This window comes from Astatotilapia calliptera, chromosome 1 (genome assembly GCF_964374335.1).
Source record: "Astatotilapia calliptera chromosome 1, fAstCal68.1, whole genome shotgun sequence".
NCBI lineage: Eukaryota > Metazoa > Chordata > Actinopteri > Cichliformes > Cichlidae > Astatotilapia > Astatotilapia calliptera.
Genome location: NC_137422.1, coordinates 12,462,400 through 12,533,155, shown reverse-complemented (window position 1 = coordinate 12,533,155; position 70,756 = coordinate 12,462,400). Strand labels below are relative to the sequence as shown.

Below are 70,756 nucleotides of genomic sequence, written 5' to 3'. Positions count from 1 at the left end.
CACAGGAGGTGAAAGTGAAAAGTTGATTCTTAACAAAGGTCTGCCCAATTGCTGTTTAATACTTTTATATTAACTAACAGGAGGGGCAGGGATAGCTCAGTAGGTAGAGTGGTGGCCCCATGATCGGAAGGTCGGGGGTTCGACTCCACTGAACGGTTACCCTGAGGTACCCCTGAGCAGGTCCCTACACACTGCTCCCCAGGCGCTGCATTGGTGGCTGCCCACTGCTTTACTGGGTGAATGGGTTAAATGCAGAGGAGCAATTTCCCTATGGGGACTAACACATACACATTATTATTATTAACACTTAATGCCTTGACAGCTACTGTTTGTTCAAAAGTGGACCAAAATGTATCAGTGGATAAGTGTGATTTCATGCTTAAGACTCCTAATTCATCTGTCACATGCAGTGCTTTGGAAATATTATCCAGAGGTTCCCGTGAAACTGAATTTGTTGTCATTTGAATCCAATACTCAATGATCTGAATATTTGTCCCCTTTTTTCCTCTTGTGTATTTCTTGGACCCGTGAGGCAGATATCATACCTTTCTGTCTTCAAATCATCCTGTTCTACCCACTTTAAACAAACAAAGTGCAAATGCATAAACAAATGAAAGCATGAAAGATTCACAGCCCATTTCAAGTAATTTGCCATGTTTGTTGTCATAGAACGAGACGCTGGTTTAGTTTATAAGATTGAATTGCTGCTCATGTGTTTCACTCTATTGTGGCTCGATAGCTGCTAATCTTTCCTGTTTGGACCACCTCTCCAGCAGTAAGTGAAAGAAAGAGAGAAATTGCAATGTTGAATTAACAGGACCTTTATTTCCTTTCTTATATTGCAGTAACAATGATGCACTACTTTTGGTTTTAAATTGAAGCTTATAAATATCTACATATCTATCCAAACAAAGGTTTGTAAGAATAATTTGATCACATTGTTAGCAAGCTGCTTTTCACTTATGTCATAAACTTTGCAAAACAAGGCAACTACATTACACAGTAGCAGTCACAGAGTAACGGTCTACTTCAGATTGCTATGTGTATAAGAAAGTCTACTATTTAAAAAAGCTCAGTCGAATTAGGGATCTCAGCTCATGCTTCGACTTAGGGCTGTTCCATATAACGATATATATGGGATAACGATATAAAAACGTCTATCGTTTCATTTTACGCTATCGTTTGTTTTGTCGTGTCGCAAAATAAACTGTTTACGACAATATGTTTTTGATGGTCACTGTAGTGGCTATATTCATTTCTTAAAGTTCTCTCTTTCTCTTATATTTAATATAACCACACTTTTTTTATGCGTTGTTGTTAGCAACAACGACAGTAAGCCCATCGCGTGTCTGCTTGTTTATCGTCCACATAAACCTTTCACAATAAAGCTCAAGATCCTGTTGAGACTTTTCAAAATAAACTTAATCACGTAAAAGAGTATGCAGAGTGCCAGAGAGCCGCCAGGTGCTAAAAAATAAACCTTAGACTCAAACGTTAGAACAGGCTTTTCCCCGCAGCACGCCGTGTAATAAATACTCACAAAGGAAACAACTTATGTCTAAAAATGTATAGTTTCATGCTTCGGTTAAAACACTCGACTCCAGCTACACGACGCCCAGCTGGAAACACTTTATGCAAGTCGAGCTGCCTGCGATTCTCAGAATGTACATAAAATGTAAAATTTTTGTGATTTATATCGTTATCGGGATGATAGATGTCTTATATCGGGATATGAGATTTTGGTCATATCGCACAGCCCTACTTTGACTTGAGCTTCCAAGGAGCAATCCTATTACTTTCCAGTCAGCTATAGTATCTTAAACTTTCAAAGAAACTGTTCTCTGCATACAGTATGTCAATTCTTATTCATTTCAGGTCAGTGCAGACTTCAACAATGCAGCAATGTTAGGATTAGTTTTCATATAATAAAAATTAAACATAATTTTTACCACATTCTATCACTAATAGTTGTCTGACACAGTGATATTTTTGGCCACTGTAATTACAGAATAAAAATGGGATGCCAGCACCTCTGCTCACCAAACCAAACTACAGAGTAATACTGCAAAGGATAATCCTTTTGGTGTGACCTGCTGTGAAGTTAGGAGTGTGGACCATGAAGCTATTAAACTTAGAGGTCTGTCATCTATAATAGTGTGCAGTGCATTGCATTGCAAGTTATGTTTATGATCTAAAGGCTACAAACTGCACTGTTGTTTCCTTTGACTCTAACTATAGACAGAATAAAGTGTGTGTGCTGTGTGCACATGGGATCAGTATTACAGTGAGAGTGTGATTGTTCTTGTGCGTGTAAGTGTGCATGCACATACACTCAACGCACACACACACTACATGGTGTAATGGGCTACGGGGGTGGTGTTCGTAGTCTTAAGCAGAATGGATGCAAAATCCACATTACACAACACATTCCCATTCCAGAATAGAGATCCATCAAGCCCTTGCACTAAGCATCTGTACATAAACCTCAATTATGCTAATGCTAATCCCTGGGACATTGACGTAAGTAGGCAAGAAGGCTAACAGCTAAAGACTTTGATGTGTTGTGCCATTTGGCTGGGCCTCCTCAAAGACTAGCATTGGACCCCAAACTCAACCAGAGCTTAAGGAGGAAAAACCAGCCCGGCCTTGTCTGTTCCTCTGCTGATTACAAGGGCTTAGGGGGCTTCTTTTATTTACCTCTTTGGTATGGACCCAATCATGGGTGTCAGTTCTCTCCACTGCTGCTTGGCAGTCCTCCTGCATTCATTTCTTGGTCTTACTCACCCCTGTACTGTGCCAGACTTCTGCTTTCTTTTGTTTTGTTTTTCATTTTCATCTTGTGGTTGCTTGCCATGTGACACGTTATGTTGCATTTGTAGGGGAAAGAAAATACACAATGGTGTGCACTGTACCATTTTTGACATTTTATTGCTAGGGATTAATAATTTGATAGAATATAAAATCAGCTATTGGAGTGTTAATCCCCATTCATGCTGGGATCAGAAAAAAAATCCATCCTACCTGTCTTGGGCTTTAATCAAAGAGAGAGAAATGATGAACAAAAATGGGAACCGGCTCCCACCCATCTAAAAAAAAGCATCCTTGGCTTTGGTATTGTCTTCTCGTTGCCTATTTGCATAATGGGACTTGTGTGATTACAAGTTGCTTTTTGGAAATTGAGCACGTAGCTCTAATCTCCTCCCTTATAAAAAAGAAATGGGAGATCAGACATTGCCTGGCAAACAGAAACATTGTTAGTAGTGATTTAGTTCCATTAACAGCAAGTGTTTTTTGAAGTACTTTGCCCTCTTTCTTACTCTTATGTTCTAATTTCTTTGAGCTTTCAGGGAAAACCCAGCCACAAGAGAAGGATTAAAGCTTATTTTCAGTGAATGAGTCAACACATGAAAATGGGAGGAAAAAACACTGCAGACAGTTTGTGTAACAAAAGAGATTATGAACATTTAAGAGGGATTTGGGGAAATAATTGCGGCTTGTTCTAATTTTAGGGGTAAGGACTGTAAAATGGTGGCAAAACCTTTTAGGTTTGGATTGAGAGAAGCAAAAGCAAAGGCCAAGCACTCAGGTTTTATGTGTATAATCTCAAACAAGTGATATGTTGAAATAGCATCAACCGGTTCTACTTGTTATATTCAGTCTGAGTGCCCATTTGTATAGTAACAAGCAACTTGAAACGTACTTTGGCAATAGCCAGCATTAACATACAATGCATCCTTCTGTAGATGGATTTGATAGTTATGACTGGTAAATATGGTGAGTTATAGCCCCTTGAATACTTGCTAATGCTGAGAATATGAAGCCGGCATATTGCTCACAACAAACATGTTCATATAAAACCAGGATCTTTCTGTATACAGAAATTTGGTCTTTCCTTAAGAGGTTTTGGCCTTCCCCCAAATCTCCTGGGGACAGACTCACTGCCAATGATACGTATTAGGTAGATCAAACCTACGAGGTTGGAACCCCCCCCACTCGGAACTTCCTTCGAACTGGATTAACTCTTCGTGTTCATAGATTCAACAGGGTGATGGAAACACACCTCAGAGATTTTGGTTAGAGTAAGTACCAGCTAAAGCATTAACTGCTAAATATTAGATTTTTTTATTGTTAGTATTCGATTTAATGAAAGAAAAGTTATTCCTATTTACTATGTACAATAGGATTCCCCTTTTTCAGAAGGAATTCTTTCATTTCTTTAACAGTATGAGCTCAGTGAGCCCTTCTCATAGGTTTCTTTGGTATACTACAACAGCATTTCTTTGTAATCTTGAAAAAAAAAACTGTATAATGTTAAGACTCTCAAGGATTAATGATGTAGTTAATCTCCTTTACACTGAAAGTAACAACTTGGAGGTGTATTTAAAAAAAAAAAAGTTTATTAGACAAAATCTTCACTGGTCTGGCCGACTTAAGATGAAATAGAGCTGTATGTGGCCCATGATGATAAATGATTTTAGCACCACTCCTCCACACTGTCCACGCATTGAGTTGACAGAGTCAAATCACATATTGCACTAAGGAACAAAGGTATACCTACTCACCATACATCAAACATTCTTCTTCAATTTCTTCATCGCATTTGCCGATTTCTGATTTCACTGCAGGTGTAAACTTTGCATGTGACAAATAAAGGTTAGACTGATTGATCGATGTCTGATGTGAAAAGCAAAGACATTACTTTCTGGCAATTTTTTGAGATCGTGAGAAAATTCATCTAAGAATCCACCCATGTGACTGTTTTTCATAATCTCCAAGCACAAGCTTTGAAGCGCTAAAACAAGTAAATCACAACCAGAGGAAAACGGCCCTACACAGGCAAAGGTGTACAACTTAACAAAACCAGAGGGTGGTAATACAAGTACTCGCTGGCGAGAATCTAAATAGCACTCTAGGTATTACACACATAGTATTGCACATTTTGACATTTAGAATATTGGCGGCTTTCCTGTGCAGCCGAATGAAAATAAGGCTTTGCTGGGCTTTTTTCACTTTTGTGTTAATGTTGAGAGTACGGCTCCAGTATTAATTCCTTGGTCTTGTCTGTGTTGAGGATGAGGTCATTCTCCTCTCCATATTCAAGAACGTTGTCTACCAGGGTCCTGTACCTGGACTCGTCCCCCCGCCTCCTTGATGAGCCCCAGGATGGTGGTGTCGTCAGCGTATTTGATGACCATTGAGTTGTCCTGGGTGGAGACACAGTCATAGGTGTACGGGGTGAAGAGTTTGGGGCTGAGGCAGCAGCCCTGTGGAGCTCCTGTGCTGAAGGGGGGCTCAGCAGACACCCGTCCTCCCATTCTCACCACATGTCAGGAAGTCCAGAATCCAGTTGCTGATGGGAGTCAGTATGCTGAGGTCTGTCAGCTTCTTGATCATCTTGCCCGGGCGGATGGTGTCGAAAGCAGAGCTGTAGTCCAGAGTTTTGAAGGCCTAGCTGGTGCATAAACTGATATCTTCAACCTGTCACTATCCCAGGCAGTAGTCCCCCACCATCATACCAGTCCTCAAAAGACTGGACACATCCGCCCTGAATGACTTCGGGCCAGTGGCACTCACACCAGTCGTCATGAAGTGTCTAGAAAAAATGGTTCTCACACACATCAACCACATGGGTCTGGACACTATAGACCAGTTTGCATAACGCACTAACTAATCAATGGATGATGCATCAGCAATAGTCCTGCACCACACTCTGCAACACCTTGACAAACAAACACCTGGACAAACTTCCTGGTCATGTATGACTTTGTGTCAGGGTCTGCGGAGGCAGACCGTGCGGAAACGTGTGTGGTGGACCCAGGTGCGAACACAGGCGAGGATGCAGGAGTGGATTTAAACAAAAGCGAGCCGTTTATTATGGCTGATGAAAAGGAACAAAACGAGTGAAGGCAGCATAAGAGTAACCGTTCAAACGAAAACCTAAACTGGAAATAAACTAAGGAAAAGCTATGGCTTGGAATACGGAACACAGAGGTGGTAACACAGACGACCCGACACAGACTGTATGAAACACAGAGACTAAATACACATGAGGGATGATCAGGGGAAGTGGATGCACACGGGGAACACAGGTGACACTGATAATCATAACAAGACACGGCAGGAGTAAACGTAACACTGATGGGAGATGGGCAAAGTAAAACAGGAAGTACACAGAGGTTCAAACAGGAGGGGAGAGAGCACGGGGAGAACGCAGACATAACGGGCTGGGGAAAACATAGAATAAAACACAAAGAGAGACGAGGGCTCATAAATACACAGAGGGGCACACAGGGGGTGAGAGTCACGAAGGGAAAACACATAAGGAACAACGTAACAGATCAACCCAGGAAGCATGGCCTAAATAAAGAACAAAATACAAAAATACATGAAAACTAAGAATACTGGGCCCACATGACCCAGGACCATGACACTTTGTGACTGACAGTCTTTGATATTTAAGTGAAGGCTACACTGAACTTTTGTTGGCAGATGCTTTATTTGCTAAAACCAAGTTCAGTTTTACTCAGGACTCTCATCAGTGAACGTCACTGAATTTCATTGACATTTCATGGTGTCTACATGGCTGTAAGTCTGTGTTGATGCCTTTCAACAGTTGACACAATTAGAGATGGACCGATCCGATATTACGTATCGGTATCGGTCCGATACTGACCTAAATTACTGGATCGGATATCGGAGAAAAATAAAAAATGTAATCCGATCCATTAAATATCACGAAAGCACCTCACAAAACTTGCAACACGCCGTAACTCACCTCAGAACGTTAGCACGTCGGAGCAGTATGCATCACGTGATAGAGCGGCTGTGGCATGCGGGACCTGTCGGTGGTCTGGATAGCATGTGGAGCTTCGCTAGCAACCCGGCATTTCATCTCCGACAAAGTTATCCCCGAGAGAAGTAAAGCAAGTGTGTAAGTCCATCTCTGAATGTTTGTAAAGCATTCCTGCGTTAAGCTTAACAAACGATATATGGAGCGACTGCCTCTTCTTGCTGCTACTTCAATCATGAAACTGCTTAACGATCAGCTGATCAGCTTTTCTGTCGTGAGTCCGTGTCTCTAGTTTGCTTTTGGCCCACTTTGCACCAGAAAGAGGAAACCAGCGGCTGAACAACAGAAGCACGTTTAAGCTTGATCAGCTGTTGTTAGAATGTATTTAATATTACTTTCTACTCGAGGATCTTTTTCTACGTAGCTGACACTGGTAACTGTGCAGGGGCGGATCTAGCAAAGTTTAGCCAGGGGGGCCGATAGGGCATTAACAGGGAAAAGGGGGCACAAAGACATACTTTTCTTTCTTATTCTCATTTAAAATGTCAAGCTTTTAATAAATAATTATCTGACACCCAAAGTTTCAATTTGATGTAAAATGAATAGAAGTCAATTACTGTATATAGTAACTATTAAGTCTAATATATATACCCTAGTAAGCTATAGTACTTTTTCCTTTGGGAAGGTACCATCTGTGCAGTCTGCAATTTTGTTGAAGAAAGATGTTGAATCTATTTAATATTTCTTGAAAAATAATTGATTTCTGTGCATTTTTTTTCACACTGCATCAAATTAAGGTTGATTACGTCAATTAAGCATCATGAGGTGGAGCGTGAGGGGTGGTTCCCTATTTTTTATTTATTTATTTTTGTTGTTGCTGGGAGTTGGAACCCTGTTAGTTAGGTTGCTTAATATTTATGCTAAGTACTCTTTAAAATACCAGAATAGGGAGGATGGTGTAGGTTTAAGTTTATTAGATTGATCAGTATTGCTGAACTATGAAACTTTTTTTTGCATACAGGTATAACAGAATAGCTTTAGTGTAGTTGTTGTTTTAAACTTGAGTATGAACTTATACAAAATGCAGCAAGATATTTAAAAAACAGTTTTGTTGATTAAAAAACACTATATCGGATTCATATCGGTATCGGCAGATATCCAAATTTATGATATCGGTATCGGTATCGGACATAAAAAAGTGGTATCGTGCCATCTCTAGACACAATCACGATTTCTTCAAAACCCTCCATCAGCCCATATTACTTATTACGAGGGGGGTGGGGGTATTTAATATATTTGGTCTAATTCAACACACAACAGGTAGGTAAATCAATAGGCACTTTGTCAAGGGCCTAATCCCCCCTATGTAACGACAAGCCACTAAATCCTAAGCACCAGCTCAGGCTTGAGAAACAGTGCTGACAGCTTTAGTGAACTGGCTAAATTCCATAATTTGTCTCCATGTCTCTGCTGCTCTTGTTTTTAAACGCTGTCTTTTCTTGAAAATGCAGAGACTTTCTGTCCAGACTGTTTTCAATTCAGACAACTTCAGGATGGACGAGCAATATTAGTGAAAGATGATGGTGACCTCCTTTTTTAGAAAATGTACTGTGAATACTGTACGCACGCAGGCTGATGGATGAGGAGACTGAGGTGGATCTAATGAAAGAAGACATTTGTGCTTGGGCCTTTCAGAGGCGCTGTCACATCTCTCTTCACCAGCAGCAGTTTGTGTACCACCTGACTGACTGAGTAATTGCTGATTGACAGTTTGTCTGTGTCTGAGTCTCCATCTAATTGGTTGGCTGGCTTATGTTCAGCTTCCCGATGCGTTGGCAAACAATTATCCTCGACAACAGAATCACATTTGTCTAATTAATTAGATGTGTTTGCTACAAGAGCAGGTAGTTAGCGGTGACAAGAAAAGCGAGTTTAAGGCCGAGGCTGCTAGTCAGATAAATAGAGCTGTAATTGTTCTCAGTGTGAGAAAAGGAGAGGTGAAACTTGTGATGTTCACATGCAGTAAAGTGACTGTGTTCTTTTTTGGGTTTATATATATATATTTTTTACCTCTTTAGCAGTTCTTTTGAAGACAGACATGAGGGAAACAGAACAATTGCTTAAAGCGTCTGGTCTGTCAAATCCTTAGTATGGGAAGAAAGAAAATACCTTTAGCGAGACAGCGGAACCCAGTCAGTCAGCCGCTGTTGGCTCAGTGAAGCAGTGAATCAATGCAGTCAGACAGGCGGACAAGGCAAGGAGCAGGTACCTCTGTTGTCAGCGGCACTCTCCTGACACTTATCTGCCTGGACAACCACTTTCAAACTCCTTCTCAAACACTCCTCCTTTCCCGCTCCCGTGATCAGCTTCTCAGATGTCCACCTATCACAGCTATTTTCTTTAAACGTGTCTTCAAGCTACACAAATCTCACACATCTGTCTCATCTCTTCCTCGCCTTTCTCTCAAATCTCTCATAACCATCTCTTTACGCTTTGCTTTGTATCACTTCAACCAGCCGTGGCGGGAGGAAAACGGTGAGGAAGATTGTGTGCGTTTGTGTGCACATGTGCACGTCTGTGTGTATGTGTGTGTCAAGAGGGCCTTGTATAGCGGTCCCAGCAGCAACAAGCTGTCATTAGAGTGGGCAGGAAAGAACCCTTGTGGCTTGGTTCCATCAAATTGTAATCCCCAGCACATTATTACCATAGCAGGGTCACCTCTCCACTACTGCTCTAGGGCAGGAGCAGGTGGAGCGCACAACACACACACACACACACACACACACACACACACACACATACACACCTTTCATTTGGTACCATTTCCACTGTTTTGCTAGTGTTTTTCTTGACAGTCCTTATATTACCTGGCCAGCCCCCCATAATGAATCCATCTGAGAAGGCCAGGCCGAGCTAGCCATCATGCATAATTCATTATTTACCCCCAATCCCCCCCGCACCTCCAAACAGACTCTCTTCTCCATGTTCCTCATTCCTGTCATCCACTGCCTCTCGTGGGGCTTCTGCTTCTGTATTGCCCAGCCCGATGGACTTCGAAGATTGCATATGTCTATAGTTGAATGTATGTGTGAGAAGTGTTTCTCTCTCTACACCATTAAAGTATAGGACTCTGTGTGTGTGTGTGTGTGTGTGTGTGTGTGTGTGTGTGTGTGTGTGTGTGTGTGTGTGTGTGTGTGTGTGTGTGCAAAGAAGAAATGCATTCACCCAACTTATGGACATCTATTCTAATTTGGGCATCAACTACAAAGAGAGCCTCCTGTGACTCCACAACTCATAGTACATGCAAATGATTTTAGGTAGAGCTCCCAGAGCGGATCTTCACTCTTCATTTTAGCTGTAAACTATACAGTTTACAAAACAGGGCATAAAAGAATGTTTGCATTGCTGTGATGTAAGATTAGAGGTTGAATTTGAAACCAAGAAGCCACAACTATAAAGTAAACATCTTAGCCCACTAAGGGTTTGAAACAATGGTTTATTACTGCTAATGATCCACTAATGATTTCATACTTGATTTGTGGCCTTCAAAAGCCCAACAAACAAAAACAAACACAATTACAGTACTGTGAAAAAGTCTCGAGTTCTCCGGGCTTTGCCTTTTGGCTGTTTTTTCACTCATTTCAAATACAGCAACTGAAGATTTGAGTGTTTTTTGTTCCTTAAGCTACTTAACAATGACCCACGAATCATTCTAGCATAAGAAATCCACCAAAGTCAAGGAACCAGTATTGTGTCTACACAAAACACACAACTTGGAAAAGAACCAATCTGCAAACAAATGCCAAAAAATAACAGTTTGACAAGCCTCAAGTCTGTAGGAATTTTGCACCAGCAAAGTGATTCCCAATTAGCTCAAAACTTGGAATATATCTGCGATCTGTGCAGTGAGTCCTTAAAAAATTTGAGGAAATTTGACAAGTGGAGGACAAGAAGTTGCAGGCCTAAAAACTGTCTAGAGCAGATGAACGGTATCTGAAAGTCACGTTCTTAATATTTCACGTCACTGCAGGCCTTCAAACAATGAGATTTGAGCCTAAACAGTGAAAGGCAGTCGTGTTTTAATCAGTAGAGGATGTCGCATAAAAAGAGATGAAAGAGCAAACCATGTACCGTAGTTTTGATTTATTTATTTTTAGCACAACACCAGAACAACCCCACGTGCCCATAATTTGCGGTACTTCAGAAAAAAAGGAGTGAACATAAAAGGGAGTAAAATGTTGTGTCAGGTAATTTCAAATGCAGCATTTCTATTACCTCAACAAACACTAACTGTGTCACAGTGTGTTGCTAGCTAAAGCTCCACTTGCTGTATTTCACAGGAAGAGAAAGAATGAGAGCTAACTTCACTCAGAGATATAGAAAGAAAGAGAAAGAAACCAGGCTGTATTTAAAGGTAAGGACTGCTTAGTGATATTTGATAAAATGTAATTGTATTTTAACGGGGACATAAAGTGCTTGTCTTACTCCCTTCATCTAGCTCGAAATTACTTGCCAAGTGGTAAGGACCGTTCATGGTCACACGGTGAGAACATTGGTGTTGACTATGAAGAGATAGGGTCAGACAGGGGAGGGGCCAGTCAGATTTATCAACTCAACCTCCTTAAAGCATGGAGAGAGGCTGAAACCAGTCTCTGGTGAGCCCGGTTAAGGAAAGAGATGAGTTGGTGCCTGAGATGCCAAATTCCAACGTCCTCATTCCCGCCATTGAGATAACACTCTCACACAGGCCCAGTAGGCAGATGTTGCTGCATTGCAGATGTGTTATACCCCCTGCCCAGCCGAATGACTCTCAAAAAGAAAATTTTGCAGAAAATCAATGTGATCGCTTGGATCACTGGAATTATCATCTGGATATCTCTTGTCCTTCTTTCATTTCAGACGTCTTGAAAACAAGTTTTAACAAAGTCCTGGAGAAGTGCCCAAAGCTGGAGGACCTCCTGCTTTACCCCTGGCTCAGATAAACTCCTCTCTGACACAAACACACACACGCATACTGAATTCACATCTTGCCATACAAATGTGATACAGTAACCAACTTTCTTTCTTTCAGAAAAAAAGAAAATTGGGAGATTCAAAATTTTCCTCACCGTAATGTTTGCATCAGTCTATCAGATGAATCCCCTCCAAGTCCAATATTTACATCAGTTACAGTGATAATGCTTGGTGTCTACTTTCAGCCACCGCAGTATGCCAGGAATGAATCTCATTGAAATTGTAGTTGCATTTGCTATTTAATTTAATTGTCATGGATGATACACAGACAACCCAACAGCAAACAGAGGAAAACAATGGGCTTAAATACACAGAGGGATAAATGAGGGAATAAGACACAGGATGAGAGCACAGCTGCGAGAAACCACAAACAACAAGACCATGGGGAAGGAAAACTGAAAACACTAACATAGTCTAAGGAGCTTAGAAAGAAAACGTCTGGTCTTCTTTAAGTTGCTTGAAGACGTTCAAGCAAAGTTTAAGTTCTTTCTCATCTTCAAGCAACTTCAAGTCCAGACGCTTTCTTTCCAAACTCCTTAGACTACGATGACCTAGATGACTGAAAACCTTCACAGACATGAAAAAACTAACATAGCACACATGACTATCAAAGTAAAACAGCAAACAAGAGACTTTTACAAAGACACAGAGTTGACACAGAGACATGACTGACTGGGGAGAAATTGGGGAACATGGAAACAAGAATGAATAGATATGACACGTGGGACACAGGGGCAAGGCAAAGTAACAGAAACCTAAAGCCTAAGAATATAACACAAGAAGAAAACAATAAAGAGAACCAAAAACATACATAAGAATAATCAATGAATATAAATGAACAAACACAAAACACTGGGTCACAGACTCAGTACCATGACAGTTAAATGTACATAATAAATACTTTAAATCAGATGACAATGTAGCTGACACTGTGTTTATTAGTGTGTGGTCAACCACAAATCTTCATACTGTCATCCATACATGAGGTCTTTAAACAAATGATGAAAGAAAATGAAAGAAACTGTTTAATTGATATGAAATGATTGAATCATATGAAATATTATGGCTTTGTCTGCCAGAGTGTTTTTCTGTAAACTACTTTGAACTGCTGGCAGTCAGTGAAGTCACTGAAAGGCAAGATTCTATGTTGTGTTGCCGTAGTTTCCAGTTTACTTATAAAGCTCACTTACAGAATTCAGTTAGAAAAGTCAAGCATTTGAAAGGTGCACATTTGAAGGAATATTAAGTCAGTATTAACTCATTACGGTTTACATTTTCGATTTTAAAGGGTCTCCGAAATTACAATGAAAGAGGAAACAAGAAAAATGACCACTCCAGGCGATAAGAAAGATTCAGGAGATCAAGGTAAGTAAAATAATAAAATAAAATCCTGGTAAAATACAAATCCTAGAACTGTTGACACTGTGTGAATCATTTTTAGAGCAATTGAATCATATGTTTGATTGAAAATAGCTTTAATACAAGATGTCTAATCAAAGAAAGGTTACCGGTCTTTTGGTAAAATAAGGTAATAAGTTTATTCTTGGACTCAACAGTAAAAACAGACCAACAAGTGTCATCAAGATCTAAGACTTAGTGAACCTAGTATCAATTCGCACTGGTCAGTTTTTTTTATCCCAAGAATAAACTTGTGATAATTTAAGCAAAAGCAATTTCAAATTCTTTGCCATCAAACTGCTTCCAGTCCTGATGTCGGGGACTCTTTTTCACCACTGTGTTGTTGTCGTTTATAGATTGTAAGAGCAGGACTGCTAAAAGAAAGGCCAGTCCTGAAAAGAAGACCCCAATAAAAAGGAGGAGGGTCGCTGACCAGGCTGGTCCTTCCACCAGCTCAGATGTGGTCAAAGGAGTGAAACGCAAGGTTGTGCAAGATGAAGAGGGCACAACAAAGAAAGCAAAGAGGGCTAAACTGCTTGATCATATGAGCGGTGACAAGGAGCAAGCATCCTCCTCGTTGGACTCTGGTAAAGGTAGGCTAATTAGTTGAATAAGGGGGTAGATTAAGTGTGGTTGCTAGGTTTAAGATATTGGTGTTTAGTGTTTGTGTCTATCATCCAGTGAGCTGATGTGCTTTTGGTGTTTTCCACATCTCCAGACTTGAACAACAAACAGGTGTGCACAAAAAATGGCAAAAGAAAGGCCACGGGAGACAACAGAGAGTCACCCAAGAAAAAAAGAAGGAATGTGGACCAGGGCAAAAAATCAGTAGCAGACCAAAAACGTAAGTAGCAAGCAGCTTGGGTTTTATATTCAGGGGAAGGGCAAAAGGAACATTTAGGCTACAGAGGAGAGTAATTTGTGTCACAGCTGTAATAAAACAAGATTTGCTGTTTTGTCTGTTCAGGTGAATTCCAAGCCAGATATGTGGAGGAGCACCAGCTCGGAGAAGGAGGCTGCGGAGCAGTGTTTGCGGGCTACCGGATAGAAGATCGTTTTCCAGTAAGTGTTCAGATGATGGTAGTAAGACAGGCAGTAACGCAGATAATGGATAATATCGTAAACTGAAACGTCTGCTGTGTTTCCACCTTTCATTATGTCATACTGAGGAAATGCTCACCAATGCTCTGTGTCTTTTAGGTTGCCATCAAACACATTCCCAAAAATAAAGTCTACTGCAAAGTGGCGGTAAGCGTCCAACACTTGAATCAGTTTTACATTACTGGATTGAATGCGGCGTTCCTCATCATCCACTTTGTTGTAACATTTCAGGATGAAAGCGGGAAGAAGCTCTCGGTGGAAGTGGCCATTATGCTTAAACTTGCAGGTGAAGCAGAAGGGTCAGTGGGAATATCAGCACCTGTGTCCTTGCTGGAGTGGTTCGACATTGGCAAAGAGCTGATCCTGGTGCTGGAGAGACCTGTCCCTGCTGTGGACCTGCAAAAATACAAAGCAGAAAAAGGAAGAACTTTACCAGAGGACAAGGCCAAGGTAGGTTGACTGGGAGAGCCTTGGACTGTACAGCGTTCAATCAAGGCAGAAAAGCATTAACTCATTATTGTGTTTTTCATCTTTTCCAGGTCATTCTGAAGCAACTAGTTGATGCTGTAAAGGAACTTGAGGATAAACACATCTTTCATCGGGACATCAAGGGAGAAAACATTCTGATTGAGACCGGCTCAGATGTGCCTCGAGTTCGCATCATCGACTTTGGACTGAGCTGCTTTGTTAAACAGCGATCTCTGTATCGCATCTTCTATGGTAACATATTCTGCTCCTGCTTTTCACAGATGTAACAATTTGTGTCTTTTGTTTTAGAAGAAATTGTAATTGTGTCTGTTTGTTAGGCACGCCTCTTCACACCCCTCCCGAGTGGTACAGGAGGAGCTGCTACAGGTGTGGACCCACCACGGTGTGGCAAATGGGAGTGGTGTTGTATGAAGCGCTTCATGCACGGGACTTTAGTACCGAGAGGTTCCTCGCAAAGAAACTGAGCATCAAAAAGCGTCTGTCCGCAGGTAAGAAAACTTCACACTTCCAGATTCACTGATGCCTTGGATCACTAGAACTATCATCTTCATCTTTTTGATCTTTTCTTTCTTTCAAGGATGCCGGAATTTCTTGGAGGCATGTTTAACTACAGTCCCGGAGAAGCGCCCAACACTGGAGGAGCTCCAGCTTCACCCCTGGCTAAGATAACACACACAAACACACAATTCACACCTTATCATGCAAGTGTGATACATTGTGGTAACTTCCTTTCTTTTTTCTGTTGGACAGGAATAGATAGGATGGGTCAATCTTAAAAAATAAATAAATAAAAATTTAGCTTTTTTGGAGCTCCTGTAACCCCCCCAGCCATCCCAGGAAAGGGGATCTATCTTTGAATGGGCTTTCCCGAGGTTTCTTCCCATCGATCTGGCCCCCTGGGGAGTTTTTCCTCGTCTTCATAGAGAGCTTGGGCTGGGTCAGGAGCTCCATCAAAACTGTCTTTATTTGATGACTTTAATGTCATCAAATAAAGATGTGTTTTACTTAAAGAAAAATTTGATCAAAATAAAACTTGTTTAATTCATCTTTGCTGAGGATTCTCCTTCGTTACTATTTTGTTTTGTTTTTGTTTTGTTTTTTATTACCCATGGTGCATTTTGACAAATAAGAAAACTGAATCAGGTCAAAGTGTGCACAAAGACAGTCACACTGCAAATGATCTGAAGACTTGCATCTGTTGCTCTAACCCCCAACTAGTTTAGACAGATTTCCTGGTTCTACCAGAGGTTTTTTCCTTCAAGAAGGGAGTTTTTCCTTCCCACTGTTGCTGAGTGTTTGCTCATAGTGGGTTGTAAAAGCATAAAAGTTAATAAGAGGCATTCAAAACAGAGTTATCACAGAGGGAACTATATAGCTTAAATGTACAATTTCTACAGGACGAATTATAACTTCATTATGTATAAAAGCTCCTGTGGATAATTACTCCTATTTGTAACTTTACACAAGAGAAAGTTTGCTGTCACACTATTTATAACAGGTTGGGTTTTGTCCTCTGAGTTGAGCCTTTGGTTGCAGTTTATTGAAGAATTTCCTCTAAAGTAGCTGTTGATAAAGATTTAAAGTCCTGTTTATATACAGAAATATGCTTTAGTTCATGTTTTTTTACATGTCTGCCTCAGTGGATCAGTAGAAGATCTGGCACAGGAAACTAGATGATGAAAAAAGGGTACGAATACACATATATATCTATACCTATATAGATACAGATATATACACACACACACACACACAGGTTGCAACGTAGTATTTTCATTTTTTCTTAGCATTTCTTTAACGTCTTGGTGCAAAAGAATACCTGCATTTGTGTGTAAAGAAATGTTACATATATACTAAAAACAGTTGGAAAAAAGAACTACAAATTTGGAATGGAATTTATTCATGTTCTTACTCATAGATGGAGTACATGGTTTAAAAAACACTCAGGAAACAGATATGAGGCGGCTGTATCAACATAAAAACATTAATACAGTTAAAAATGAATAAAAAGTTGCACGCTTAAACTTATTTCTCTACAGTTTGTACAATTAATCCATGTAACAATAGGTTCTCTCTTAATATAGTAGTTAATTAAAATATCTTTACATAAAAATACATTTTTAAGTACTCTCCGGTGGAAGTCTGTTGTGGCTTATGTTTCTAAATGACACAACCATAAAGCAGCCCACAGAATATACAAATATGTCTTTGATAAGTGAATGTTGGCTCCCACAATGGCCTGTTAAGTTATTGTAAAAATAATTTACTGCATAATATGTCAGATTAGAACATGTTTTAAGCACAAAACTGAAGGGGAAACAATAAAAACAAAAATTAAAAAACAAATACTAAATTAAGTTAAAGGATATTTCTTACTATACTATATAATTGTGTAATGTTGCGTTTGATTGCAAAAGAAAACCCACCAAGAAAAAAAGAAAGAAAAAAAAGAGAATAGAGTTTAATTTATTCAAAACACATTCTTTTCTTTTATTTAAGCTGTAGCGAGATTCAAATGGACAAAAGCGAAAGAAAAATATTACAGATTTGTTTTATTAATCAAGAATAAACTTTATTATACACAACTCTAAATTTCAGTTGGTCTTAGTCAGATGTGTTTTTAATTCAATCCTGCAACACTGTGCTCGCTGCCATCACTTTATATCTTAGTGTGCAATTCAAATATATACTTATTACAATATTTTTCCCCCTTAACTCTCAACTCGCGTTTTTAAAATGTCTGTGATCATGTTTGTCCGTTGACTTCTGTCTGGGCCTCGAACGATTCATCAGACAGGTTGGCAGCCTCCAACTGATGCTCCAGACTTTCATCATCGCCTCTATTCTGATCAACTCTTATCTTAAACTTAGTGATGAACTCATTACTGGCCAGCGCGCCCTCCTTTTTAGGGCATGTGGGCTTTGATAGTCGCTCTGCAAAGAAAATTCACAAAACATTTCTTATTTGGTAAGCTTGTTAACAAATTTTAGTTCAGTTTTGCTGCAAGTTATAGCATGCATCAGGTAAGAAGCAATTGGTTCTTAAAAAGCATATACATTCCCCAAAACATTTTTATTATGTGCATTTTGGAGAATAAAAGATTGTACACAATTTCCCTTTTTGAAGTAAAAAGATTATTAAGTCTAATTCTTACTTATTCAGTAGATTAAAGTATTGAAACATCATTATTCATAAAATATGCACATTACAAAATTAAAGTTATTCAAAAATTACTCAAGTACTTACTCCAATACTCACATTATTCAAGTAAATTTAATTTTTGCCAATGTAATGTCACATAAAATCTTAATCTGAATAAGGGATTTGAACCCCACTGTCACGGCCAGGGGATCAGCAGGCCGCTGACTAGTAGTGTTCTCTCTCTCTCTTGCTCTCTGTCTCTCGCTCTCTCGCCAGGGCGGAACTCATGGTGGGTTCACGCCCTCGGCCCACGCCCCTCTGAAGAGGAAACACCTGGGCCTCATCAGTGCAGCCAGCATTTAAGCCAGGGAGTGGCTTCTACTCATCGCTGGACCGTTGTGTGTGACTCGTGCCAGTGCAGCAAGTTCTCTTTTGCTTCCCTGTGCAAAACCTCTAACGTGTGTTTCCTTCTGTACATAGATCCCCTGGACCCGACTCTGCATTCCCCGAGCGGATTCCCTTTTTGTGTGAGTGTTTGGAGAGAGAGTCAGAAGAGGAGCAAGTGGCTTTTCCCTACCTGGATTTCCCCGGAGCCTTTTCCCTGTCACCGCTTTGTATATAGCACTATCCCCTGCACTGTTTGTATATACACCTGGTGGAACTGTAATAAATACTGACTGTGCCTCTGAGTCCTGCTTGTGAGTCCTCAAGCGAACCATGACACCCACACAGATGAGAGCTTAGCAGTGAAGCTCTCTCTTAAAATTTGAGTTATAAAGTCAGAAGTTATCACGGACAGAGATCCATGTTCTTTTAACATAAGAAAGAATATTTGCTGGAATTGACATTAATCCAAGCCCTTAAAACGCCATTTTGGATTAAGCATTTCCTTTTAGAAAAGTCTTCAATGAGCAGGAAGCTCCAGTACTGGCGCCGGTGAGGTCGGCTGCCGTCACGACTGCTCCGACCACTTTTTCTTTGTCTTTGTTTTTTAAGTTAGTTTTCAGCGTTTCTAAATTGGCAAAATCATCACCATTGGGTACATTAGGTATGACAGTGACACTCTTGTTTCTATTGGTATACAATGTACTCACAATTCGAAGTTTTTAACTCCGGATCCGAGCTGGCCGAGTGAGATCTTGAGGGAGAACAAAGGGAAGCGGCGGCGGCCTAGAGGGAAGCGAGCCGGCGTCAGGAACAGGCTGAGAGCTCGTGCACACCGCACACCTCTGCCTAGCATCCTGCTCGCCAACGTCCAGTCACTGGAGAACAAGCTTGACGACCTCAGGGCCAGGGTAAAGTTCCAGAGAGACATTCGGGACTGCAATCTCCTCTGCTTCACCGAGACATGGCTGAACCCAGCGGTGCCGGACCACGCCATCCAGCCGGCAGAGTTCTTCTCGGTTCACCGCATGGACAGGACGGGACTCGGGGAAGTCAAGGGGAGGCGGCGTGTGTTTAATGGTGAACAACAACTGGTGCAACAGTGCGAACGTTGTTCCTCTCACACGCTCCTGCACACCAAATCTGGAACTTCTGTCCATCATGTGTCGTCCTTTTTATCTACCTCGGGAATTTACATCGGTCATTGTAAGTGCCGTTTATATTCCACCACAAGCGGACACGGTCACCGCCTTATGCGAGCTGCATGAGGCACTCACACAGCACCAGACACAACACCGGGACGCTGCGCTTATTGTGACGGGGGACTTTAATAGCGCCAACCTCAAACGCGCAGCGCCGAAGTTTTATCAACACATCACCTGCCCCACCAGAGGTGAAAGGACACTGGACCACTGCTACACTACTGTCAAGGACGGCTACAAGGCACAATCCCGCCCCCCGTTTGGCAAATCTGATCACGCCGCCATCTTCCTGGTCACTGGTCACTACATTCTTCATTTCCGGTTAATACTTGTACAGCTGCTGTTATTGTGTGTATATATATATATTTATTTATTTATATTTCTTCATACATTCTTATATAGTTCTATATTGTGTATTTTGTTGTACAGTTATTTTATTTTCAACTTTAATTTATATATTTTATCTTATTCTTTCCCAGTTAAATTTACCCTTCATTCTAATTTGTGTTGTACAGTTATTTCATTTTTAACCTTAATTTATATTTTATTCCTTCCTAGTTAAATTTACCCTTTTTAATTTTTCAGATTTATTTCCTATCTTTTTCATAGCCTTTTCCTTTTTTGTTTTCTTTAGGTCACGAGCAGTTGTCCAAGCATTTCACTACATATCGTACTGTGTATGACTGTGTACGTGACAAATAAAATTTGAATTTGAATTTGTACTGAAAAAGAAGCCAACATCAACTGCTAAACGTGCTAAAAGTAAGTAAGTCCCCGTAGACTCCTATGATCAAAGCACATACAGTATAAAAGTTATAGGTTACAGATCTGAAAAGTAAAACAAATGTCAAAGTGCAAAAAGACTTATGGTCCCATAGAAGTCTATTCCATTTGCCTGGAATTAGGTGAACACCTTTGTGACAAATTTAATGGCTCAGTCATTTGTTTCATGTCATGTTTAATAAAAGACCGACATGGTGGCATGTTGAATTGTCCATTTTGCACATATTTGGTCATTCTAAGCGTCAGAGGGGGAAAGATCATTCTGGGAATGCCTACTGGCATTAAGAGTGACTAGACATGACACGTGGGACACAGGGGCAAGGCAAAGTAACAGAAACCTAAAGCCTAAGAATATGACACAAGAAGAAAACAATAAAGAGAACCAAAAACATACATAAGAATAATCAATGAATATAAATGAACAAACACAAAACACTGGGTCACAGACTCAGTACCATGACAGTTAAATGTACATAATAAATACTTTAAATCAGATGACAATGTAGCTGACACTGTGTTTATTAGTGTGTGGTCAACCACAAATCTTCATACTGTCATCCATACATGAGGTCTTTATACAAATGATGAAAGAAAATGAAAGAAACTGTTTAATTGATATGAAATGATTGAATCATATGAAATATTATGGCTTTGTCTGCCAGAGTGTTTTTCTGTAAACTACTTTGAACTGCTGGCAGTCAGTGAAGTCACTGAAAGGCAAGATTCTATGTTGTGTTGCCGTAGTTTCCAGTTTACTTATAAAGCTCACTTACAGAATTCAGTTAGAAAAGTCAAGCATTTGAAAGGTGCACATTTGAAGGAATATTAAGTCAGTATTAACTCATTACGGTTTACATTTTCGATTTTAAAGGGTCTCCGAAATTACAATGAAAGAGGAAACAAGAAAAATGACCACTCCAGGCGATAAGAAAGATTCAGGAGATCAAGGTAAGTAAAATAATAAAATAAAATCCTGGTAAAATACAAATCCTAGAACTGTTGACACTGTGTGAATCATTTTTACAGCAATTGAATCATATGTTTGATTGAAAATAGCTTTAATACAAGATGTCTAATCAAAGAAAGGTTACCGGTCTTTTGGTAAAATAAGGTAATAAGTTTATTCTTGGACTCAACAGTAAAAACAGACCAACAAGTGTCATCAAGATCTAAGACTTAGTGAACCTAGTATCAATTCGCACTGGTCAGTTTTTTTTTATCCCAAGAATAAACTTGTGATAATTTAAGCAAAAGCAATTTCAAATTCTTTGCCATCAAACTACTTCCAGTCCTGATGTCGGGGACTCTTTTTCACCACTGTGTTGTTGTCGTTTATAGATTGTAAGAGCAGGACTGCTAAAAGAAAGGCCAGTCCTGAAAAGAAGACCCCAATAAAAAGGAGGAGGGTCGCTGACCAGGCTGGTCCTTCCACCAGCTCAGATGTGGTCAAAGGAGTGAAACGCAAGGTTGTGCAAGATGAAGAGGGCGCAACAAAGAAAGCAAAGAGGGCTAAACTGCTTGATCATATGAGCGGTGACAAGGAGCAAGCATCCTCCTCGTTGGACTCTGGTAAAGGTAGGCTAATTAGTTGAATAAGGGGGTAGATTAAGTGTGGTTGCTAGGTTTAAGATATTGGTGTTTAGTGTTTGTGTCTATCATCCAGTGAGCTGATGTGCTTTTGGTGTTTTCCACATCTCCAGACTTGAACAACAAACGGGTGTGCGCAAAAAATGGCAAAAGAAAGGCCACGGGAGACGACAGAGAGTCACCCAAGAAAAAAAGAAGGAATGTGGACCAGGGCAAAAAATCAGTGGCAGACCAAAAACGTAAGTAGCAAGCAGCTTGGGTTTTATATTCAGGGGAAGGGCAAAAGGAACATTTAGGCTACAGAGGAGAGTAATTTGTGTCACAGCTGTAATAAAACAAGATTTGCTGTTTTGTCTGTTCAGGTGAATTCCAAGCCAGATATGTGGAGGAGCACCAGCTCGGAGAAGGAGGCTGCGGAGCAGTGTTTGCGGGCTACCGGATAGAAGATCGTTTTCCAGTAAGTGTTCAGATGATGGTAGTAAGACAGGCAGTAACGCAGATAATGGATAATATCGTAAACTGAAACGTCTGCTGTGTTTCCACCTTTCATTATGTCATACTGAGGAAATGCTCACCAATGCTCTGTGTCTTCTAGGTTGCCATCAAACACATTCCCAAAAATAAAGTCTACTGCAAAGTGGCGGTAAGCGTCCAACACTTGAATCAGTTTTACATTACTGGATTGAATGCGGCGTTCCTCATCATCCACTTTGTTGTAACATTTCAGGATGAAAGCGGGAAGAAGCTCTCGGTGGAAGTGGCCATTATGCTTAAACTTGCAGGTGAAGCAGAAGGGTCAGTGGGAATATCAGCACCTGTGTCCTTGCTGGAGTGGTTCGACATTGGCAAAGAGCTGATCCTGGTGCTGGAGAGACCTGTCCCTGCTGTGGACCTGCAAAAATACAAAGCAGAAAAAGGAAGAACTTTACCAGAGGACAAGGCCAAGGTAGGTTGACTGGGAGAGCCTTGGACTGTACAGCGTTCAATCAAGGCAGAAAAGCATTAACTCATTATTGTGTTTTTCATCTTTTCCAGGTCATTCTGAAGCAACTAGTTGATGCTGTAAAGGAACTTGAGGATAAACACATCTTTCATCGGGACATCAAGGGAGAAAACATTCTGATTGAGACCGGCTCAGATGTGCCTCGAGTTCGCATCATCGACTTTGGACTGAGCTGCTTTGTTAAACAGCGATCTCTGTATCGCATCTTCTATGGTAACATATTCTGCTCCTGCTTTTCACAGATGTAACAATTTGTGTCTTTTGTTTTAGAAGAAATTGTAATTGTGTCTGTTTGTTAGGCACGCCTCTTCACACCCCTCCCGAGTGGTACAGGAGGAGCTGCTACAGGTGTGGACCCACCACGGTGTGGCAAATGGGAGTGGTGTTGTATGAAGCGCTTCATGCACGGGACTTTAGTACCGAGAGGTTCCTCGCAAAGAAACTGAGCATCAAAAAGCGTCTGTCCGCAGGTAAGAAAACTTCACACTTCCAGATTCACTGATGCCTTGGATCACTAGAACTATCATCTTCATCTTTTTGATCTTTTCTTTCTTTCAAGGATGCCGGAATTTCTTGGAGGCATGTTTAACTACAGTCCCGGAGAAGCGCCCAACACTGGAGGAGCTCCAGCTTCACCCCTGGCTAAGATAACACACACAAACACACAATTCACACCTTATCATGCAAGTGTGATACATTGTGGTAACTTCCTTTCTTTTTTCTGTTGGACAGGAATAGATAGGATGGGTCAATCTTAAAAAATAAATAAATAAAAATTTAGCTTTTTTGGAGCTCCTGTAACCCCCCCAGCCATCCCAGGAAAGGGGATCTCTCTTTGAATGGGCTTTCCCGAGGTTTCTTCCCATCGATCTGGCCCCCTGGGGAGTTTTTCCTCGTCTTCATAGAGAGCTTGGGCTGGGTCAGGAGCTCCATCAAAACTGTCTTTATTTGATGACTTTAATGTCATCAAATAAAGATGTGTTTTACTTAAAGAAAAATTTGATCAAAATAAAACTTGTTTAATTCATCTTTGCTGAGGATTCTCCTTCGTTACTATTTTGTTTTGTTTTTGTTTTGTTTTTTATTACCCATGGTGCATTTTGACAAATAAGAAAACTGAATCAGGTCAAAGTGTGCACAAAGACAGTCACACTGCAAATGATCTGAAGACTTGCATCTGTTGCTCTAACCCCCAACTAGTTTAGACAGATTTCCTGGTTCTACCAGAGGTTTTTTCCTTCAAGAAGGGAGTTTTTCCTTCCCACTGTTGCTGAGTGTTTGCTCATAGTGGGTTGTAAAAGCATAAAAGAAAAAAGAACTACAAATTTGGAAAGGAATTCATTCATGTTCTTACTCATAGATGGAGTACATGGTTTAAAAAACACTCAGGAAACAGATATGAGGCATCTGTATCAACATAAAAACATTAATACAGTTAAAAATGAATAAAAAGTTGCACGCTTAAACTTATTTCTCTACAGTTTGTACAATTAATCCATGTAACAATAGGTTCTCTCTTAATATAGTAGTTAATTAAAATATCTTTACATAAAAATACATTTTTAAGTACTCTCCGGTGGAAGTCTGTTGTGGCTTATGTTTCTAAATGACACAACCATAAAGCAGCCCACAGAATATACAAATATGTCTTTGATAAGTGAATGTTGGCTCCCACAATGGCCTGTTAAGTTATTGCAAAAATAATTTACTGCATAATATGTCAGATTAGAACATGTTTTAAGCACAAAACTGAAGGGGAAACAATAAAAACAAAAATTAAAAAACAAATACTAAATTAAGTTAAAGGATATTTCTTACTATACTATATAATTGTGTAATGTTGCGTTTGATTGCAAAAGAAAACCCACCAAGAAAAAAAGAAAGAAAAAAAAGAGAATAGAGTTTAATTTATTCAAAACACATTCTTTTCTTTTATTTAAGCTGTAGCGAGATTCAAATGGACAAAAGCGAAAGAAAAATATTACAGATTTGTTTTATTAATCAAGAATAAACTTTATTATACACAACTCTAAATTTCAGTTGGTCTTAGTCAGATGTGTTTTTAATTCAATCCTGCAACACTGTGCTCGCTGCCATCACTTTATATCTTAGTGTGCAATTCAAATATATACTTATTACAATATTTTTCCCCCTTAACTCTCAACTCGCGTTTTTAAAATGTCTGTGATCATGTTTGTCCGTTGACTTCTGTCTGGGCCTCGAACGATTCATCAGACAGGTTGGCAGCCTCCAACTGATGCTCCAGACTTTCATCATCGCCTCTATTCTGATCAACTCTCATCTTAAACTTAGTGATGAACTCATTACTGGCCAGCGCGCCCTCCTTTTTAGGGCATGTGGGCTTTGATAGTCGCTCTGCAAAGAAAATTCACAAAACATTTCTTATTTGGTAAGCTTGTTAACAAATTTTAGTTCAGTTTTGCTGCAAGTTATAGCATGCATCAGGTAAGAAGCAATTGGTTCTTAAAAAGCATATACATTCCCCAAAACATTTTTATTATGTGCATTTTGGAGAATAAAAGATTGTACACAATTTCCCTTTTTGAAGTAAAAAGATTATTAAGTCTAATTCTTACTTATGCAGTAGATTAAAGTATTGAAACATCATTATTCATAAAATATGCACATTACAAAATTAAAGTTATTCAAAAATTACTCAAGTACTTACTCCAATACTCACATTATTCAAGTAAATTTAATTTTTGCCAATGTAATGTCACATAAAATCTTAATCTGAATAAGGGATTTGAACCCCACTGTCACGGCCAGGGGATCAGCAGGCCGCTGACTAGTAGTGTTCTCTCTCTCTCTCTTGCTCTCTGTCTCTCGCTCTCTCGCCAGGGCGGAACTTATGGTGGGTTCACGCCCTCGGCCCACGCCCCTCTGAAGAGGAAACACCTGGGCCTCATCAGTGCAGCCAGCATTTAAGCCAGGGAGTGGCTTCTACTCATCGCTGGACCGTTGTGTGTGACTCGTGCCAGTGCAGCAAGTTCTCTTTTGCTTCCCTGTGCAAAACCTCTAACGTGTGTTTCCTTCTGTACATAGATCCCCTGGACCCGACTCTGCATTCCCCGAGCGGATTCCCTTTTTGTGTGAGTGTTTGGAGAGAGAGTCAGAAGAGGAGCAAGTGGCTTTTCCCTACCTGGATTTCCCCGGAGCCTTTTCCCTGTCACCGCTTTGTATATAGCACTATCCCCTGCACTGTTTGTATATACACCTGGTGGAACTGTAATAAATACTGACTGTGCCTCTGAGTCCTGCTTGTGAGTCCTCAAGCGAACCGTGACACCCACACAGATGAGAGCTTAGCAGTGAAGCTCTCTCTTAAAATTTGAGTTATAAAGTCAGAAGTTATCACGGACAGAGATCCATGTTCTTTTAACATAAGAAAGAATATTTGCTGGAATTGACATTAATCCAAGCCCTTAAAACGCCATTTTGGATTAAGCATTTCCTTTTAGAAAAGTCTTCAATGAGCAGGAAGCTCCAGTACTGGCGCCGGTGAGGTCGGCTGCCGTCACGACTGCTCCGACCACTTTTTCTTTGTCTTTGTTTTTTAAGTTAGTTTTCAGCGTTTCTAAATCGGCAAAATCATCACCATTGGGTACATTAGGTATGACAGTGACACTCTTGTTTCTATTGGTATACAATGTACTCACAATTCGAAGTTTTTAACTCCGGATCCGAGCTGGCCGAGTGAGATCTTGAGGGAGAACAAAGGGAAGCGGCGGCGGCCTAGAGGGAAGCGAGCCGGCGTCAGGAACAGGCTGAGAGCTCGTGCACACCGCACACCTCTGCCTAGCATCCTGCTCGCCAACGTCCAGTCACTGGAGAACAAGCTTGACGACCTCAGGGCCAGGGTAAAGTTCCAGAGAGACATTCGGGACTGCAATCTCCTCTGCTTCACCGAGACATGGCTGAACCCAGCGGTGCCGGACCACGCCATCCAGCCGGCAGAGTTCTTCTCGGTTCACCGCATGGACAGGACACAGGACTCGGGGAAGTCAAGGGGAGGCGGCGTGTGTTTAATGGTGAACAACAACTGGTGCAACAGTGCGAACGTTGTTCCTCTCACACGCTCCTGCACACCAAATCTGGAACTTCTGTCCATCATGTGTCGTCCTTTTTATCTACCTCGGGAATTTACATCGGTCATTGTAAGTGCCGTTTATATTCCACCACAAGCGGACACGGTCACCGCCTTATGCGAGCTGCATGAGGCACTCACACAGCACCAGACACAACACCGGGACGCTGCGCTTATTGTGACGGGGGACTTTAATAGCGCCAACCTCAAACGTGCAGCGCCGAAGTTTTATCAACACATCACCTGCCCCACCAGGGGTGAAAGGACACTGGACCACTGCTACACTACTGTCAAGGACGGCTACAAGGCACAATCCCGCCCCCCGTTTGGCAAATCTGATCACGCCGCCATCTTCCTGGTCACTGGTCACTACATTCTTCATTTCCGGTTAATACTTGTACAGCTGCTGTTATTGTGTGTATATATATATATTTATTTATTTATATTTCTTCATACATTCTTATATAGTTCTATATTGTGTATTTTGTTGTACAGTTATTTTATTTTCAACTTTAATTTATATATTTTATCTTATTCTTTCCCACTTAAATTTACCCTTCATTCTAATTTGTGTTGTACAGTTATTTCATTTTTAACCTTAATTTATATTTTATTCCTTCCTAGTTAAATTTACCCTTTTTAATTTTTCAGATTTATTTCCTATCTTTTTCATAGCCTTTTCCTTTTTTGTTTTCTTTAGGTCACGAGCAGTTGTCCAAGCATTTCACTACATATCGTACTGTGTATGACTGTGTACGTGACAAATAAAATTTGAATTTGAATTTGTACTGAAAAAGAAGCCAACATCAACTGCTAAACGTGCTAAAAGTAAGTAAGTCCCCGTAGACTCCTATGATCAAAGCACATACAGTATAAAAGTTATAGGTTACAGATCTGAAAAGTAAAACAAATGTCAAAGTGCAAAAAGACTTATGGTCCCATAGAAGTCTATTCCATTTGCCTGGAATTAGGTGAACACCTTTGTGACAAATTTAATGGCTCAGTCATTTGTTTCATGTCATGTTTAATAAAAGACCGACATGGTGGCATGTTGAATTGTCCATTTTGCACATATTTGGTCATTCTAAGCGTCAGAGGGGGAAAGATCATTCTGGGAATGCCTACTGGCATTAAGAGTGACTAGACATGACACGTGGGACACAGGGGCAAGGCAAAGTAACAGAAACCTAAAGCCTAAGAATATGACACAAGAAGAAAACAATAAAGAGAACCAAAAACATACATAAGAATAATCAATGAATATAAATGAACAAACACAAAACACTGGGTCACAGACTCAGTACCATGACAGTTAAATGTACATAATAAATACTTTAAATCAGATGACAATGTAGCTGACACTGTGTTTATTAGTGTGTGGTCAACCACAAATCTTCATACTGTCATCCATACATGAGGTCTTTATACAAATGATGAAAGAAAATGAAAGAAACTGTTTAATTGATATGAAATGATTGAATCATATGAAATATTATGGCTTTGTCTGCCAGAGTGTTTTTCTGTAAACTACTTTGAACTGCTGGCAGTCAGTGAAGTCACTGAAAGGCAAGATTCTATGTTGTGTTGCCGTAGTTTCCAGTTTACTTATAAAGCTCACTTACAGAATTCAGTTAGAAAAGTCAAGCATTTGAAAGGTGCACATTTGAAGGAATATTAAGTCAGTATTAACTCATTACGGTTTACATTTTCGATTTTAAAGGGTCTCCGAAATTAAATTGAAAGAGGAAACAAGAAAAATGACCACTCCAGGCGATAAGAAAGATTCAGGAGATCAAGGTAAGTAAAATAATAAAATAAAATCCTGGTAAAATACAAATCCTAGAACTGTTGACACTGTGTGAATCATTTTTACAGCAATTGAATCATATGTTTGATTGAAAATAGCTTTAATACAAGATGTCTAATCAAAGAAAGGTTACCGGTCTTTTGGTAAAATAAGGTAATAAGTTTATTCTTGGACTCAACAGTAAAAACAGACCAACAAGTGTCATCAAGATCTAAGACTTAGTGAACCTAGTATCAATTCGCACTGGTCAGTTTTTTTTATCCCAAGAATAAACTTGTGATAATTTAAGCAAAAGCAATTTCAAATTCTTTGCCATCAAACTACTTCCAGTCCTGATGTCGGGGACTCTTTTTCACCACTGTGTTGTTGTCGTTTATAGATTGTAAGAGCAGGACTGCTAAAAGAAAGGCCAGTCCTGAAAAGAAGACCCCAATAAAAAGGAGGAGGGTCGCTGACCAGGCTGGTCCTTCCACCAGCTCAGATGTGGTCAAAGGAGTGAAACGCAAGGTTGTGCAAGATGAAGAGGGCACAACAAAGAAAGCAAAGAGGGCTAAACTGCTTGATCATATGAGCGGTGACAAGGAGCAAGCATCCTCCTCGTTGGACTCTGGTAAAGGTAGGCTAATTAGTTGAATAAGGGGGTAGATTAAGTGTGGTTGCTAGGTTTAAGATATTGGTGTTTAGTGTTTGTGTCTATCATCCAGTGAGCTGATGTGCTTTTGGTGTTTTCCACATCTCCAGACTTGAACAACAAACAGGTGTGCGCAAAAAATGGCAAAAGAAAGGCCACGGGAGACGACAGAGAGTCACCCAAGAAAAAAAGAAGGAATGTGGACCAGGGCAAAAAATCAGTGGCAGACCAGAAACGTAAGTAGCAAGCAGCTTGGGTTTTATATTCAGGGGAAGGGCAAAAGGAACATTTAGGCTACAGAGGAGAGTAATTTGTGTCACAGCTGTAATAAAACAAGATTTGCTGTTTTGTCTGTTCAGGTGAATTCCAAGCCAGATATGTGGAGGAGCACCAGCTCGGAGAAGGAGGCTGCGGAGCAGTGTTTGCGGGCTACCGGATAGAAGATCGTTTTCCAGTAAGTGTTCAGATGATGGTAGTAAGACAGGCAGTAACGCAGATAATGGATAATATCGTAAACTGAAACGTCTGCTGTGTTTCCACCTTTCATTATGTCATACTGAGGAAATGCTCACCAATGCTCTGTGTCTTTTAGGTTGCCATCAAACACATTCCCAAAAATAAAGTCTACTGCAAAGTGGCGGTAAGCGTCCAACACTTGAATCAGTTTTACATTACTGGATTGAATGCGGCGTTCCTCATCATCCACTTTGTTGTAACATTTCAGGATGAAAGCGGGAAGAAGCTCTCGGTGGAAGTGGCCATTATGCTTAAACTTGCAGGTGAAGCAGAAGGGTCAGTGGGAATATCAGCACCTGTGTCCTTGCTGGAGTGGTTCGACCTTGGCAAAGAGCTGATCCTGGTGCTGGAGAGACCTGTCCCTGCTGTGGACCTGCAAAAATACAAAGCAGAAAAAGGAAGAACTTTACCAGAGGACAAGGCCAAGGTAGGTTGACTGGGAGAGCCTTGGACTGTACAGCGTTCAATCAAGGCAGAAAAGCATTAACTCATTATTGTGTTTTTCATCTTTTCCAGGTCATTCTGAAGCAACTAGTTGATGCTGTAAAGGAACTTGAGGATAAACACATCTTTCATCGGGACATCAAGGGAGAAAACATTCTGATTGAGACCGGCTCAGATGTGCCTCGAGTTCGCATCATCGACTTTGGACTGAGCTGCTTTGTTAAACAGCGATCTCTGTATCGCATCTTCTATGGTAACATATTCTGCTCCTGCTTTTCACAGATGTAACAATTTGTGTCTTTTGTTTTAGAAGAAATTGTAATTGTGTCTGTTTGTTAGGCACGCCTCTTCACACCCCTCCCGAGTGGTACAGGAGGAGCTGCTACAGGTGTGGACCCACCACGGTGTGGCAAATGGGAGTGGTGTTGTATGAAGCGCTTCATGCACGGGACTTTAGTACCGAGAGGTTCCTCGCAAAGAAACTGAGCATCAAAAAGCGTCTGTCCGCAGGTAAGAAAACTTCACACTTCCAGATTCACTGATGCCTTGGATCACTAGAACTATCATCTTCATCTTTTTGATCTTTTCTTTCTTTCAAGGATGCCGGAATTTCTTGGAGGCATGTTTAACTACAGTCCCGGAGAAGCGCCCAACACTGGAGGAGCTCCAGCTTCACCCCTGGCTAAGATAACACACACAAACACACAATTCACACCTTATCATGCAAGTGTGATACATTGTGGTAACTTCCTTTCTTTTTTCTGTTGGACAGGAATAGATAGGATGGGTCAATCTTAAAAAATAAATAAATAAAAATTTAGCTTTTTTGGAGCTCCTGTAACCCCCCCAGCCATCCCAGGAAAGGGGATCTATCTTTGAATGGGCTTTCCCGAGGTTTCTTCCCATCGATCTGGCCCCCTGGGGAGTTTTTCCTCGTCTTCATAGAGAGCTTGGGCTGGGTCAGGAGCTCCATCAAAACTGTCTTTATTTGATGACTTTAATGTCATCAAATAAAGATGTGTTTTACTTAAAGAAAAATTTGATCAAAATAAAACTTGTTTAATTCATCTTTGCTGAGGATTCTCCTTCGTTACTATTTTGTTTTGTTTTTGTTTTGTTTTTTATTACCCATGGTGCATTTTGACAAATAAGAAAACTGAATCAGGTCAAAGTGTGCACAAAGACAGTCACACTGCAAATGATCTGAAGACTTGCATCTGTTGCTCTAACCCCCAACTAGTTTAGACAGATTTCCTGGTTCTACCAGAGGTTTTTTCCTTCAAGAAGGGAGTTTTTCCTTCCCACTGTTGCTGAGTGTTTGCTCATAGTGGGTTGTAAAAGCATAAAAGAAAAAAGAACTACAAATTTGGAAAGGAATTCATTCATGTTCTTACTCATAGATGGAGTACATGGTTTAAAAAACACTCAGGAAACAGATATGAGGCATCTGTATCAACATAAAAACATTAATACAGTTAAAAATGAATAAAAAGTTGCACGCTTAAACTTATTTCTCTACAGTTTGTACAATTAATCCATGTAACAATAGGTTCTCTCTTAATATAGTAGTTAATTAAAATATCTTTACATAAAAATACATTTTTAAGTACTCTCCGGTGGAAGTCTGTTGTGGCTTATGTTTCTAAATGACACAACCATAAAGCAGCCCACAGAATATACAAATATGTCTTTGATAAGTGAATGTTGGCTCCCACAATGGCCTGTTAAGTTATTGCAAAAATAATTTACTGCATAATATGTCAGATTAGAACATGTTTTAAGCACAAAACTGAAGGGGAAACAATAAAAACAAAAATTAAAAAACAAATACTAAATTAAGTTAAAGGATATTTCTTACTATACTATATAATTGTGTAATGTTGCGTTTGATTGCAAAAGAAAACCCACCAAGAAAAAAAGAAAGAAAAAAAAGAGAATAGAGTTTAATTTATTCAAAACACATTCTTTTCTTTTATTTAAGCTGTAGCGAGATTCAAATGGACAAAAGCGAAAGAAAAATATTACAGATTTGTTTTATTAATCAAGAATAAACTTTATTATACACAACTCTAAATTTCAGTTGGTCTTAGTCAGATGTGTTTTTAATTCAATCCTGCAACACTGTGCTCGCTGCCATCACTTTATATCTTAGTGTGCAATTCAAATATATACTTATTACAATATTTTTCCCCCTTAACTCTCAACTCGCGTTTTTAAAATGTCTGTGATCATGTTTGTCCGTTGACTTCTGTCTGGGCCTCGAACGATTCATCAGACAGGTTGGCAGCCTCCAACTGATGCTCCAGACTTTCATCATCGCCTCTATTCTGATCAACTCTCATCTTAAACTTAGTGATGAACTCATTACTGGCCAGCGCGCCCTCCTTTTTAGGGCATGTGGGCTTTGATAGTCGCTCTGCAAAGAAAATTCACAAAACATTTCTTATTTGGTAAGCTTGTTAACAAATTTTAGTTCAGTTTTGCTGCAAGTTATAGCATGCATCAGGTAAGAAGCAATTGGTTCTTAAAAAGCATATACATTCCCCAAAACATTTTTATTATGTGCATTTTGGAGAATAAAAGATTGTACACAATTTCCCTTTTTGAAGTAAAAAGATTATTAAGTCTAATTCTTACTTATGCAGTAGATTAAAGTATTGAAACATCATTATTCATAAAATATGCACATTACAAAATTAAAGTTATTCAAAAATTACTCAAGTACTTACTCCAATACTCACATTATTCAAGTAAATTTAATTTTTGCCAATGTAATGTCACATAAAATCTTAATCTGAATAAGGGATTTGAACCCCACTGTCACGGCCAGGGGATCAGCAGGCCGCTGACTAGTAGTGTTCTCTCTCTCTCTCTTGCTCTCTGTCTCTCGCTCTCTCGCCAGGGCGGAACTTATGGTGGGTTCACGCCCTCGGCCCACGCCCCTCTGAAGAGGAAACACCTGGGCCTCATCAGTGCAGCCAGCATTTAAGCCAGGGAGTGGCTTCTACTCATCGCTGGACCGTTGTGTGTGACTCGTGCCAGTGCAGCAAGTTCTCTTTTGCTTCCCTGTGCAAAACCTCTAACGTGTGTTTCCTTCTGTACATAGATCCCCTGGACCCGACTCTGCATTCCCCGAGCGGATTCCCTTTTTGTGTGAGTGTTTGGAGAGAGAGTCAGAAGAGGAGCAAGTGGCTTTTCCCTACCTGGATTTCCCCGGAGCCTTTTCCCTGTCACCGCTTTGTATATAGCACTATCCCCTGCACTGTTTGTATATACACCTGGTGGAACTGTAATAAATACTGACTGTGCCTCTGAGTCCTGCTTGTGAGTCCTCAAGCGAACCGTGACACCCACACAGATGAGAGCTTAGCAGTGAAGCTCTCTCTTAAAATTTGAGTTATAAAGTCAGAAGTTATCACGGACAGAGATCCATGTTCTTTTAATATAAGAAAGAATATTTGCTGGAATTGACATTAATCCAAGCCCTTAAAACGCCATTTTGGATTAAGCATTTCCTTTTAGAAAAGTCTTCAATGAGCAGGAAGCTCCAGTACTGGCGCCGGTGAGGTCGGCTGCCGTCACGACTGCTCCGACCACTTTTTCTTTGTCTTTGTTTTTTAAGTTAGTTTTCAGCGTTTCTAAATCGGCAAAATCATCACCATTGGGTACATTAGGTATGACAGTGACACTCTTGTTTCTATTGGTATACAATGTACTCACAATTCGAAGTTTTTAACTCCGGATCCGAGCTGGCCGAGTGAGATCTTGAGGGAGAACAAAGGGAAGCGGCGGCGGCCTAGAGGGAAGCGAGCCGGCGTCAGGAACAGGCTGAGAGCTCGTGCACACCGCACACCTCTGCCTAGCATCCTGCTCGCCAACGTCCAGTCACTGGAGAACAAGCTTGACGACCTCAGGGCCAGGGTAAAGTTCCAGAGAGACATTCGGGACTGCAATCTCCTCTGCTTCACCGAGACATGGCTGAACCCAGCGGTGCCGGACCACGCCATCCAGCCGGCAGAGTTCTTCTCGGTTCACCGCATGGACAGGACACGGGACTCGGGGAAGTCAAGGGGAGGCGGCGTGTGTTTAATGGTGAACAACAACTGGTGCAACAGTGCGAACGTTGTTCCTCTCACACGCTCCTGCACACCAAATCTGGAACTTCTGTCCATCATGTGTCGTCCTTTTTATCTACCTCGGGAATTTACATCGGTCATTGTAAGTGCCGTTTATATTCCACCACAAGCGGACACGGTCACCGCCTTATGCGAGCTGCATGAGGCACTCACACAGCACCAGACACAACACCGGGACGCTGCGCTTATTGTGACGGGGGACTTTAATAGCGCCAACCTCAAACGCGCAGCGCCGAAGTTTTATCAACACATCACCTGCCCCACCAGAGGTGAAAGGACACTGGACCACTGCTACACTACGGTCAAGGACGGCTACAAGGCACAATCCCGCCCCCCGTTTGGCAAATCTGATCACGCCGCCATCTTCCTGGTCACTGGTCACTACATTCTTCATTTCCGGTTAATACTTGTACAGCTGCTGTTATTGTGTGTATATATATATATTTATTTATTTATATTTCTTCATACATTCTTATATAGTTCTATATTGTGTATTTTGTTGTACAGTTATTTTATTTTCAACTTTAATTTATATATTTTATCTTATTCTTTCCCACTTAAATTTACCCTTCATTCTAATTTGTGTTGTACAGTTATTTCATTTTTAACCTTAATTTATATTTTATTCCTTCCTAGTTAAATTTACCCTTTTTAATTTTTCAGATTTATTTCCTATCTTTTTCATAGCCTTTTCCTTTTTTGTTTTCTTTAGGTCACGAGCAGTTGTCCAAGCATTTCACTACATATCGTACTGTGTATGACTGTGTACGTGACAAATAAAATTTGAATTTGAATTTGTACTGAAAAAGAAGCCAACATCAACTGCTAAACGTGCTAAAAGTAAGTAAGTCCCCGTAGACTCCTATGATCAAAGCACATACAGTATAAAAGTTATAGGTTACAGATCTGAAAAGTAAAACAAATGTCAAAGTGCAAAAAGACTTATGGTCCCATAGAAGTCTATTCCATTTGCCTGGAATTAGGTGAACACCTTTGTGACAAATTTAATGGCTCAGTCATTTGTTTCATGTCATGTTTAATAAAAGACCGACATGGTGGCATGTTGAATTGTCCATTTTGCACATATTTGGTCATTCTAAGCGTCAGAGGGGGAAAGATCATTCTGGGAATGCCTACTGGCATTAAGAGTGACTAGACATGACACGTGGGACACAGGGGCAAGGCAAAGTAACAGAAACCTAAAGCCTAAGAATGTAACACAAGAAGAAAACAATAAAGAGAACCAAAAACATACATAAGAATAATCAATGAATATAAATGAACAAACACAAAACACTGGGTCACAGACTCAGTACCATGACAGTTAAATGTACATAATAAATACTTTAAATCAGATGACAATGTAGCTGACACTGTGTTTATTAGTGTGTGGTCAACCACAAATCTTCATACTGTCATCCATACATGAGGTCTTTATACAAATGATGAAAGAAAATGAAAGAAACTGTTTAATTGATATGAAATGATTGAATCATATGAAATATTATGGCTTTGTCTGCCAGAGTGTTTTTCTGTAAACTACTTTGAACTGCTGGCAGTCAGTGAAGTCACTGAAAGGCAAGATTCTATGTTGTGTTGCCGTAGTTTCCAGTTTACTTATAAAGCTCACTTACAGAATTCAGTTAGAAAAGTCAAGCATTTGAAAGGTGCACATTTGAAGGAATATTAAGTCAGTATTAACTCATTACGGTTTACATTTTCGATTTTAAAGGGTCTCCGAAATTACAATGAAAGAGGAAACAAGAAAAATGACCACTCCAGCCGATAAGAAAGATTCAGGAGATCAAGGTAAGTAAAATAATAAAATAAAATCCTGGTAAAATACAAATCCTAGAACTGTTGACACTGTGTGAATCATTTTTACAGCAATTGAATCATATGTTTGATTGAAAATAGCTTTAATACAAGATGTCTAATCAAAGAAAGGTTACCGGTCTTTTGGTAAAATAAGGTAATAAGTTTATTCTTGGACTCAACAGTAAAAACAGACCAACAAGTGTCATCAAGATCTAAGACTTAGTGAACCTAGTATCAATTCGCACTGGTCAGTTTTTTTTATCCCAAGAATAAACTTGTGATAATTTAAGCAAAAGCAATTTCAAATTCTTTGCCATCAAACTACTTCCAGTCCTGATGTCGGGGACTCTTTTTCACCACTGTGTTGTTGTCGTTTATAGATTGTAAGAGCAGGACTGCTAAAAGAAAGGCCAGTCCTGAAAAGAAGACCCCAATAAAAAGGAGGAGGGTCGCTGACCAGGCTGGTCCTTCCACCAGCTCAGATGTGGTCAAAGGAGTGAAACGCAAGGTTGTGCAAGATGAAGAGGGCGCAACAAAGAAAGCAAAGAGGGCTAAACTGCTTGATCATATGAGCGGTGACAAGGAGCAAGCATCCTCCTCGTTGGACTCTGGTAAAGGTAGGCTAATTAGTTGAATAAGGGGGTAGATTAAGTGTGGTTGCTAGGTTTAAGATATTGGTGTTTAGTGTTTGTGTCTATCATCCAGTGAGCTGATGTGCTTTTGGTGTTTTCCACATCTCCAGACTTGAACAACAAACAGGTGTGCACAAAAAATGGCAAAAGAAAGGCCACGGGAGACAACAGAGAGTCACCCAAGAAAAAAAGAAGGAATGTGGACCAGGGCAAAAAATCAGTGGCAGACCAAAAACGTAAGTAGCAAGCAGCTTGGGTTTTATATTCAGGGGAAGGGCAAAAGGAACATTTATGCTACAGAGGAGAGTAATTTGTGTCACAGCTGTAATAAAACAAGATTTGCTGTTTTGTCTGTTCAGGTGAATTCCAAGCCAGATATGTGGAGGAGCACCAGCTCGGAGAAGGAGGCTGCGGAGCAGTGTTTGCGGGCTACCGGATAGAAGATCGTTTTCCAGTAAGTGTTCAGATGATGGTAGTAAGACAGGCAGTAACGCAGATAATGGATAATATCGTAAACTGAAACGTCTGCTGTGTTTCCACCTTTCATTATGTCATACTGAGGAAATGCTCACCAATGCTCTGTGTCTTTTAGGTTGCCATCAAACACATTCCCAAAAATAAAGTCTACTGCAAAGTGGCGGTAAGCGTCCAACACTTGAATCAGTTTTACATTACTGGATTGAATGCGGCGTTCCTCATCATCCACTTTGTTGTAACATTTCAGGATGAAAGCGGGAAGAAGCTCTCGGTGGAAGTGGCCATTATGCTTAAACTTGCAGGTGAAGCAGAAGGGTCAGTGGGAATATCAGCACCTGTGTCCTTGCTGGAGTGGTTCGACCTTGGCAAAGAGCTGATCCTGGTGCTGGAGAGACCTGTCCCTGCTGTGGACCTGCAAAAATACAAAGCAGAAAAAGGAAGAACTTTACCAGAGGACAAGGCCAAGGTAGGTTGACTGGGAGAGCCTTGGACTGTACAGCGTTCAATCAAGGCAGAAAAGCATTAACTCATTATTGTGTTTTTCATCTTTTCCAGGTCATTCTGAAGCAACTAGTTGATGCTGTAAAGGAACTTGAGGATAAACACATCTTTCATCGGGACATCAAGGGAGAAAACATTCTGATTGAGACCGGCTCAGATGTGCCTCGAGTTCGCATCATCGACTTTGGACTGAGCTGCTTTGTTAAACAGCGATCTCTGTATCGCATCTTCTATGGTAACATATTCTGCTCCTGCTTTTCACAGATGTAACAATTTGTGTCTTTTGTTTTAGAAGAAATTGTAATTGTGTCTGTTTGTTAGGCACGCCTCTTCACACCCCTCCCGAGTGGTACAGGAGGAGCTGCTACAGGTGTGGACCCACCACGGTGTGGCAAATGGGAGTGGTGTTGTATGAAGCGCTTCATGCACGGGACTTTAGTACCGAGAGGTTCCTCGCAAAGAAACTGAGCATCAAAAAGCGTCTGTCCGCAGGTAAGAAAACTTCACACTTCCAGATTCACTGATGCCTTGGATCACTAGAACTATCATCTTCATCTTTTTGATCTTTTCTTTCTTTCAAGGATGCCGGAATTTCTTGGAGGCATGTTTAACTACAGTCCCGGAGAAGCGCCCAACACTGGAGGAGCTCCAGCTTCACCCCTGGCTAAGATAACACACACAAACACACAATTCACACCTTATCATGCAAGTGTGATACATTGTGGTAACTTCCTTTCTTTTTTCTGTTGGACAGGAATAGATAGGATGGGTCAATCTTAAAAAATAAATAAATAAAAATTTAGCTTTTTTGGAGCTCCTGTAACCCCCCCAGCCATCCCAGGAAAGGGGATCTATCTTTGAATGGGCTTTCCCGAGGTTTCTTCCCATCGATCTGGCCCCCTGGGGAGTTTTTCCTCGTCTTCATAGAGAGCTTGGGCTGGGTCAGGAGCTCCATCAAAACTGTCTTTATTTGATGACTTTAATGTCATCAAATTAAGATGTGTTTTACTTAAAGAAAAATTTGATCAAAATAAAACTTGTTTAATTCATCTTTGCTGAGGATTCTCCTTCGTTACTATTTTGTTTTGTTTTTGTTTTGTTTTTTATTACCCATGGTGCATTTTGACAAATAAGAAAACTGAATCAGGTCAAAGTGTGCACAAAGACAGTCACACTGCAAATGATCTGAAGACTTGCATCTGTTGCTCTAACCCCCAACTAGTTTAGACAGATTTCCTGGTTCTACCAGAGGTTTTTTCCTTCAAGAAGGGAGTTTTTCCTTCCCACTGTTGCTGAGTGTTTGCTCATAGTGGGTTGTAAAAGCATAAAAGTTAATAAGAGGCATTCAAAACAGAGTTATCACAGAGGGAACTATATAGCTTAAATGTACAATTTCTACAGGACGAATTATAACTTCATTATGTATAAAAGCTCCTGTGGATAATTACTCCTATTTGTAACTTTACACAAGAGAAAGTTTGCTGTCACACTATTTATAACAGGTTGGGTTTTGTCCTCTGAGTTGAGCCTTTGGTTGCAGTTTATTGAAGAATTTCCTCTAAAGTAGCTGTTGATAAAGATTTAAAGTCCTGTTTATATACAGAAATATGCTTTAGTTCATGTTTTTTTACATGTCTGCCTCAGTGGATCAGTAGAAGATCTGGCACAGGAAACTAGATGATGAAAAAAGGGTACGAATACACATATATATCTATACCTATATAGATACAGATCACACACAGGTTGCAACGTAGTATTTTCATTTTTTCTTAGCATTTCTTTAACGTCTTGGTGCAAAAGAATACCAGCATTTGTGTGTAAAGAAATGTTACATATATACTAAAAACAGTTGGAAAAAAGAACTACAAATTTGGAAAGGAATTCATTCATGTTCTTACTCATAGATGGAGTACATGGTTTAAAAAACACTCAGGAAACAGATATGAGGCGGCTGTATCAACATAAAAACATTAATACAGTTAAAAATGAATAAAAAGTTGCACGCTTAAACTTATTTCTCTACAGTTTGTATAATTAATCCATGTAACAATAGGTTCTCTCTTAATATAGTAGTTAATTAAAATATCTTTACATAAAAATACATTTTTAAGTACTCTCCGGTGGAAGTCTGTTGTGGCTTATGTTTCTAAATGACACAACCATAAAGCAGCCCACAGAATATACAAATATGTCTTTGATAAGTGAATGTTGGCTCCCACAATGGCCTGTTAAGTTATTGCAAAAATAATTTACTGCATAATATGTCAGATTAGAACATGTTTTAAGCACAAAACTGAAGGGGAAACAATAAAAACAAAAATTAAAAAACAAATACTAAATTAAGTTAAAGGATATTTCTTACTATACTATATAATTGTGTAATGTTGCGTTTGATTGCAAAAGAAAACCCACCAAGAAAAAAAGAAAGAAAAAAAAGAGAATAGAGTTTAATTTATTCAAAACATATTCTTTTCTTTTATTTAAGCTGTAGCGAGATTCAAATGGACAAAAGCGAAAGAAAAATATTACAGATTTGTTTTATTAATCAAGAATAAACTTTATTATACACAACTCTAAATTTCAGTTGGTCTTAGTCAGATGTGTTTTTAATTCAATCCTGCAACACTGTGCTCGCTGCCATCACTTTATATCTTAGTGTGCAATTCAAATATATACTTATTACAATATTTTTCCCCCTTAACTCTCAACTCGCGTTTTTAAAATGTCTGTGATCATGTTTGTCCGTTGACTTCTGTCTGGGCCTCGAACGATTCATCAGACAGGTTGGCAGCCTCCAACTGATGCTCCAGACTTTCATCATCGCCTCTATTCTGATCAACTCTCATCTTAAACTTAGTGATGAACTCATTACTGGCCAGCGCGCCCTCCTTTTTAGGGCATGTGGGCTTTGATAGTCGCTCTGCAAAGAAAATTCACAAAACATTTCTTATTTGGTAAGCTTGTTAACAAATTTTAGTTCAGTTTTGCTGCAAGTTATAGCATGCATCAGGTAAGAAGCAATTGGTTCTTAAAAAGCATATACATTCCCCAAAACATTTTTATTATGTGCATTTTGGAGAATAAAAGATTGTACACAATTTCCCTTTTTGAAGTAAAAAGATTATTAAGTCTAATTCTTACTTATGCAGTAGATTAAAGTATTGAAACATCATTATTCATAAAATATGCACATTACAAAATTAAAGTTATTCAAAAATTACTCAAGTACTTACTCCAATACTCACATTATTCAAGTAAATTTAATTTTTGCCAATGTAATGTCACATAAAATCTTAATCTGAATAAGGGATTTGAACCCCACTGTCACGGCCAGGGGATCAGCAGGCCGCTGACTAGTAGTGTTCTCTCTCTCTCTTGCTCTCTGTCTCTCGCTCTCTCGCCAGGGCGGAACTCATGGTGGGTTCACGCCCTCGGCCCACGCCCCTCTGAAGAGGAAACACCTGGGCCTCATCAGTGCAGCCAGCATTTAAGCCAGGGAGTGGCTTCTACTCATCGCTGGACCGTTGTGTGTGACTCGTGCCAGTGCAGCAAGTTCTCTTTTGCTTCCCTGTGCAAAACCTCTAACGTGTGTTTTCTTCTGTACATAGATCCCCTGGACCCGACTCTGCATTCCCCGAGCGGATTCCCTTTTTGTGTGAGTGTTTGGAGAGAGAGTCAGAAGAGGAGCAAGTGGCTTTTCCCTACCTGGATTTCCCCGGAGCCTTTTCCCTGTCACCGCTTTGTATATAGCACTATCCCCTGCACTGTTTGTATATACACCTGGTGGAACTGTAATAAATACTGACTGTGCCTCTGAGTCCTGCTTGTGAGTCCTCAAGCGAACCGTGACACCCACACAGATGAGAGCTTAGCAGTGAAGCTCTCTCTTAAAATTTGAGTTATAAAGTCAGAAGTTATCACGGACAGAGATCCATGTTCTTTTAATATAAGAAAGAATATTTGCTGGAATTGACATTAATCCAAGCCCTTAAAACGCCATTTTGGATTAAGCATTTCCTTTTAGAAAAGTCTTCAATGAGCAGGAAGCTCCAGTACTGGCGCCGGTGAGGTCGGCTGCCGTCACGACTGCTCCGACCACTTTTTCTTTGTCTTTGTTTTTTAAGTTAGTTTTCAGCGTTTCTAAATCGGCAAAATCATCACCATTGGGTACATTAGGTATGACAGTGACACTCTTGTTTCTATTGGTATACAATGTACTCACAATTCGAAGTTTTTAACTCCGGATCCGAGCTGGCCGAGTGAGATCTTGAGGGAGAACAAAGGGAAGCGGCGGCGGCCTAGAGGGAAGCGAGCCGGCGTCAGGAACAGGCTGAGAGCTCGTGCACACCGCACACCTCTGCCTAGCATCCTGCTCGCCAACGTCCAGTCACTGGAGAACAAGCTTGACGACCTCAGGGCCAGGGTAAAGTTCCAGAGAGACATTCGGGACTGCAATCTCCTCTGCTTCACCGAGACATGGCTGAACCCAGCGGTGCCGGACCACGCCATCCAGCCGGCAGAGTTCTTCTCGGTTCACCGCATGGACAGGACGGGACTCGGGGAAGTCAAGGGGAGGCGGCGTGTGTTTAATGGTGAACAACAACTGGTGCAACAGTGCGAACGTTGTTCCTCTCACACGCTCCTGCACACCAAATCTGGAACTTCTGTCCATCATGTGTCGTCCTTTTTATCTACCTCGGGAATTTACATCGGTCATTGTAAGTGCCGTTTATATTCCACCACAAGCGGACACGGTCACCGCCTTATGCGAGCTGCATGAGGCACTCACACAGCACCAGACACAACACCGGGACGCTGCGCTTATTGTGACGGGGGACTTTAATAGCGCCAACCTCAAACGCGCAGCGCCGAAGTTTTATCAACACATCACCTGCCCCACCAGGGGTGAAAGGACACTGGACCACTGCTACACTACGGTCAAGGACGGCTACAAGGCACAATCCCGCCCCCCGTTTGGCAAATCTGATCACGCCGCCATCTTCCTGGTCACTGGTCACTACATTCTTCATTTCCGGTTAATACTTGTACAGCTGCTGTTATTGTGTGTATATATATATATATATTTATTTATTTATATTTCTTCATACATTCTTATATAGTTCTATATTGTGTATTTTGTTGTACAGTTATTTTATTTTCAACTTTAATTTATATATTTTATCTTATTCTTTCCCAGTTAAATTTACCCTTCATTCTAATTTGTGTTGTACAGTTATTTCATTTTTAACCTTAATTTATATTTTATTCCTTCCTAGTTAAATTTACCCTTTTTAATTTTTCATATTTATTTCCTATCTTTTTCATAGCCTTTTCCTTTTTTGTTTTCTTTAGGTCACGAGCAGTTGTCCAAGCATTTCACTACATATCGTACTGTGTATGACTGTGTACGTGACAAATAAAATTTGAATTTGAATTTGTACTGAAAAAGAAGCCAACATCAACTGCTAAACGTGCTAAAAGTAAGTAAGTCCCCGTAGACTCCTATGATCAAAGCACATACAGTATAAAAGTTATAGGTTACAGATCTGAAAAGTAAAACAAATGTCAAAGTGCAAAAAGACTTATGGTCCCATAGAAGTCTATTCCATTTGCCTGGAATTAGGTGAACACCTTTGTGACAAATTTAATGGCTCAGTCATTTGTTCCATGTCATATTTAATAAAAGACCGACATGGTGGCATGTTGAATTGTCCATTTTGCACATATTTGGTCATTCTAAGCGTCAGAGGGGGAAAGATCATTCTGGGAATGCCTACTGGCATTAAGAGTGACTAGACATGACACGTGGGACACAGGGGCAAGGCAAAGTAACAGAAACCTAAAGCCTAAGAATATGACACAAGAAGAAAACAATAAAGAGAACCAAAAACATACATAAGAATAATCAATGAATATAAATGAACAAACACAAAACACTGGGTCACAGACTCAGTACCATGACAGTTAAATGTACATAATAAATACTTTAAATCAGATGACAATGTAGCTGACACTGTGTTTATTAGTGTGTGGTCAACCACAAATCTTCATACTGTCATCCATACATGAGGTCTTTATACAAATGATGAAAGAAAATGAAAGAAACTGTTTAATTGATATGAAATGATTGAATCATATGAAATATTATGGCTTTGTCTGCCAGAGTGTTTTTCTGTAAACTACTTTGAACTGCTGGCAGTCAGTGAAGTCACTGAAAGGCAAGATTCTATGTTGTGTTGCCGTAGTTTCCAGAGTTTACTTATAAAGCTCACTTACAGAATTCAGTTAGAAAAGTCAAGCATTTGAAAGGTGCACATTTGAAGGAATATTAAGTCAGTATTAACTCATTACGGTTTACATTTTCGATTTTAAAGGGTCTCCGAAATTACAATGAAAGAGGAAACAAGAAAAATGACCACTCCAGGCGATAAGAAAGATTCAGGAGATCAAGGTAAGTAAAATAATAAAATAAAATCCTGGTAAAATACAAATCCTAGAACTGTTGACACTGTGTGAATCATTTTTAGAGCAATTGAATCATATGTTTGATTGAAAATAGCTTTAATACAAGATGTCTAATCAAAGAAAGGTTACCGGTCTTTTGGTAAAATAAGGTAATAAGTTTATTCTTGGACTCAACAGTAAAAACAGACCAACAAGTGTCATCAAGATCTAAGACTTAGTGAACCTAGCATCAATTCGCACTGGTCAGTTTTTTTTTATCCCAAGAATAAACTTGTGATAATTTAAGCAAAAGCAATTTCAAATTCTTTGCCATCAAACTACTTCCAGTCCTGATGTCGGGGACTCTTTTTCACCACTGTGTTGTTGTCGTTTATAGATTGTAAGAGCAGGACTGCTAAAAGAAAGGCCAGTCCTGAAAAGAAGACCCCAATAAAAAGGAGGAGGGTCGCTGACCAGGCTGGTCCTTCCACCAGCTCAGATGTGGTCAAAGGAGTGAAACGCAAGGTTGTGCAAGATGAAGAGGGCACAACAAAGAAAGCAAAGAGGGCTAAACTGCTTGATCATATGAGCGGTGACAAGGAGCAAGCATCCTCCTCGTTGGACTCTGGTAAAGGTAGGCTAATTAGTTGAATAAGGGGGTAGATTAAGTGTGGTTGCTAGGTTTAAGATATTGGTGTTTAGTGTTTGTGTCTATCATCCAGTGAGCTGATGTGCTTTTGGTGTTTTCCACATCTCCAGACTTGAACAACAAACAGGTGTGCGCAAAAAATGGCAAAAGAAAGGCCACGGGAGACAACAGAGAGTCACCCAAGAAAAAAAGAAGGAATGTGGACCAGGGCAAAAAATCAGTGGCAGACCAAAAACGTAAGTAGCAAGCAGCTTGGGTTTTATATTCAGGGGAAGGGCAAAAGGAACATTTAGGCTACAGAGGAGAGTAATTTGTGTCACAGCTGTAATAAAACAAGATTTGCTGTTTTGTCTGTTCAGGTGAATTCCAAGCCAGAAATGTGGAGGAGCACCAGCTCGGAGAAGGAGGCTGCGGAGCAGTGTTTGCGGGCTACCGGATAGAAGATCGTTTTCCAGTAAGTGTTCAGATGATGGTAGTAAGACAGGCAGTAACGCAGATAATGGATAATATCGTAAACTGAAACGTCTGCTGTGTTTCCACCTTTCATTATGTCATACTGAGGAAATGCTCACCAATGCTCTGTGTCTTTTAGGTTGCCATCAAACACATTCCCAAAAATAAAGTCTACTGCAAAGTGGCGGTAAGCGTCCAACACTTGAATCAGTTTTACATTACTGGATTGAATGCGGCGTTCCTCATCATCCACTTTGTTGTAACATTTCAGGATGAAAGCGGGAAGAAGCTCTCGGTGGAAGTGGCCATTATGCTTAAACTTGCAGGTGAAGCAGAAGGGTCAGTGGGAATATCAGCACCTGTGTCCTTGCTGGAGTGGTTCGACATTGGCAAAGAGCTGATCCTGGTGCTGGAGAGACCTGTCCCTGCTGTGGACCTGCAAAAATACAAAGCAGAAAAAGGAAGAACTTTACCAGAGGACAAGGCCAAGGTAGGTTGACTGGGAGAGCCTTGGACTGTACAGCGTTCAATCAAGGCAGAAAAGCATTAACTCATTATTGTGTTTTTCATCTTTTCCAGGTCATTCTGAAGCAACTAGTTGATGCTGTAAAGGAACTTGAGGATAAACACATCTTTCATCGGGACATCAAGGGAGAAAACATTCTGATTGAGACCGGCTCAGATGTGCCTCGAGTTCGCATCATCGACTTTGGACTGAGCTGCTTTGTTAAACAGCGATCTCTGTATCGCATCTTCTATGGTAACATATTCTGCTCCTGCTTTTCACAGATGTAACAATTTGTGTCTTTTGTTTTAGAAGAAATTGTAATTGTGTCTGTTTGTTAGGCACGCCTCTTCACACCCCTCCCGAGTGGTACAGGAGGAGCTGCTACAGGTGTGGACCCACCACGGTGTGGCAAATGGGAGTGGTGTTGTATGAAGCGCTTCATGCACGGGACTTTAGTACCGAGAGGTTCCTCGCAAAGAAACTGAGCATCAAAAAGCGTCTGTCCGCAGGTAAGAAAACTTCACACTTCCAGATTCACTGATGCCTTGGATCACTAGAACTATCATCTTCATCTTTTTGATCTTTTCTTTCTTTCAAGGATGCCGGAATTTCTTGGAGGCATGTTTAACTACAGTCCCGGAGAAGCGCCCAACACTGGAGGAGCTCCAGCTTCACCCCTGGCTAAGATAACACACACAAACACACAATTCACACCTTATCATGCAAGTGTGATACATTGTGGTAACTTCCTTTCTTTTTTCTGTTGGACAGGAATAGATAGGATGGGTCAATCTTAAAAAATAAATAAATAAAAATTTAGCTTTTTTGGAGCTCCTGTAACCCCCCCAGCCATCCCAGGAAAGGGGATCTATCTTTGAATGGGCTTTCCCGAGGTTTCTTCCCATCGATCTGGCCCCCTGGGGAGTTTTTCCTCGTCTTCATAGAGAGCTTGGGCTGGGTCAGGAGCTCCATCAAAACTGTCTTTATTTGATGACTTTAATGTCATCAAATAAAGATGTGTTTTACTTAAAGAAAAATTTGATCAAAATAAAACTTGTTTAATTCATCTTTGCTGAGGATTCTCCTTCGTTACTATTTTGTTTTGTTTTTGTTTTGTTTTTTATTACCCATGGTGCATTTTGACAAATAAGAAAACTGAATCAGGTCAAAGTGTGCACAAAGACAGTCACACTGCAAATGATCTGAAGACTTGCATCTGTTGCTCTAACCCCCAACTAGTTTAGACAGATTTCCTGGTTCTACCAGAGGTTTTTTCCTTCAAGAAGGGAGTTTTTCCTTCCCACTGTTGCTGAGTGTTTGCTCATAGTGGGTTGTAAAAGCATAAAAGAAAAAAGAACTACAAATTTGGAAAGGAATTCATTCATGTTCTTACTCATAGATGGAGTACATGGTTTAAAAAACACTCAGGAAACAGATATGAGGCATCTGTATCAACATAAAAACATTAATACAGTTAAAAATGAATAAAAAGTTGCACGCTTAAACTTATTTCTCTACAGTTTGTACAATTAATCCATGTAACAATAGGTTCTCTCTTAATATAGTAGTTAATTAAAATATCTTTACATAAAAATACATTTTTAAGTACTCTCCGGTGGAAGTCTGTTGTGGCTTATGTTTCTAAATGACACAACCATAAAGCAGCCCACAGAATATACAAATATGTCTTTGATAAGTGAATGTTGGCTCCCACAATGGCCTGTTAAGTTATTGCAAAAATAATTTACTGCATAATATGTCAGATTAGAACATGTTTTAAGCACAAAACTGAAGGGGAAACAATAAAAACAAAAATTAAAAAACAAATACTAAATTAAGTTAAAGGATATTTCTTACTATACTATATAATTGTGTAATGTTGCGTTTGATTGCAAAAGAAAACCCACCAAGAAAAAAAGAAAGAAAAAAAAGAGAATAGAGTTTAATTTATTCAAAACACATTCTTTTCTTTTATTTAAGCTGTAGCGAGATTCAAATGGACAAAAGCGAAAGAAAAATATTACAGATTTGTTTTATTAATCAAGAATAAACTTTATTATACACAACTCTAAATTTCAGTTGGTCTTAGTCAGATGTGTTTTTAATTCAATCCTGCAACACTGTGCTCGCTGCCATCACTTTATATCTTAGTGTGCAATTCAAATATATACTTATTACAATATTTTTCCCCCTTAACTCTCAACTCGCGTTTTTAAAATGTCTGTGATCATGTTTGTCCGTTGACTTCTGTCTGGGCCTCGAACGATTCATCAGACAGGTTGGCAGCCTCCAACTGATGCTCCAGACTTTCATCATCGCCTCTATTCTGATCAACTCTTATCTTAAACTTAGTGATGAACTCATTACTGGCCAGCGCGCCCTCCTTTTTAGGGCATGTGGGCTTTGATAGTCGCTCTGCAAAGAAAATTCACAAAACATTTCTTATTTGGTAAGCTTGTTAACAAATTTTAGTTCAGTTTTGCTGCAAGTTATAGCATGCATCAGGTAAGAAGCAATTGGTTCTTAAAAAGCATATACATTCCCCAAAACATTTTTATTATGTGCATTTTGGAGAATAAAAGATTGTACACAATTTCCCTTTTTGAAGTAAAAAGATTATTAAGTCTAATTCTTACTTATTCAGTAGATTAAAGTATTGAAACATCATTATTCATAAAATATGCACATTACAAAATTAAAGTTATTCAAAAATTACTCAAGTACTTACTCCAATACTCACATTATTCAAGTAAATTTAATTTTTGCCAATGTAATGTCACATAAAATCTTAATCTGAATAAGGGATTTGAACCCCACTGTCACGGCCAGGGGATCAGCAGGCCGCTGACTAGTAGTGTTCTCTCTCTCTCTTGCTCTCTGTCTCTCGCTCTCTCGCCAGGGCGGAACTCATGGTGGGTTCACGCCCTCGGCCCACGCCCCTCTGAAGAGGAAAAACCTGGGCCTCATCAGTGCAGCCAGCATTTAAGCCAGGGAGTGGCTTCTACTCATCGCTGGACCGTTGTGTGTGACTCGTGCCAGTGCAGCAAGTTCTCTTTTGCTTCCCTGTGCAAAACCTCTAACGTGTGTTTTCTTCTGTACATAGATCCCCTGGACCCGACTCTGCATTCCCCGAGCGGATTCCCTTTTTGTGTGAGTGTTTGGAGAGAGAGTCAGAAGAGGAGCAAGTGGCTTTTCCCTACCTGGATTTCCCCGGAGCCTTTTCCCTGTCACCGCTTTGTATATAGCACTGTATATATATGTATATAGCACTATCCCCTGCACCTGGTGGAACTGTAATAAATACTGACTGTGCCTCTGAGTCCTGCTTGTGAGTCCTCAAGCGAACCGTGACACCCACACAGATGAGAGCTTAGCAGTGAAGCTCTCAAAATTTGAGTTATAAAGTCAGAAGTTATCACTGACAGAGATCCATGTTCTTTTAATATAAGAAAGAATATTTGCTGAAATTGACATTAATCCAAGCCCTTAAAACGCCATTTTGCATTAAGCATTTCCTTTTAGAAAAGTCTTCAATGAGCAGGAAGCTCCAGTACTGAAAAAAGAAGCCAACATCAACTGCTAAACGTGCTAAAAGTAAGTAAGTCCCCGTAGACTCCTATGATCAAAGCACATACAGTATAAAAGTTATAGGTTACAGATCTGAAAAGTAAAACAAATGTCAAAGTGCAAAAAGACTTATGGTCCCATAGAAGTCTATTCCATTTGCCTGGAATCAGGTGAACACCTTTGTGACAAATTTAATGGCTCAGTCATTTGTTCCATGTCATATTTAATAAAAGACCGACATGGTGGCATGTTGAATTGTCCATTTTGCACATATTTGGTCATTCTAAGCGTCAGAGGGGGAAAGATCATTCTGGGAATGCCTACTGGCGAAGGATGTGTGACTGACAAGTCCTGTGTGTGAAGTTTAACTACAGTCTAAGGAGCTTGGAAAGAAAAGCATCTGGACTTCTTTAAGTTTCTTGAAGATGTTTCACCTCTCATCTGAGAAGCTTCTTCAGTTCACAATTTCTTCAGAGAACTGAAGAAGCTTCTTGAATGAGAGGTGAAACACTCTTCAAGAAACTTAAAGAAGTCCAGATGCTTATCTTTCCAAGCTCCTTAGACTACAATGACCTGAACGACTGAGAACCTTAACAGACAGTTCTTCCCTTCATTCATCATGCCTGATTTCAAAACACCAAGATGGCAGTCATGAAAACACTCATCTTGAGTCTTCATGGGACTATGGTGAGATCAGTTATGCCTCTTATGATGAGGCATACTTTTTTGCCCCACTGTACGTTGCTGCTCCTGGAGGAGCTGGAAATGTTTCCTCTTTTCATCTTCAGCCTGCAGCAACCTGAAGGAGGGGAAAAAGGGAAGAAGCAACTGAAAATGTTAATACTTCTCATGGATATATCAGATCTCCATCACAAATAAAATAATAAAGGGCCATAATAAGAGTTAGAAATCCATTGTTACCGCTCAAGCTCCAGTCTGGCCCTCTCCTCCTCCAGCCGAGCCTGGATCTCCATATTAAGAAATATGGTGAAAAAAATCCAGCACAGACCTGACACAGGACCTGTGATCTGGCCCCTTCAGTTGATCCATCTACTGTTCACTGAAGCCTCATCAGAAATGGTGTCAGTGGATTCTTCAGGGAGGCAAAAATTAAGAAAAGGCCGAAGTTGCCCAAATTACACAAGAACTGTCACTGAAAGAATCAGTGAAAACAGGCCTGATGGAGTAAGGAATCCAAACGTTTTGCATTATTGGTTGAAATTACTGTAGCAAGTGTCTACAGCCATTTATAAAATGCAGATGGTGTTGCAAATGATGAAAATATTAACACAAAAAAGTACAGTCAGATTTTGATCCACCATGGAAAACTATGTGGAAAGCACTGGATTGGTATTTTTTCCTTATGTACTGTATTTTCATGTATGTTTGTATTTCAGTAAATAGCTGCAACATTTCTCAAGCAAAATATAAAGAAATTGAAGGTGGCTCAAGATGTTTTCCCAACACACATAATTAAAACTAATCAATTTGATAAAAATGGCACAATGAAATAATTTCAAACTACAGTGGGGCAAAAAAGTATTTAGTCAGCCACCGATTGTGCAAGTTCCCCCACCTAAAATGATGACAGAGGTCAGTAATTTGCACCAGAGGTACACTTCAACTGTGAGAGACAGAATGTGAAAAAAAAATCCACGAATCCACATGGTAGGATTTGTAAAGAATTTATTCGTAAATCAGGGTGGAAAATAAGTATTTGGTCAATAACAAAAATACAACTCAATACTTTGTAACATAACCTTTGTTGGCAATAACAGAGGTCAAACGTTTACTATAGGTCTTTACCAGGTTTGCACACACAGTAGCTGGTATTTTGGCCCATTCCTCCATGCAGATCTTCTCGAGAGCAGTGATGTTTTGGGGCTGTCGCCGAGCAACACGGACTTTCAACTCCCGCCACAGATTTTCTATGGGGTTGAGGTCTGGAGACTGGCTAGGCCACTCCAGGACTTTCAAATGCTTCTTACGGAGCCACTCCTTTGTTGCCCGGGCGGTGTGTTTTGGATCATTGTCATGTTGGAAGACCCAGCCTCGTTTCATCTTCAAAGTTCTCACTGATGGAAGGAGGTTTTGGCTCAAAATCTCACGATACATGGCCCCATTCATTCTGTCCTTAACACGGATCAGTCGTCCTGTCCCCTTGGCAGAAAAACAGCCCCATAGCATGATGTTTCCACCCCCATGCTTCACAGTAGGTATGGTGTTCTTGGGATGCAACTCAGTATTCTTCTTCCTCCAAACACGACGAGTTGAGTTTATACCAAAAAGTTCTACTTTGGTTTCATCTGACCACATGACATTCTCCCAATCCTCTGCTGTATCATCCATGTGCTCTCTGGCAAACTTCAGACGGGCCTGGACATGCACTGGCTTCAGCAGCGGAACACGTCTGGCACTGCGGGATTTGATTCCCTGCCGTTGTAGTGTGTTACTGATGGTGACCTTTGTTACTTTGGTCCCAGCTCTCTGCAGGTCATTCACCAGGTCCCCCCGTGTGGTTCTGGGATCTTTGCTCACCGTTCTCATGATCATTTTGACCCCACGGGATGAGATCTTGCGTGGAGCCCCAGATCGAGGGAGATTATCAGTGGTCTTGTATGTCTTCCATTTTCTGATGATTGCTCCCACAGTTGATTTTTTCACACCAAGCTGCTTGCCTATTGTAGATTCACTCTTCCCAGTCTGGTGCAGGTCTACAATACTTTTCCTGGTGTCCTTCGAAAGCTCTTTGGTCTTGGCCATGGCGGAGTTTGGAGTCTGACTGTTTGAGGCTGTGGACAGGTGTCTTTTATACAGATGATGAGTTCAAATAGGTGCCATTCATACAGGTAACGAGTGGGGGACAGAAAAGCTTCTTACAGAAGACGTTACAGGTCTGTGAGAGCCAGAGATTTTCCTTGTTTGAGGTGACCAAATACTTATTTTCCACCCTGATTTACGAATAAATTCTTTACAAATCCTACCATGTGGATTCATGGATTTTTTTTTTCACATTCTGTCTCTCACAGTTGAAGTGTACCTCTGGTGCAAATTACTGACCTCTGTCATCATTTTAAGTGGGGGAACTTGCACAATCGGTGGCTGACTAAATACTTTTTTGCCCCACTGTATTAACTGTCAAACTACAACCCTGTGAGTGCTTACTGTATTTGGGTCATTACAAGCTTGTGATTTTATTTAAACTGTCTCTTTAAATTTAACATGTAAACACATGTTACACACTGCATGTTCAGTCAGTAACTACAGAAATAAGGATATAAGGAAAATCCCTGTTGTTTATTAAGTGTGACAAAACTCATTCAGTCTGTAAACATTTAGTAAGCACGTTAGCAAGTGATTCATGGGGTGTCTCTGTGTATGTGCTGGGACGGCAGGGCGCATTTCATCATGTCATTAGCAGTCTAGCAAGCAGAAATGACTTTTTCTGCACCTTGGAGCATGTTTCAGATCAATGCCCTTGGCAGTTCTTAAATCAATGAGTGATGCTGTAACTAGGGGACTCATCTGTGAAACAGACCCCTGGGAGAGAGCTTGAGTGAGAGAGCGGCTGTCAAAGAAGAAAGACGAGAGAGAAAAAATCCACAGTTTAAATAAACAAAAAGACAACTGAGGGGACAGGAGGACAGGCGGAGGGGAAGTGTAGGTCATCTTAGTGGATATGCATGTAGTATGTGTGGTATGGATGTGTGCGTGTGTGTCTGTGTATTAAAGACCATAAAACAGAAACACATCCAGAAGCACTGACCTTTCTAAGTGCCTTTTGGTACAGCACAATGCAAATGCAATCATGTCTAAATAATTGGTTACTTGATGAGGCAGGTGAATCTCTGCACCTCCATCTTTCTCTCCATCTCGCTCTGCCATGTATTCCTGCAAAGTGTGCGCCTCATACGGGGTGGGGGAGCAAAGTAATGGGCAGGAGGTGGAGCATGAAAAAGGTTAGGGAGAAAAATCACATCACCAGAGAGAGAAACGATGAGAGTGCGCCCACCACCCAAGGCCAGATGTATTTACCTGGGTAATGATAGTCATCTGGACCGACAGGGTGCGTATATGTAGTGTATATATATGTGCATGTGTGTGCTTGTGCGCGCGTGTGTGGTACAGGTGCTGTGTAGGCTAGGTTTCTCTTTGACTGCTAGCTTGCCAATTTATTTGCTGGCGAAAACACAACAGTGTCTCTTGTTCGCCCTTTCCTCTGTTTGTCCTCCCCTCATCTCATTTTTGTTAACATTCTCTTTTTATTCCTCTCATCCCATCTTGCTTCTCCGGTATCCTCTCTCTCTTTCTACCACCATCATCTCTGCTTTGCTTGAAACGTTGCCTTTATTAATTCATAAACAACACACTCCACACACGATTGGGTTCCATAGGCACCGGAGCATGATTCAATCCCCTGCATGCACACATGCTCGCGCACTTTTTCCTTGTTTATGCACCCTATTACCTTGCCTTCCCTCACCCCTCTTCTCGCCGGCTACCTCCGCCAGACAGTTCCCTACTTCAGCAGGCATAAAGTGAAGGCTACAGCCATTTGTGTTCTGTTATGTACAAATAGTTGGCACATTGACTCGCCTCTAGCACAAAGGGAGAGAAAGCAAGCTGATGTAAATACTTCGTTTTTGCCTCGGTTGTCCAGCGCTCTTCGCCACGGGTCATGGATCTTTCTGTTTTGCTGATTTTCTGTATTTTTTATTTTTCTCGCAAACATTTTTCGTTTTGTGCATTTGCAGAAAAGAGAAAAAGTCTGTCTGCGAGTGCGCGTACACGCACATTTGATTCATTTCTTTGGGGCATGTGTGTGACACTTGACTGTTCTTATCGAGGGTTGCCAGATGTGAGCCCTGAGGTCAAAGAGGGGTCCCATTTATGCGCGTGCACGCACACACGTGCACACGGATACATAAAAACATGTACATGCCCTTTCTCAAGCCTCCCTCCTCCCCACTGGAAAAGAGTAGGAAGGAAAAGGAATGGGTGCTTGGATATGGATTGCTGGGATTGAATTAAAAACATTAGCTTGAGGCTGTACGGCTGAATTCTGATGATGAGGCCACCGGGGGAAAATGGAGAAAATGGGCTTTCGCTGCCAGGGCCTTGAAAATCCCTTACTAATGGAATGAGAAAAGGCAGATAGCAAGAGCGAGGGAGGGGAAGAAAGGATATCACACATATGAGTGTGCGTGAATGGTTACAAAGACAATGCATTCTGTTTGTGTGCGTGAGTGTGTGTTCATGTGAGAGCAAAATGGGCTGAAACAAATGGAGCAGAGCCAGAAGGCCTCCAATGAAACATCATTACAAGTAGCTCCAGAAATATTATGCCAAAGGCATAACTAGCAATGCTGGGGAGGGCAGAGCAGATTATTTCCAAGGAGCACACAAGTCACAGCACAGGCACTCGAGCGCTAACACTTGGACACAACATTCACACACGAGTTTGATGTTGTTGAGTAGTCTCAGCTTCGGACATTAAATCGATCCAGCTCGGTTTAGATGGTTAGGACTTTTGCCAAATATGTTTAAAAGATGTGCTTATTTTGTTCATGGCGGACGTTTCCATTCCTGGTGCCAACCACACCGGAGTTAAACAAAAGATTGTATAGAATAGAAGGAAAAAATGCTGAAGGCATGAAGTAGCAAATGGTAACTGCCTTCTCTTAATCGTTGTCTTTATTCCTGTTATAAACAATTCTGGACTGTAGTCTGAGAAATATGGGCAGATGGTTAATTAGAAATAAAAAGCTCTGAGTGCACACTGAAGAAATGCCTGTTTCTTTTCCTCATTTTGCCTTTCTCCACCACCATCACGGTTAATTCTCTGGTAAATTCTCCAAGCGGTGGGCATTTCAGCCCCCTCATTTCTCTGTAAAATGAATAGAAGCATCTGACATGGGCTGCCATGGGCTTTAAATGTACAATCTGGCTGTTTTTATAATGGGAACAAATTAATAAGTGAATGTTATCTGTGAGTAGCAGCGCGGGGTGGCTTGCCAGGCCCTTTTGTTCCCGTACCACTTCTTTTCATGTAAAATGACAGAAGACACAAAACAGACAGAGCTCTTGGTCTGAACTGGATTTTGACACGGGTATTGACACACTTTTTGTGTGCATGCACGTGCAATGTGGCACGCATTAAAGTGCACACACCGAATGCGGATAGGAATGTGTATTGCTTTGTTAGTGCAGCGCTATTTAAATGTGTTTGCGCGCAGTGTTTAGGATGAGACTAGTTTCAGGTTTGATGGAGAACGTGCGGCTTCCCTGTGGAAACATGAATTTTCTGAGCATAAACAGGCGGCCAGAGCAGGAATGAAAAATAAGGTGAGGCTGAATCAAGCATAGGTGGCCAGCAGCGTCTCGCTCCTCTTTCTCTCTCAATATTGGTATTGCGAAGTCACAGAGATGGCAATCAGCAGGAGATGTGTCTCGAAGATGAAAGCAGGGAGAAGAGAAACAGAAGGAGAGCGAGAGAAAGGACAGCCTCTTAAGGCACCTCTATCAGTCTGTCGTTAGGAGGGTAATGAACCCAGCACCAGTGCTGCCAAGCAACCAATGACTCACTCGCACACACACACAGCACATGCACAGACTATACAAAATAAACACACTAACAAAATGGAAATCTCTCAAGTACCTGAGACGTGTCCCTGCTACTCAGCCATTATCAGACCATCTTCCCAATTACACAATGTTTATGCAGAAAAGAGAGGATGCACACAGTGCATCATACGAGCAGGAGTAACAGATTGTTTCCATGTTTACTCAGATCCATCGTTCTCTTATATTTTTCCCAGGCTGCTCGGCTTTTGCCATATGCTGTAGGTTTTACTCCACTTGATGTGTTCTTCAAAGATCCATTTATCTCAGACAGAAATATGCCTTAAAGGATAATTCCAATCATTTTACTCCTGGGGCGCACTTATCTAGATTTTACCAACACGCCATCTAATGATTTTTTTTTCAGTTACCACACTAAAGAGCTGTTTTGAGCTGTTTGTGAAGTGTTTTGTAATTCATTCAAGATTTTTGAGTCACCCCTGATTTCTTCATATTTTGTTTAGAAATTGGGACATCGCCATAGTAATTTCTTAAACATGTGCAAAACCAATAGAAAAGCAATATACAAGTGTTCAACTCTTGTAGCTTGAAAGTCAGTATTTGGTATGACCATCTTTATTCTTCAGCACAGGTTGGACTCTTTCAGACAGCTTTTTTGTCATTTCTTTAAGTACTCTCCAGGAATAGTTCTCCAATGATCACTGTTGTACCTCTCTCCTGACGTCCTCCATATGTATTAACAAATATATGAATACAAATTTCATCACTCCATAATACCTGCTGCCACTGATTTTCAGTCCAGTTCTTGTAGAACTTGGCATCCTTGTCACGCCATTTCCCTCCCTGAAGAATGGCTTCTTGACAGCCACCCTTGCACTGAGACAATGGACAAGGCCTCAGCGAACAGTAGATGGATCAATTGAAGGATCAGATGCATCTCTCAGGTCCTGTGTCAGGTCGATTGCTTCCATATTTCTTAAGGACATGACTTTCAGATACTGTCATTTGCTGCAGTTTTTAGTCCTATTGTCCTCATTGGACACCATACTGAGATATGCCAATTTTTCAGCTAATAGCTCTTTAGTAATCACTTTGCTGGTGCAAATATTCTATCTAATGCCTGTCAAACTGTGTTACCTTCGGCATTCTTGTATATTCAGCTAAAGCAGGGGTGGCCCACTCCAAGCCTTGAGAGCCAATATCCTGTAGGTTTTAGACATCACCCTGGGTCAACACACCTGAATCAAATGATTAGTTCATTACCAGGCCTCTGGAGAACTTCAAGAAATGTTGAGGAGGTAATTTAGCCATTTAAATGAGCTGTGTTGGATCAAGGACACATCTAGAACCTGCAGGACACCGGTTCTCGAGGCCTGGAGTTGGCCACCCCTGATCTAAAGAATACTATGTATGTGTTAAGCAGCTTAGCAAACAAAAAATACTCATCTAAAAATGTTCAGGTCCAAGGACTGGACTGAAAAAGCAGCTAATGTACAGTGAAACACTATGATATAAACTCACTTAAGTGTAAATGATGCGTCTGATCAATATTCAAAGTCAACCCTACTCAACAAGCTTACACTTAATTTGCCAAATGCAATATAATGTATTCCTCCTGCTCTAGCCACTATTTAAGTTCAGCTGCCAGGAATGTATTTGTGCCTCATGTCACAAAAATCTGAAAAATGAGTAAATCACACCCACGTGGATTGGCTGCCAGAGTTTGGGCTTGTGATTCTGCCCAATGTGAGGCAAAAGAAATCTATCATCACAAAACTGAAGTGAATTCCTCCTGCTGCTGTCACTGGTCACTAGCTGAAGCTTTAAATAATACAATCTGATCAGCTCAAATCCAGGACAGCTGATTTTTCAGCCGAACAAACGCTTAAAGGAATTCCCTCAAGCTCTGCCTACGAATCTGAGGCACTGCTTCTGTTAACGTAAAGTACACAGCACAAGACGAATGTTCACATATTCAACTGTTGTATGCGCATCCAAAGCAGTGACGAAACAAATGCACATTTTAACTTTAGGAAGCACATCATGCAAGGTTGCAATCTAATTACTCAAACATCAATCACATTACTCTATCCTTGCTTGAACTCAGCCCTGCTCACTTCTAGCTCTGCCTGCACAGATGCATGTTGTGCATTTCTGCAACACTGAACCAATGTGTTTGTTTTTGGCTGCTGTGTTTACATGTCAGCAATCGTCATCAACAAGCCACCCCCCCTGAGGACATGGGTTTAACTGTCAGCCTCAGTCAGACATCACACACACACACACACACACACACACAGTTTTTGATGTGTGTCATCTTCTCTTAAGATATCAGTCAGACATATACATGGCTCAATACCTCCATCATCTTCCACCAGAGTGAACCTGGACTGGGCTCTCCATGAAAGCGAGCGTGAGAGTTAGAAGTCAATCGTCCTCAAAGCTGGGCCTCATAGAGTTCACAAGCAGTGCCGGTTATGGCTGAGCCAGAAAGCTCCCCACAGTAACAGTGACTGGGTTAGTAAGTGACTGACCTAGTCCTCTCCCCATCACCCTCACTATCACAGACACTCAGGCCGACTGTGGTTTGTCTTATTGTCACTATGTGAGATTGCCAACGCTACATTACCAACACTCTGATTTATATATTCCAGTGACGTCTGGTACGCTTACAGGCCTTTGTTGTTCCTTTCACTTAAACCACAACAGTACTGGACGGTATCAAACCTTCATGTACACAGGCTAATCAGAATGAGCCCTCATACAGTTATTAATGTAATTACCGACAGATCATCCGTTCCCATCCTTTGTAATGTCTTGGTCTCTTGTTTATTCCCGGCCTGTTTGGTCCAGCTGAAATGGCTGTCATCTTAATTGACCAAAAAAAGGGGGAGCCAATGCCACATTTAATCGTGTAATAGTGTGAATATTATTACATGCCTAATTTCCATTAGCCAGCATTAATCCACTGAATGAAGTGGTGCTCACGGCCCACTCACCTCTATTCAGGGACAAATTGCACGAGTCTCTAGGCTTGTTTCTGTGTCTCCACTGGTCGTACTCGCAAGTCAGCTCGGTGGCCAGACTGTGGTGCTGATTATAGGTGACAGGGACACTGCTGGCCAGAGGGACCTGGGAAAGTTGGCATGGCAATGGTGAAAGGTCATTACCACAGCACTGTCAGCATCATCACTGTGACACTGTGACAAAAGAGCCAAAGAGAACAACAAGGAGACTCCAACACATTCACACCTCCCCTTTTTGGGAAAAAGGTCTTTGCTAAATAAAAGTAAGGGTTATTTAAAAATGAAAAATGTTTTTCTCAGATTGTTACAAAGCCAATAAAACATAAAACACTGCTGAGTTAAAACAATATATCCTACAGCTTATTAAATGGCTTTAAAGCAATTATTATCCAAGCAAGGATCTGCTCTAAGTCCTCACATGACTTGCATCTAAAACCGCTACATGCTTCAGCTATATATTTATTTTTTGTCCCTCTAAGGGTGAAGCATTACCTCATTAATAAAGAATTGAGCGAGGCTTCTCGATATTATCATTCCAAATAACTTTCAGCCTCATTTGAAAGTAATGTTGCTCCATTACTGGGGCAGTAAACTCTATAAACACACATATGAGAAGATTTCTGGCAGTAAAAGCTTTCTGTTTGACGTTGGTACTCCGATTCATGGTGACTAATCACATTTAACACGCATGTAGGCTTTAGTTACATGCGTGTAAACAGCACATGTGAGGAGCAAAAGCAGGAACGCCTTTGCAAAGTACAACCTAAAAACCATTGGCTAATGTCTGACAACAATGGAGCTTTTTATTGTCTTATTAAAATGTGTGTAGAATTTAAACAATGACAAGGACAGGAAATGTTGATATTCGAAGCTACGACAGAGTAATCCCGCCTCCTCCAGATTTCTACATGCATATATATATATATATATTTATATTAGGGGTGCAACGATACTCGTATCAGTGCTTTCGGTTCGGTACGCATATGTATCGAACAATACAACATTTTTAATTTATTTTATCAGCTTTCCTTCTGACAATGCTGTCTGTGTTGAGCGCTCAGTGGATCTGCGCTCGACAGTGCAGCCTAGGCGGAGTAGTCGAACGCAGATTCACTGAGCGCAGGGCAAGCTAGCGAGACAGAAGTTAAGCTGTCGTTGCAACATGGCAAATTGAACCTCCCCCACCCTCATTCAGATCTGGCGTTTGGAACTATTTTGGTTTTCATGTGACGTATGACCCTGAAGTAGAGCTGGGCGATAGAACGATAACGATATGTATCGCGATATAACTTTTACTCGATAGAGAAATTAAGCTATCGCGATAGACCTCGCCGCTCTTGTCCTCTTAAAAAAAAAAAAAAAAAGTCAGCCAATCCAAATTAAGTAGCGCAGAGCCGAACCAATCACAGCCGCAGCGTCACGTCGCGTGACTTGTTACGTACAGCACAAGTGCCAAGCCGCACGTGTGTTTGTTTGGGAAGCAGCCAGCGGGTAATGGAGCCAGCGCGTAATGGAGGAAATGAGTGTGCCGACTAGAAAAATCAACCGAGCGTGACCGAAGAGAAAACAGATGATGGTTCCAATGCCGGAGAGATTGTCGAACGGAAGAGCCATAGAAGTTCCGTAGTGTGACGGTATTTCGGCTATTTCAAGTCTGACAAAAAACAGAGTAGCGTGCACTGTAAATTGTGCCGAAAGCAAGTCTGGAAATACAATAAACTGGTGCATGCGTCACACTGTGCGCCGTGTTATTGTTTCGGTTAAATGAATTTCTACAATACTGTTACTGTTAATTCTACTCTCTGCAGTGTTTAAATGCTTACATATACACACAGTTACTGTCCCTCCACACATACGACTCGGTTCTGCTTCTATGCCCCAGCTTTGTTTACTTTTTCCCACCGAGGCTTCTAGACTTCTGATTGGCCAACATTTCTGCACGGTTAGGAATCTAGCGCCACCTGCTGCTTTGGCATGTTCATAGCAGCGTTTTCCTTCATTTCTGCCTTTATGTGTGGACGGGATTATTTTTTAAAACGAAAACTGAAAATCTCCGTTTTCAAAAATACCCGTGTACGTGTGGACGTAGCCTCAGTCTCTGACTGGAAGCGCTAATTCGTCATTCGGCTTTTGTCAGACTAAAGTAACTGTTAAAACTGTTTGAAAAGCTAAGCTATACAACAAGGAGAGATTGAGAATTTCCTTTTAGTTCTCAGTTTATTTGATATTGACAAAAGTTAGTCAGTTTTGTCTGTTCTTCTGTAAAACAAACTAAGATTTATTTTTAGAATTAATATTTTGTTTCTAAGTGGAATTGACAATTTAGTCTGTTTCATTTGTTCTATTTTGAAACTTAAACGCTTTAGCGGCTGCCTTTTGTGTAGTTTGCAATATTTGCCTTTATTTATCTGAAAAAGTCTCATGTTCCTTAAGTACATCTACCCTGTTGAACTTATAATGGGAAATAAATATTTAAATAAAAACAAGCTGCTGATTATTTCACATTTTACTTGTGAGCAACGGCACATTTAAATCTTACAAATATAGTTATTTGGCTTATATCGTGATAGATATCGTTATCGCCTGAAATGAAAAAAACATATCGTGATATGAAAAAATCTCATATCGCCCAGCTCTACCCTGAAGGTAAGCGCGTCATGGACTAAAGTAAAACAGTATGTTGGATGTGCCACGCAATGCTCAATTACATTGGTGGGAACTAGTGTGTTAGCGCAGTTAGCTCGTTAACGTGTTGACCGTCCAGCTCTACGCCCGGGGCGATCCGGGGTCGCTCGTTAACGGAGATTTGCCGCGTTGTGGCGTTAACGTCATTTCAACGAGATTAACGCTGACAGCACTAGGGGGAACACAACGAATATGACTGCACATTTACTCCGACATCATCCTAGTGCAAAGACAAGTGGAAGCAGACAAAAACAACAAGCACGCATGCTACAAACTTTACCCGAGTCATTTAGACAGCCGTTAGCACATGATTCTCCTTATGGGGACCTGATATGTTTAATATGCTGCTGAGAATATAGCCCAGAAGAAGTGTATAGTATAGCTTTTATTTTGGAAAGAGCCATTTCTCTGTAATAAACTCTCTTTTCCAAAGATGAGTGATTTCTCGATCAGATAGATTAATTATTTTATTACTTTGTTGTTTCAGCAACATTAAATTTAAAAACTGTGCTTTTGAGTTAAGATATATATATATATATATATATATATATATATATATATATATATATATATATATATATATATATACACACACACACACACACACACACACACACACACACACATACATGTGGTTCATCTCTTAAGTACTATATTTTTACCAATAAATAGCTGTAGACTGGCTTGTCATTACAGTTATTTTGAGTCGTATTTTTTGTTCCCCATTACTATCCATGAAATCCATAGAATATTTTTGTTAGAGCTATTTTTGAATTTTACTTTCAGACATTTTTTTCAGGCTCAATTCTCTGCGTGTGATTCTTTTGCTAAACACTTCAATCCCTTGGACTGCACGGCCTCTTTGTCTCTCCATTCGGCACTCTCCTTTTTATAACTTCTCGAGTACAAGTGGGAGCAGAGGGTAGGAGGAGGGAGTGATTGGAATTCATTATGGTCAAATGATTGCAAACTCTAGAAGCTGAGAGGCTTTTCTAATCACAGCTGAATGGGCTGGAGAGTTAATGTGGGCAGGCTGTGGAGAGTGGAGAGGAAAGGAGGAGCGAGAACTCCATCGTCGGTGTAGCGCTTTCAAGGGCTCTTCACGGGGCTCTAATGGTGGAATTGTTCTGACACTGAATGGATGTTTGAGATGTTGTGTTTCATGGCCGTGACTCACTCTAAAAAATGTAGTTAGGTTCATTTCTGTGCAGAGGTTTTTATAGAAATGTTTTCACAGGAAAGAAAATAGACAATTTTCCTCATGACAGCAGGTCAGTCGCCAGTCGGGTATTGATGCGTGCCCATAAGGGTCCTTTAAATCAGAGCCCATTTGGTTGGCTGCTGAATCAAAAAATAACGACAACAAACCAGGTGAGATGCAGAACTCCAGTGAACATCTATGCATCTGCACCTCAGTCGGAAACAGAAACTCCGATCTGACCCAGATTTCTTCTGGCGATTGTTCAACTACAGTCATTGTATATGCAAGAATACTATTACCTATAACTGCAGTTCAGCTTTTCATCTGTTTTCGCAAATACTGACTGATCTGGATGACTTGTATGGAATTGCTCTTTCTCTACAGTGTGATTTCATTTGTTGCTATGAGAAGAAATACAAGGACGACAAGGTCTCTGTTGAATTCATTTAACTCTGCCCCTCGAAAGTGTATGATGAGTTAACCTTGAAGCTCTTTTCAGCACTGAGTTGTTTCTGTCATATTTCTGCCTGTATATACAAAAAATGGGTTTGCAACAGAAGTTAGTGAGGATGGTCTCTGCCTGTGCAGCTACCCCTGGAAAAACACAGAAACTATTCTAATGGTCATCAAACCAGATCTTTATTGAAGGATACTGAGGTGTCCAAACTAGAGATGGACCGATCCGATATTACGTATTGGTATCGGTCCGATACTGACCTAAATTACTGGATCGGATATCGGAGAAAAATAAAAAATGTAATCCGATCCATTAAATATCACGAAAGCACCTCACAAAACTTGCAACACGCCGTAACTCACCTCAGAACGTTAGCACGTCGGAGCAGTATGCATCACGTGATAGAGCGGCTGTGGCATGCGGGACCTGTAGGTGGTCTGGATAGCATGTGGAGCTTCGCTAGCAACCCGGCATTTCATCTCCGACAAAGTTATCCCCGAGAGAAGTAAAGCAAGTGTGTAAGTCCATCTCTGAATGTTTGTAAAGCATTCCTGCGTTAAGCTTAACAAGCGACTGCCTCTCCTGCTGCTACTTCAATCATGAAACTGCTTAACGATCAGCTGACCGGCTTTTCTGTCGGGAGTCCGTGTCTCTAGTTTGCTTTTGGCCCACTTTGCACCAGAAAGAGGAAACCATCGGCTGAACAACAGCAGCACGTTTAAGCTTGATAAGCTGTTGTTAGAATTTATTTATTATTACTTTCTACTTTTCTACGTAGCTGACGCTGGTAACTGTGCAGGGGCGGATCTAGCAAAGTTTAGCCAGGGGGGCCGATAGGGCATGAACAGGGGAAAGGGGGCACAAAGACATACTTTTCTTTCTTATTCTCATTTAAAATGTCTAGCTTTTAATAAATAATTATCTGACACCCAAAGTTTTAATTTGATGTAAAATGAATAGAAGTCAATTACTGTATATAGTAACTATTAAGTCTAATATATATACCCTAGTAAGCTATAGTACTTTTTCCTTTGGGAAGGTACCATCTGTGCAGGCTGCAATTTTGTTGAAGAAAGATGTTGAATCTATTTAATATTTCTTGAAAAATAATTGATTTCTGTGCATTTTTTTTCACACTGCATCAAATTAAGGTTGATTACGTCGATTAAGCATCATGAGGTGGAGCGTGAGGGGTGGTTCCCTATTTTTTATTTATTTATTTTTGTTGTTGCTGGGAGTTGGAACCCTATTAGTTAGGTTGCTTAATATTTATGCTAAGTACTCTTTAAAATACCAGAATAGGGAGGATGGTGTAGGTTTAAGTTTATTAGATTGATCAGTATTGCTGAACTATGAAATATATTTTTTTGCATACAGGTATAACAGAATAGCTTTAGTGTAGTTGTTGTTTTAAACTTGAGTATGAACGTATACAAAATGCAGCAAGATATTTAAAAAACAGTTTTGTTGATTAAAAAACACTATATCGGATTCATATCGGTATCGGCAGATATCCAAATTTATGATATCGGTATCGGTATCGATAAAAAAGTGGTATCGTGCCATCTCTAGTCCAAACTCGTCATTAAGGGTACAGGGGTGGTCACGTTGCACTCAATTTTGTCTCCATCAACGAGGCAGTGCAACATCACACTCATTTCTGAAACTTCTGAATGTTCAGATGATCTGCCAGTGTGCTAGTGTTAGACCAATACACAGGATGGCTGCTGCCCCAAAACATTTGGCTCTGCTGAGATCGCTGTGCCCACTTCCTAATATCTAGGAGTAGAGCACTACTGCTTTTCAAATCCTGTTTGGGTCTCTGCGCTCCTCCTCTACCCGTCTGGGCATGTTGGCACCAACTACAAAGGAGCTGAATAGTTGGCACACATTGGGCATCCAAGGGCCGGGGATCAGAGGAGAGGAGATCACTCATCCTGCCATCAACTTGGCGCAGGCTTTTGGGACAGACTCACTACAGATTAGCCTGCAGTGCTAACCTGTGCGACTGCAGACCATTGGCGAAGCACATCAATGGCTGAGAGACTCCCCGCAGACTTTAAAGACATATGTGCACATGGCAGATCAAATTAAAATGCTGACACTGAGGTGGTTTCATCTTTTGGCACTATCTTCCAAAGAGCCACCTGGCCAGTGCAGCGTGCCTGTGCTCATCACAGTCCTCATTGCAGATAACTGCTGGTGTTAGCCTGGAAATTCCTAGCACTTGAATCCAAAGCCATATGTCTCTGTTAGCCTGCGCATAATATTGAATATATTATTGCCACTTGCTGCTGTGCCTCTTTTTTTCCAGATTCATCAAGATCCAGTCCTGTGTGGCCCTATAAGACTGAGTAATTTGTCTCAGAAACAGAAGATAGGCTATCAAGCAAAACAACATATGCAGGATAGTTAGCACCCTTTTTTTCCAACCAAAAACCATATGCACTAATGCTAATCCAGCAGGGTTTAAAACAAAATCAAATGGCTTCAAGCTGTGAAGCTTGAAGAATGACTGTGTAAGCCCATAAGGAGAAACAACTGGATTGGGGTGACAATTATCATTTAATATGTTGTTAGTTTGCGCAGGAAAGATGAAGTTGTGATGAACCATTTTAAAAGTGTCTAATAGAGTCGACAGGAGGTCATGAAGTCCTGGAGGTTTTCCCAGAATGCCTCAGCAAACGTAGATGGACATCTGCGGCGACACAACAGCGGCCTGAGATCATGTGTCTGACTTCATTACGCATTATGCTTCCGACACGTTGGCAGTGTAGGGGCTCAGGGTCTGCACAGTGACATGCGCGCGCATGCGTGTCCAAACAGACGCACATCCTACTTTTACTGACAACACAAAATGACCCTGGACTATCTGCAATATCAAGACTCACGGATAGGTTGGTGCTTGTTGGATGCTAAATTAATAACGCAAACATTACTTTTAAAAACAAAGAAGAAGAAGAAGAAGAAGAAAAAAGAAAGACATGCAACCCAAGGCACTAATCTGGCCAAGCAGACAGACTGGCTTTAAGTGTAAATCTAAACGGTGTTAAACTGCGCTGCAAATATGAGGTCCCCTGTTGCTAATGAGTCGGTTTAGCCAGAGGAGGCCAAACATAGCTGGAAAGCCTTTGACTGATCACAGTGCTAAGAGGCATTTATTGAAGCTGGCGGATCTTATTTTCACACTCCCAGCAAACCCTGACTCCTGGTGTGAATGTGCAGGGGGTGTGATATGTGCATGTGTGTGTGCCAGCTGCATTTCACTGTTGATGGACAAGCAGATTTATGGGAGGCCAGATGGGTCTCAGGGTATGCGAACTGAAATTAGGTTCAACTGGCACTCCGCTGTCCTGTGTTTGCCCAAGTAAAGGTTAGTGTCCAGACGCTTTTTGTTATCAGCCTATTTAGTTTTTATAGTGATGAAGCAAAATGAAGTAAAGAACACGAGGAGAGACCGCAGTTAACCAACCATCCACTAATTAACAGGAGAACGTGTGGCAGGCTTCCAGAACACACACTGCAATGACTGCTGATTTAATCAGGGCAACAAAAGTGAGATTATTAGTAACCCCAAACACCACCCAAGGTGACCGACAACATGGGATCCCTATGCTGCATCCTGCTTTGTCAGCACTGCTACACACAGTTAAGCTGCAATGCACAGCATACACTGTGTGGCACTTTTATGGGTACGCATCATAGCCACGAAACCGAGTGAAACAAATCGCATCTGAGTTGGGTTGGAGCCTGCACGCTCACTATATATAGAGGTGTAAATGCCTCGCACCGGTCCACCTCAAAACATCTGACGATGCAAATCTAATCTAAGCAAACATGCCACAGTTATGTCGCGCCTCATTTTAGGTTTGTAGCAGTGGCCTTTAACTGGATTGTGGAGTACAGCCACCCTTACGCTGCTTTTCTCTAAAGGGGAATAAGGGGTGGGGGCTGGGGGGGAGTGCAGATTGGCTAAGAGGAAACGACAGGTGGACACTTGGGTCATGAAACCTGGATTGCCACTGGGGGGCCTGCTGGTTGCTTTCAGCATGGTCATGTTGTCATCCCCCCTTCCCAACTGTTTGACTGCCAACCCCCCACTTTCTGGCTTCGTCCACTCCCCCTGCAGCACAAGCACCTCCTGTTTGCCCCCTCTCACCCACACGACAGCAGAGACCCCCAAGCAACTGGAGCCGATGACACTTGTCAGCAAAGAGATAGAGTGCCTGACTCCAGCCTCTCAGACTCATGCACACACTTACAAGCTTCATACATGTCCATGTTCACACACACGCACACGCATTTTCTGACACCTCCTGACAGTATATGTCAAAGATCATTCTAGAAAGTCAGTACGCGTGAGACGAGACTGAGACAAAGCCGATGCACACAAATGCACACACGGCTTACTGGGTGGTTATACAGACACGACGCACTGTACAAAAGCTCGCTCAGACACTTTCACTCGCACTGCAATGTGGGCACACCACTGCGCTGACATGGTTTTAAACTAACGCTGGGAATTGCAAAAGAAGTCACTACACTATCATGATACGTTACCCACAATAATGATGTATCACAATGCAATTATACAGACACTGCCAGGCAATTCTGTACAGCAGGGAGACACAAAAGGAAGAATGCAGACATAATGTGTGCAATCAGTCCACACTGTGTCGACGTGTGTGTGCGCTATCAAGTCAGTTCAGTTTTTAGCTTTTTGATAACCCTCGACTGACCACCGTTTTCTTCCTCTTCTTCCTCTTCTTCCTGCAAATTCAGAGACCATCAACACCTTTTGAGGAGTCGTGAGGTGCTGATGAGCATTTGGTGAATATGAATCTGTTTAGTGTGCTCATGTTTTCAGAAAAATATCAATATTTTTTGCCAATGTGTTGATAAATGCATTGCAAGAGAAAGGAATCCACTATATTGCCATATCAATAGTTTGTCCTATCATATACATATTAAAGGCATAAACAAAAACTCCTGGGTTTACATCTTGACTGTGCTGAGTGCTTTAAGGAAATCTGTATTCATTATGGAACGGTTTTTAAATGACTCAATCTTCAGATTAATGAGATTTAAATGAGACGGGTGCTGTAAACATAGTGGTATTAATTGAGCCAATCAACACTTTTCAGTCTTTCTCTGCTATATCCCTAATGTTATGTCATAGATCATTCCTACAGCCACAGCAGCTACACGTTGCCAGCTGCAGCTGTTATAACAGTGGTTTGCAAAGACTTCATAGTCTTATTTATTCTCTCGCATGTAATGATTAGCTTGCACCCTGGAACTTTTGCCGTGTTTTGCATTAAGTGTTTCGGGGTTAAACAGCGGCAATCAATGCACTCGGTGAACACATGCTCGACAAACCATGTGCTGACTGAGAGGACTGAAGCAGCACGCAAGAACAAATACTTACGCACTGGTTTAAGACTGGATCGGCAATTTTACTCTGCAGATGTATCCTTTTATTGTAAATGCAAAAATGAATGACAGTTTCATGCAGTAGCGTTTAGTATATAAAGCAGCTCTCATAAAAATGTAGGTGCTGTGCTGCTTCAGCTCTGACTCTACCCTTTCACTTCTGATCTATGCAGTATTTTAACATGCTTATATGAGCTTGACAGCCTATATCCGTGTCCACCCTGCTCCCTCAGAGTGGAGAACCAGGCACAGTGTCAGATGGCAAGCTGAATTAAGGCGATGTCAACACATTCACCGTGGCATGGATGAGTTTCAGCAACTCACTGACCGTTCTGTCACTGTCATCTAAAGGTATGCATGTACTCTATGCATTAGGAAGCCGCGTGTTGAGATGCACGGACTGCAATCAAATTGAACCGAACACAAATGTGAATATTTTCAATTATGTCCGATTTTCTTGATCACCACCTGTAATGCTCACCTGTGCTTTGACAATATCAGTCAAAGAGTCTGGGCTGAGGAATAAATGACAAAAAGCTTTGTTTAAGGTCTGCTTTACTTTAATCGTTCACCAAACATTTTTGGCTGCAGTTTACACCAAATGTGTATTCAGATGCGTACTCTTTTAAATGTATGTGTTTAAAACTGTGATCACCTTTAGGTCCTTCTTCTTCCTACAACCTACTGTGTATATAAAATGTAAAAGGAAATGAAATGTAATGTTATCATCTTGCCCTTTTTTTTTTAGCCTGAAATAAAATACACTGTTTTAGAAATAAGCATCTGCATATTCAAAGCAGGAATGAGGTTTTGGTTGTCACTTGAAAAATGACAATTTTAAAAAATACGTGATTTTGTTTTCCTAAAAGAAATTCTTTGTCAGTAATTCATAATGATTTGTGTCAAACACACATGAAAAGATGCTGACACGAAACAAATGTAGACAAGACCAGTAAACACCCGAGCACTATGTTTATTAATGCATGGAGGTTGCATGGATGTAGCCCAGCATGAATGAATTATTGTACATCTCTGGTTTTTATCCATATACCGTCTTATATGTGGAGTAGAAATAAAATGAAAGCAGTTGGACGTTACAAGAAAGTGTAATAAAGTAAAAAGCAAAATATGCCAAATTGTAATTTTGTCTGTTATCTTAAATAAAGATTAAAACACTGGAGCTGCATCCTTTCTGTTCAAGCTGCAGTGCTATTATTAGGAAATATACTGTGAAGTACACACATGACTAATATAACCAGCACAGGTTTCAACAGAACTTGTGAGGTCAGCGATGGTTTTGAAGTTTGACACATGACCAACTTTAACTGGGCTCGGAGTAGGAGTATGGATATGTGAACAATGCCAAGTTGAGTCCTGAGCCAAAAGCTCCTTTGCTCAAGCCTCAGCTTCCTGACAAGCTTATTCCACTTGTCAGACAGACCTGAATTATACTTTGTATTACAGACGCCTTCAAAGGAGAACTCTACCATTTGGGCCAAAAATATCTCTGTCAAAGGAGATGATTGAAAATGTCAGGATGACGCCTCGCGACAGTGACAGTAGCTATGGGGTTTTTCTTTAGCATTGAGAGGAACAAAGCTAGCTCTTTGTGGAAAAATAAAAGTTTGAGTCTGTTATGTGTGTTTGTCTGTGGGTGGTATCTGCATGTGCTGTGTTGTTTGTTCACTGTTCATATGTCATACTGCTGTATTCATGTTAGCCATGCTTACATGAATTCTATTTTTATCCTCCTCTCTAATGCACTTAGTTCAAGAGTAAATTTCCTTTTAAA

At 40.7% G+C, this 70,756-nt stretch overlaps 5 protein-coding genes across 5 annotated transcripts; all 5 read left to right on the top strand.

Annotated features, from left to right (window-relative positions):
* The first annotated feature begins 14,061 nt into the window (after nt 1-14,061).
* Nucleotides 14,062-17,243, top strand: LOC113011348 (serine/threonine-protein kinase pim-2-like). The gene is made up of 6 exons (XM_080308002.1): nt 14,062-14,263; nt 14,402-14,449; nt 14,534-14,752; nt 14,842-15,022; nt 15,109-15,279; nt 15,369-17,243. The coding sequence occupies exons 3-6, from the start codon at nt 14,573-14,575 to the stop codon at nt 15,458-15,460; spliced, it is 624 nt and encodes a 207-aa protein (XP_080164128.1). The 5' UTR covers nt 14,062-14,263; nt 14,402-14,449; nt 14,534-14,572; the 3' UTR covers nt 15,461-17,243.
* Nucleotides 17,244-19,737: 2,494 nt separating this feature from the next.
* On the top strand, nt 19,738-24,786 carry LOC145431807 (serine/threonine-protein kinase pim-2-like). The gene is made up of 9 exons (XM_080307975.1): nt 19,738-21,247; nt 21,638-21,874; nt 22,000-22,125; nt 22,249-22,343; nt 22,482-22,529; nt 22,614-22,832; nt 22,922-23,102; nt 23,189-23,359; nt 23,449-24,786. The coding sequence occupies exons 1-9, from the start codon at nt 21,187-21,189 to the stop codon at nt 23,538-23,540; spliced, it is 1,230 nt and encodes a 409-aa protein (XP_080164101.1). The 5' UTR covers nt 19,738-21,186; the 3' UTR covers nt 23,541-24,786.
* A 1,625-nt stretch (nt 24,787-26,411) lies between these two features.
* LOC113019323 (serine/threonine-protein kinase pim-2-like) lies at nt 26,412-32,332 on the top strand. The gene is made up of 9 exons (XM_026162954.2): nt 26,412-28,794; nt 29,184-29,420; nt 29,546-29,671; nt 29,795-29,889; nt 30,028-30,075; nt 30,160-30,378; nt 30,468-30,648; nt 30,735-30,905; nt 30,995-32,332. The coding sequence occupies exons 1-9, from the start codon at nt 28,755-28,757 to the stop codon at nt 31,084-31,086; spliced, it is 1,209 nt and encodes a 402-aa protein (XP_026018739.2). The 5' UTR covers nt 26,412-28,754; the 3' UTR covers nt 31,087-32,332.
* Nucleotides 32,333-36,300: 3,968 nt separating this feature from the next.
* On the top strand, nt 36,301-40,413 carry LOC145429922 (serine/threonine-protein kinase pim-2-like). The gene is made up of 9 exons (XM_080304053.1): nt 36,301-36,340; nt 36,730-36,966; nt 37,092-37,217; nt 37,341-37,435; nt 37,574-37,621; nt 37,706-37,924; nt 38,014-38,194; nt 38,281-38,451; nt 38,541-40,413. The coding sequence occupies exons 1-9, from the start codon at nt 36,301-36,303 to the stop codon at nt 38,630-38,632; spliced, it is 1,209 nt and encodes a 402-aa protein (XP_080160179.1). The 3' UTR covers nt 38,633-40,413.
* Nucleotides 40,414-42,020: 1,607 nt separating this feature from the next.
* Nucleotides 42,021-47,949, top strand: LOC113019312 (serine/threonine-protein kinase pim-2-like). Its single transcript, XM_026162932.2, has 9 exons — nt 42,021-44,410; nt 44,801-45,037; nt 45,163-45,288; nt 45,412-45,506; nt 45,645-45,692; nt 45,777-45,995; nt 46,085-46,265; nt 46,352-46,522; nt 46,612-47,949. Exons 1-9 carry the CDS (start codon nt 44,350-44,352, stop codon nt 46,701-46,703), a joined length of 1,230 nt encoding a protein of 409 aa, XP_026018717.2. The 5' UTR covers nt 42,021-44,349; the 3' UTR covers nt 46,704-47,949.
* The last annotated feature ends 22,807 nt before the right edge of the window (nt 47,950-70,756 follow it).

Excerpts from the sequence above, each read along its gene's own strand:
- LOC113011348 (XM_080308002.1), top strand. The coding sequence starts at position 14,573 with ATGCTTAAACTTGCAGGTGAAGCAGAAGGGTCAGTGGGAATATCAGCA. Across the intron at positions 14,753-14,841 it reads TACCAGAGGACAAGGCCAAG|GTCATTCTGAAGCAACTAGT; the intron begins GTAGGTTGACTG and ends CATCTTTTCCAG. Across the intron at positions 15,023-15,108 it reads TCTGTATCGCATCTTCTATG|GCACGCCTCTTCACACCCCT; the intron begins GTAACATATTCT and ends TCTGTTTGTTAG.
- LOC145429922 (XM_080304053.1), top strand. The coding sequence starts at position 36,301 with ATGACCACTCCAGCCGATAAGAAAGATTCAGGAGATCAAG. Across the intron at positions 37,436-37,573 it reads GGATAGAAGATCGTTTTCCA|GTTGCCATCAAACACATTCC; the intron begins GTAAGTGTTCAG and ends TGTGTCTTTTAG. Across the intron at positions 37,622-37,705 it reads AAGTCTACTGCAAAGTGGCG|GATGAAAGCGGGAAGAAGCT; the intron begins GTAAGCGTCCAA and ends GTAACATTTCAG.
- LOC145431807 (XM_080307975.1), top strand. The coding sequence starts at position 21,187 with ATGAAAGAGGAAACAAGAAAAATGACCACTCCAGGCGATAAGAAAGAT. Across the intron at positions 22,530-22,613 it reads AAGTCTACTGCAAAGTGGCG|GATGAAAGCGGGAAGAAGCT; the intron begins GTAAGCGTCCAA and ends GTAACATTTCAG. Across the intron at positions 22,833-22,921 it reads TACCAGAGGACAAGGCCAAG|GTCATTCTGAAGCAACTAGT; the intron begins GTAGGTTGACTG and ends CATCTTTTCCAG.
- LOC113019312 (XM_026162932.2), top strand. The coding sequence starts at position 44,350 with ATGAAAGAGGAAACAAGAAAAATGACCACTCCAGGCGATAAGAAAGAT. Across the intron at positions 44,411-44,800 it reads GAAAGATTCAGGAGATCAAG|ATTGTAAGAGCAGGACTGCT; the intron begins GTAAGTAAAATA and ends TGTCGTTTATAG. Across the intron at positions 46,523-46,611 it reads CAAAAAGCGTCTGTCCGCAG|GATGCCGGAATTTCTTGGAG; the intron begins GTAAGAAAACTT and ends CTTTCTTTCAAG.
- LOC113019323 (XM_026162954.2), top strand. The coding sequence starts at position 28,755 with ATGACCACTCCAGGCGATAAGAAAGATTCAGGAGATCAAG. Across the intron at positions 29,890-30,027 it reads GGATAGAAGATCGTTTTCCA|GTTGCCATCAAACACATTCC; the intron begins GTAAGTGTTCAG and ends TGTGTCTTTTAG. Across the intron at positions 30,906-30,994 it reads CAAAAAGCGTCTGTCCGCAG|GATGCCGGAATTTCTTGGAG; the intron begins GTAAGAAAACTT and ends CTTTCTTTCAAG.